Genomic DNA, 67691 nt, shown 5'->3' on the forward strand with positions numbered 1-67691 from the left:
AAAGGTAATAATAATAATAATAAAAATAATAATAATAATAATAATAATAATACTCTCGAGATTCCTACTATCTTAATAGATAGTGAGAGTGCAAAGAAGCTCGCCGAAAACCCTGAATTTCATAAACGGGTAAAGCATATCGACAGGCAGTATCACTACTACAGGCAACAGCTATAAAATAATAAAATAAAAATCGTATATATAAATACGAAATTTAATATAGCTGATATAATGACTAAAGGTTTAGCAAAAGAGACTCATAATACTCTTTGCGGTTATATAAACCTAGGTCATAAGGACGATACGTAGCCTGAGTATGATTTGCCGCCTTATAATAATATCAAATAATTAAAATACTAGGTTTTAATACTTAGTATTCTTAGTTCTTTACAAGGGGAATACAACTAGGTTTTTTATCTCCGGGTTTTCCTAGATATCAAAGGTTTTTCTGAACTTTCCTTTGAATAATATACTATAATCATAACAAGGGTTTTTGAATTTTCCCTTGAATTAAAAAGAAGAGGTTTTTTCACAATTTTTCCTCTATGTATTCTAGTCTTAGATAGACTAGGATTACTGCACTATAACATAATATAACTATAACTATAACCTGACTAAGCTGCACTTATTATATAAGAGTCAGCTTACGGGGGGGTGTTGATATTATACTTATACTAAGTAATAATCATAATAATAATAATAATATAAATATACTAGGTATCGTAAATACGATATCTTGGTTATTACTTAAGCAAATAACGTGGCGTGATAACCGTCGCGTAGGCTGTTGACGTAACAGTCGCCACCCAATCTTTCAGGGTCTTTTGCCAGCCCCGGATCCAGGAAGAAATCCCAGAACTCAGTTCTATACACACACGTTTTTACACATAAGTGAAACAAGCAGTAATCCTATGGATCTACGAATTCAACAGCTATTTGCTTGATTTTCATCTCTTCCGCGCGTACAGCCTACTACTCGTAGCCCAATCTATCAAAACTATCTATACCCTTACCGAGGAAGAGTTAAAGACTCTATAATAGTATATTAAAGACGCCTTAGCTAAAGGTTAGATTCGAAACTCTATTAGCCCTGCCGGTGCCCCTATACTTTTTATCCTCAAGAAAGGAGGTAAGCTTTATTTTTATATCGATTATAAAGGACTTAATAAGATTACTTATAAGGATTATACCCCCTCCCTTTAATTTATAAGATTTTAGATCGCTTATCTAAAGCGAAGGTATATACTAAGTTAGATTTAAAAGATAGCTATTATAGGCTATATATAAAAGAAGGGGATAAGTGGAAAACTATATTTCGTACTAAGTATAGTCACTTTAAGTATTTAGTTATACCCTTTAGACTTTATAATACCCCTACTAGCTTTTAGCGATATATTATTAAGGTATTATATAGTCTTATAGATACTATTTATATTATTTACTTGGATAATACTTTAATTTATAGTTTAGATAAAGATACCCACCGCGTATATATACGCGAGGTCCTTTAAAGGTTAAGAGATTAGTCTTTATACGCGAACCCGGAAAAGTATATCTTTAAGTATTAGGAAGTCGAGTTTCTTAATTTTATTTATAAGCCTAATAATATCTATATAGACCCTATACGGGTAGAAGCTATTCGCGAGTAGAAGGAGCCTAATTCTGTTAATAAGGTATAGGTTTTTATTAGTTTTACTGGGTTTTACCGCCGCTTTATTAACTGGTACTCTAAGATAGCTAGACCACTTACTAACCTGTTAAAAGGGGGTGGTTAGCCAGGGGTATTCACCCTTTGCGATAAATAAAGAGTATATTTTAAGAAGCTCTAAGATACGTTCTAAGACACCCCCGTCCTCCGCTATTTTAAGCCCCGTCTTCCTATTCGAATTAAGCTAAACGCCTCTAACTTTATAATTAGTATAGTTATTAGCTAGCTAAAGGACCGTACTTAGCGACCCGTCGCGTTCTTTTCTTATAAGCTTTAAGGAGCTAAGTTAAACTACCTAACCTCTAATACTAATCTTATAGCTATTTATAAAGCGTTCCGTTATTAGTGATACTATATAGCCTATACCTAAACCCTAGTCGAAGTCCTTATTAACTATTTAAATTATCGCTACCTCTTAAATAAGCCTTGTATTAAGGTATAGTATACCCGCTGGTTAGAAGAGTTAGCTGTTTACGATTTCGAAACTCGTTACTATCCGAGTATCTAGAACCCTGCTAATAGACTATCCTATAAGCCCTAGTATACCGCTAACCCTGCCGAAATCGATTAAGAAAGGCGCCGTTCCGTCGAAGATTTTATAAAGAAGGTTATTATTAGCCTCCTAAAGCTCCCTAATAAGGAGAAGCCTACTCTACTAAGTCTAAGAGAGGAAATTATTAAAGCCTAGAAAGATAACCCCTTTTACTCCGCCGGTAATAAACTACCTACCTAGTAGTCTCGGGACGCTAACAGTATAGTCTATTTTCGTGATCGTCTTTTTATCCCCGATAAGTCCGGTCTTCGAGAAGTAGTTATATAAGCCCTTCACGACGCCCCTACTACTAGCCACTATAGCACTAGCAGAACTAATAAGCGTATTTCCGATACCTTCTTCTAGGAGCTTATATCCTAGGATATTAAGAAGTTTATCCTAAGTTATCCTATTTATTAACGGACTAAGCCTAGGTACTATAAGCCCTATAGCCGTCTTACTAGTTTACTTATTCTAAGCCGCCCTTTTTAAGAGATATCGATTAATTTTATTACTAGCCTCCCCCCGGTTACCTATTAGGGTAAAAAAAGAGATATAGTCTTAGTTATTATTTACTATCTAACTAAGTACGCCCTATATATCCCTTATAGTAATAGATTATTAGCAGTTAGGCTCGCTAACCTCCTATAATTACACGTCTTTAATATCTTCGGCCTCCCTAATAGGATTATCTCTAATCGAGCCTCCCTTTTTATTAGTAAATTTTAGACTACCCTTTATTATTATCTCGGTGTTTACCGCCGGTTATTTACCTCCTTTTATCCCTAGACCGATAGTTAGACAGAATATTAGAATCAGAACTTAGAATACTACTTTTAATCCTATTATTACCTTTAATAGGATAACTAGGTGGAAACGTTATCCCTCGCTTAGTTTATATATAATATAGCCTGGCACTCCGCTATTCGTTAGACTCCCGCCTTCGCCCTAATAGGATTTAACCCTAGAGGTCCCGATAAAATTAAATTACCTAAGTCCGGAGAAGTCCACGCTGCCTAAGCCGAATAGCGTGCTAGGTACCTAGTATAAAACCGTTAAGCTATATGAGTCCTTATCCAGCGCGCGTAAAGGACCTATAAATGTTATTATAATACCGGTCGTATATATTAGCACTTCTAAGTAGGTGATTATATGTTACTTTCTTCAAAGAATATTAAGTAAGGCCGGCTAAGTCATAAGATCTCCGATAAGTACCTTAGTCCCTTTAAAGTTATCGGTATAGTAGGAGACCACGGGTTAGCTTACCGGTTAGGACTTCCTTAGTCTATAAAGGTTTATAACTTTTTTTTTATTTCGCTTTTAGAGCCTCAGGTCTCTCGCGACGGTTAGCCTTTACCCGTCCTTATAGAAGTTAATATCGAGCCTTAAGAGTCGGATAAGTAGAAAGTTAAAAAAATCTTTAGTTACCGCTATAATAGTAAACGCCGCGAGTATCTTATTAAGTGGGCGGACTATAGATTTAAGGATTATACTTAGGAACCTAAAAGCCACCTGCCGGACTCCCTCTTAGAATAGTACTATAGTTAAACGCCGCCTTAAGTTAGTTAGTTATTATTAGTATAGGGTTGCTATATAGTGGTAATACCGTTAATTATTAGTATCTTAGCACTCTAAAAAATAAAAAAAATAAAAAATAAAAAAACCCCTTTTTATGGTTTATTATATAGCACTTATAGTGCCTAATCCTTCCCCCTTACCCTCTTACTCCTACTGCTTATCTTTATGTTTAGTATATTATAGGTTCGAGTTATTCCGACTATACTACTTGGTTATTCCGACTGTAGTTTAGACCTAGGCCCTAATTTTCCTGCCAATCTTCCTGTTAATCTTCCTTATCATCAATCTACGTCGTTAATCTACGTCGTTAATCTACGTCGTTAATCTACATCGTCAGTCTACATCGTTAATCTACGTTATTAATCTATATCGTCAATCTACGTCGTTAATCTACGTCGTTAATCTACATCGTTAATCTACGTCGTTCATCTACGTCGTCAATCTACGTCGTTAATCTACGTCGTTAATCTACGTTATCAATCTACGTCGTTAATCTACATCGTTAATCTAGAGATAGAGGCAGCGCATTCCGTTCCCAGTTATATAAAGTAAGAATAAGATAGCCGTGGTCGCGTGAGCGTGGGTGTGGAAGAGGAAGACGAAGAGGAAGACGAAGAGGAAGACGAAGAAGAGGAGTTACTGCTACTACTGCTATTAGCTTGATCGAACGAATAAGTTATCCGTTAATTAAGTCCGAGCGATTAAAATAATAAAAAGACGTCGAAGTGGTTTGCGACCGTAGTTGCGAAGGGTGTATATCAAAGGGTTAAGACTATCTATGTCGGAACTATAGTCGGAATAACTAAGTGGTATAGTCGGAATAACTCGAACTATATTATACTAGGTATTCTAGACTATAGGTAATACGCTAGGTAAAATCGGCTATCTTATCCCGCTATTGTTACTTAATTTAGGCCTTTTTCTCCGCCTCCTTAGCGACCTTCTGCTTAGCCCGGCGTTGCTTATTAGCCTTATCCTTAGCCCTGTCTCAGTTCTCCTCTTTAAACTCCGATAATGCCTTACGTAGCTTTATCTAATTAGTTAGAGCTTTAACCTGTTATATAGTTAGTAGTAGTAAGGCACCACGTTCTAAGTTAATATACCCGTTGATGGTTAGTTAGACCGCCGTCGGCGACGGCTTTTAGTAAAACGTTCTATAACCCCGAAGCTGCCCGCGTAGCGGCGACTAAAAGCTAGTTTTATACTTATTAGCACCCGCCTAGTGGTCTATTAGAGTAGTAGACTTATAACTTGGCAACGTTTTGATCGGCGAATTTAATAATGTTAGTATTTAGAAGATACTATAACGCTATCGCGGTAAGCCGTGAAACGAATCTCCCCTTAGCTTTTATTATCTAACTTAAGCTTTAGCTATTAACGGGTATAGCGGCTATATAGTGTTAGGTCCTCTAGTCTATCCACCTTTTCCTATATAATATAAGGCTTAGGAGCCTTATTCGCCGTATTATTATCGTTATTATAGGTGGTATTCTGGTAGCTACCCGTACTATTATCCTTATCGCTAGTAGTAGTATTATCGTTAGTATCCGTTATAGCGGTATCGCCGCCTATAGTATTATCCTTATAATGCTTATTATCGTGCCCTTTATTAGCGCCGCTTATTATAATATTAGCGTTATTAGGTATACTGGATTAATTAACGCTACTACTAGCGTTATTATTACCCACCCCGTAGGACTTTTTAGTCGCCTTTACGACCTTTCTAGCCTTCTTCTTAGCTAACTTACGTGCCGCCTTAGCGGCCTTACGCTTAATATTATTAACGTTAGGTATAATGACTTTCACGATATTAGTAAAGGTTATATATAGGATACTATTATCGCACTTATATTAAGAGACGTTGGTTAAATTAAGGGAGATATTGTTATGTAAAAAATTGTCTCTCTATTAGTTCTATCTGTTACTTCCTACCACCCGGCCGCTAAGAATGAATTCGAATCCGATAACCGAGTCCGCGAAGTCGATAAGAGACTTTAAGGGGTATATATAGCTTTATACTACTAGCAGGGAATTAACTTATATATATAGTTATCTAAGGATCTAAAATTATAAAGATAGATACTAACTAAAAAGAAAAAGAAGAAGAGAAAAATAATAAGAGTTAGAACTTAGGAAAAAGTCTTATAGATAAGTTAGGAGCTGCCTATAGGTGCCGAGTAGCCTAATCTCTTATAGAAGTTGGCCTTATTTGTAGATTATGACTTCCCTTTTTAGAAGCACCTTTTATTTTTATGTGTTATAAGTTATAGTTATAGGCCTTTAGTAGGTAAAGGAGTATTATATAGGTTATTTAAAGATTAGACGATAAGTTAGGAGTTTATAATAGGATTCCTTGGAATAGTTCTTAGTGGTGGTCTCTTTACTATTATAGGGTCTTTATATTTATAATATTAGCCGCTAGTTAGGGTCTCTTAGAATAATACTTTTTATTAAGTAACTTTATTCTTTATAATCACGTTTATCTATATAGTGTTAAGAGGAATCTTTATATTTATAAGCTTTACCCGCTTTTCTTTTTATCTTATGCTTTTATCTTTTATTCTTTAATACTTACTTTAGGAGTGGTGTTATTCTATAAGTAGTATAAAAGGATGTTCCTAGATTAGGCGGAGTTCTTTATATAAAAGAGTGGCCGGGCTAAGGGAGTCGTTCTTTTTTATTACCTCTATACCTTTATTACTCCTAAGGGTAGGAGTTAAAGGAAGGGGGGGTAATCTATAAGAGGCATAAAGAGGTCTTATTAATTCGTGTTATAAGGCTCTAGGCGCTTCCTACTAGTGTTTAGTACGAGCTTATCGCGTAAGCTATAGAGGCCTCTTATAAAGGGGTTCTAGAGGCTTATATATTGACTACTAGGTGGCTTTGTGTTTAGAGAAGGCTTATCGTGTATTTAGAATACGAAAGCTAGCTTAGAGTATATAGAGGGGGTGGTAGCCTTTATAGTAAGGCTACCTTATTTATGAAGGTCCCTTAGTTGCTCCGAAAGAAGATTATATAACTAATACCTTCCTGTTAGGTGGCACCCAGAGCTCTATAAGTAAGGACCTCTATGCCTATATCTTCTTAAAAGAACTGAACGAATAATCTAAGTATAATACCCCCTCCCTTCGTCCACTAGTAGGCCTCCTTATTCGTCTTATGATAGCTTCCTTTACTCCTTACTTGAATCCTATAATACGGGGCCCCTGCGGTACCCGTATAAGGCAGTAATCCTAAAGGAGGAGAGTATAGGGGTTTTTATCTAAGTCTTATGCTAGTTCCCTAAGTCTTATACTACGGTTCTCCCCCCTATAGGTAGAAGAGAAGGACCGTATAGTCTGAATTCTGACTCCTAGCTACTTAGGTAGGATAAGGATAGCGGAGTAAGAAATAATAAATAAATAAAGTATTCTAACTACCCGCTTATTATATATTCCTGGTTTCTTACGATAAGTTACCTTATTTATATTCCTAATAATAACAAGAGAAAGGATCGCGTACCGTATTTCCTAGGTTCTAGCTAACCTCCGTATTCTAGTATTATAGCTCCTTAGAAACATTACTTATATACTACTAATAAGCTAGCCTGCCGACTTAAGTCGGCTAATAATTCTCTTAGTAAGGGCGCCGCTACCTATAAAACGAGCAGTAAACAGGCCGACGGCGGCCTTAACACTATTAACTATAAGTCTATTATTATTAACGACGGTATTATTTAAAAGACTACTAAAAAGGGTAGCACTAATAACGGGTTACCTATACCCGGTACGGCGTTTAGGACGCCTACTAAAATGAAGGGGCCCGCCGTGCCTAGTATAGTATCGTTTATCGTATATATTAAAACGCGCTTGAATAATAAAAGGTCCACTATACTCTATATAGGATTTAAAGTGATACCAGTTAAAATACAAGGATTAGCTGTACCTAGTAGAAAGTCGCTTAAGACTCCTACTAAAGCTAGGGGCTTTACCCTCCCTAACGATACGTCTATTAAGGTGCTTAGCCGTAAGGCCAAGGAAGCTCTTAATAAGTTATTCTCCGCATTTATATCGGATAATAATTCGACTAGCAGCTAGTCCGCTAGTAACTAGAGGACTCTATTCGCTCCGCTAATGGACTATAATAGCGATAAGGACGACGCAGATACTATCATTTACTACGATAAGAATATAACTATATCAGCTAGCGCCGATAATATTATCTATATTAGTATTAACGAGGATAAGGATAATAACTTTATCCCTAGTCAAGGTAAGAGTATCCTCGGTAAAGATATCCTCGGTAATAAAAACGTTACTGATAAAGGTCCGGGGGCTAATGGGGATGCTAGTATAGCTACGCCTTTAGATAACAGCGATCCCTCTAGCTTTTACCCGGTATAGGAGGTAATTAAGGGGTCAGACCTCTAAGATCCCCCTTATTACCGGTATTATTCCGGGTTCCTTAATATTATTCTAGATAGTCAAGGCCCTATTATCTTTTATTTATAAGACCCGGTATTCTAACTGTACGACTTGGTTATTCCGACTGTAGTTTGGTCATGGACCCATATGTATAGCAAATTAAGTACAACTTTCTACTTTCCTCCTACCGCCTTACTATTCGATCGTTGATTTTAATCGCAGTCTAATCCATTAATCCCTTAATTCCTTAATCCATTAATTAATCGATTGATTCATTAACTCATTAATCCGTTAATCTGTTAATCGATTAATCGGTTAATTAACGCCGCGATAGCGCTCCTGCCGCCTATCTTCTTTGACTTAAGCTACGAAGAATTCCACGGCTATTAACCTGTAAATAACTATGCGAAGGAATACGGATAGATATACAATTATAATCCATCGATTATAAGCTCCCGGAATAGGAACTAGAGGAATAACGAGTGGCGGCTCGGCAGGAAGAAGTGGCGGCAAGGTTTATTACAAATAGCGTATAACTTAATTACGTAAAAATAAGCGATTGATCTCTTAACTTAATTTACTCTAGGGAAATCTCTGATTGTAGTGCTAAAATCCTGCCCTTATTCCTGCGGCAGGTCTAATCTCACTTTCGGGCCTGGAATAACCCGTTCTGAACCTGCTTTAGGCCAGTCTATGCGATAATAATCGCCGGCACTATAACGGTGCCGATTCAAGGATATAGAGACGTTATTATTATAATAGAAGGAATGGCCGGCCCGATTAAGTTGTGGCTAAAACATATAGCCTACTATAAAGACTTTATCCATAACCTAGTCTTAAATCAGAAGATATATTAGAATGGTTACTAATAGGATTAGGAGCCGCTAAAAGATTAATTAATCCTCTATAAGCTAAGTGTTCACTACGATTAAACCGTTATAAAGCTTTTTCTAGTCACTAACGCCCCTATAACTACTACGCTTCCAGGTTAATAGTATTCTATCTGACTAGTCTACTTACGAACTAGTAAGCAGCCTCTACGAAAATCGATTAATAGAATAGCCAGCTAAGCCGATAATAACCTTTAGTATCTTCAGTTAGAGTATGCTAGCCCTAATATAATAATATAACTAGAAGAGTAGTTATAGGGCGTTAAACTAAAGGGGCCAGGAATAGTAGAGTATCACGCCTACGCTTAATCTAAGATCCAGCACTAGATTAGCCGGTAGACCCGAGTAGCTCTAAGCTCCGCCGGCGAGAGGTAGGCGATCGATTTTATAGATTTCTAACTAACCGCCGAGGGCTATATACGGATTATATGTTTTATAGATCGGTATAGCGGCTTTATTACCTGCTACGTTATAACGTCGAAGAGGGCCTCAGAAATCTATATAGTTATAAATTAATATATCCGATAGGTTTAACGCTAATTTAACCGCCAGGTACGGGTCTTTAAGTATAATAATAAACTAATATAATCGCTCGAAGTACAGGGCTTAACTAAGGGACTTAGTATCTAACTAGAGTCCTCTTTAGCAGAGACCCCCGTATAGAATAGTGGTGCCGAAGGATCTAGAGCCGTTATTATACTAAAAGCATAAGCTATACGAATCCACTCCCGATTACCTGATTTCTTATAGGTTAAAGTCGTCCTATCTGCTGCTTACGCATAAAACAGAACACCTAAGCAGCGCCTCGGTTAGAAGACCCCGTTCGAAGTCCTGTATAAACGTTAGCCGTAGCTAGGCCACCTTCGGGCCTACGGTTATAAGGCTTTTCCTATAACCAGAGCGGCCCTAATAAAATCTGGAAAGCTTTAAAATCAACTAGCGTCGCGGGCCTATATCGGCTACCTCGTGGGATACGATTTAACTAATATTTACCGTATCTAGATTCCGGGCCTTAGGAGTAATCGTATTGTTCGTATATATAACGTTCTTTTTAATAAATAAGAGTATTTTAATAGCAGTCTCGAAGCCCTAAAAGACGATTTACGCTAATGAACGGAAAAAGAGCTAATGGATATTATTAATTAGATCCGCCTATTAGATATACACGTAATTAAGTAAGGCGGGCCATTATCGGCTAAGATATATATAATAGCATACTTCGAGCTTATTCTTTAGTCAGGTACCGAGGTTAATAAACCTCTCTTAAGTGCTACGCCTACCGGTCTTAAGGCTTAGGGGGTGGAATCGTTTATAGAGCCTAACAGGCCGAAATAATAGGAGGAGCTTATAAAGCTTACGAGGCCGGAGCTAGAAAAAGACTTTTCCACGGCCGCGATTAATCACTAACGCCTAGATAGTCACCTTCTAACTCCACTAGAAACCCCTCCTTAGGCAGGGCTTATAGCGGCTGCTTTTATAAGCTATATACCTATAAAGCAGGGGGGAGCTAAATTTCGAAGCTATAGTAGTAACCGCGTCTGGATCTCCGTGTTTAACGCAGAAAGATATGCTCTATTAGTCCATAATTTAAATATTAAGCTGTTAATAAAGTTAAAAATCAAAAAGGCACTTAAGAGACCCCGTAAGATACACCGTAAATAACTGCCGGCCCCTCCGAGAAATTAATAAGACCTTAAAGGCCACCTATATAAGATTCTATTCCCATAAGCCAAAAAGGATCACCTAAAGAGTTATAAAGAGATAGGCTCCTGGATTATAGTGCCGAAGGATAGGGCGAAGGGGTATTATATGCTTAGTTATATATAGGCAATAACCTATAAGTTTAATAAGCACGGCTTTCTATAGAAGTGTAAGGCTAGACTAGTGGTCCGTAGGGATTAATAGTATTAAGACTCGTTAAAAGATATATATACGGCCACCCTCGCCAGTTATTTCTTTAGATCGTTAATAGCGATCGCTGCCTGCTTCGATCTATCCTTGATATAATACGATGTTATTAACGCGATTATACACGCCCCTCTGCTACACGCTATATATATACGGTTCCTACCCGGGACCGCGGTCCCGGGTTAATTATTATTACTAAGAAAGGCGTTATAGGGGCTATAGGAGTCTCTAGTACTATAGTAAAAGTATATTATAGAAGTGCTAAAAAAAGATGGATTTAAGATAGTGCCGTAAAGGCCCTACTGCTTTATACGCTATAGGCTGATCCTATTCTTTTATATAGACGATATCGTGATCGGCTTTAAGGAAGACTTTAGGGAAAAGATAGAATAAGCTATCGTAAGCCTCTGAGAGTATTACGCCCTATAAGGCGGGCAGCTACTATAATAGTTCCTTAGTATTAAGGTTATTCGGGACTATCCCTAAAGGAAGGTATAGTTACTATAACGCGATTATATTGTAAAGGTAGGATATCTATTATTAACGGTATCTAACTATAAACCTATAAGCCCTATAAAGCCGGTAGAGCTACTACCGTATGCAGGAAGGTTCACTACCGTTAAAAGCTATTAATATAAGATAGGATCCGTTCTATACGCTATAGTAATATCACGTCCCGATATCGCGTTTATAGTATCTCGACTCTATAGATTTAATATAAACCTAAGCCGTTAGTATTATAAAGCAGCCGACTATTTAATCCGATATCTGCTAGCCACGTAAACCTATGCCTTAGAATTAAGTAAAGGCGACTCTATTAAGGTATTCACCGACGTATCCTTTACAGATAACTTAATTACTCGAAAAAGCAGTTAGGTATTTATAATACGCCTATTTAGAGGCACAGTAGCCTAGTAAGCTAATAAATAAGGAACACTTATAACGTTAATAACAGAGGCGGAGCTACTATTGCTTATATAAGGCGCGAAGGAAGGGATATTCACGAAAAGGTTATTAGAGGAGATAGGCGTAGTATTCACCGATCCACGACTAAAGATATGATACGATAATCGCTAAACGATACGCCTATTAACGGCGGAGATCGCTTAATTAAATACGCGTTTATGGTATATAGATATATATAATAGTTAGTTATAAGAGGCGTAGTAGTATAGAAGGATTTTAGTCAGCTACGTCATAAGCGCTACTATAATCGCTAATAGGTTAATAAAGGTACTGTCTAGAGAAAATTTTATAGGCTTTAGGAAACAGGTAAGAGTAATGGATATACAGGGACGTCTCTATATAAATAAGCTGGAGGAGATCTTACTAGAGTATTTAGAAGGGCTGGAAGAGAAGTTCGATAGAAGCTACGTGGATATTATAGAAGGGGGTATATTAATAGAAGAAGCCTATAAATAACTTTAACTAAATAACTGCCGAATAGTTATTTAGTTAGGGGGGTGTGTCGTATAGGCTAGCCTAAACCAGGTTCGGAACGGGTTACTCCGGGCCTAAAAGTGGGATTGGACCTGCTGCAGGAATAAGGACAGGATTTTAGCACGACGATCAGAGATTTCCACAGAGTCAACTAAATCAAGAAATGAATCGCTTATTTTACGCAATTAAGTTATACGCTGTTTACAACAATTATAACATTACTACGACAGGCCGGTCTATAAACCGTAAATCTGCTTCTATTATTAAAAACGTGGGAGGTGGCACCGAAGTCTAATATAGCGGACTACTATAAAGGATATACCGCGGCTAAGAGGGCGGCCGCCGGGGCTTCTAGCCGGCGTGATTCTATATATAATCAGGCCTCCTCTAAGACTTTATTATTATTATCGGTGACTTTATTATTATTATCGGTGGCGGTCGTCTTTTTTTTTATTTCGGGACCTAATCTTCTCCCCGGCGCCTTATAGGTCCCGGTCTATCCTATGGGACTTCTTTATAAGCCTCCTAATAGAGTCGTTAGCTTAAATGCCCTCCGGCGCTACCTCTAGGAATAGTATCTAGTAGCCCTATAGACTATGGCCCCGCAGGTAATACACGGGGCACTTATGCTTATTAAAAAGGGATTATCTGCGCTTAGAGTTTATACGGTTAGTTAACTTTCCTTTAGGGTGGGCGATACGGCCCCGCTAAGTTTTTCTCCGGTTAGCTCTCCTAGCCTGTTATAGTGTGTTCTTATTATTACCTTTACTTAGGTTTAGGGCCAGGAAGGCTATAGTTCTATAGCTTTAAGTAGGCAGCGCGTTAAGTTATTCCGCCGCCTTTATCCTTTCCGCGATAAGGGTTATCGCCGTTACTATTTTAAGGTCTAGCATTACTTTCTTTATATCTACTTAGTTACCTAGGGTAGGTCGTATAGCGTTAAAGAAATTATTAATCTAAATCTCCCGGGAGTTATTATATATCCCGATATTATAATAGTCCTAAAGCCGGTCCTACTAATCGTCTAGCTAGGCGGCCACCTTTTTTAGGTTAGTAGGCGGCTTATTCTTACAAAGGTCGTAATTCTTTTAGGAGTCCTTTATACGGGTCGCGATATAGGGCGCGGCGTCGGTTTACACTGCTATAAAGATCTTTATAGGAGTCGTGCCCTTTATTAGGGCCTTGCGTCTCTTCGCTATGATCGACTTTTCTACCTATTTAAGTATACCGTTAATGCCTTTCTAATAGGTCTTATAGTCCTTACGATCCTTTTTATATCGACGGTAGTCTTCGGTATAGGCGGCCTTACCTATAGCCGTTATCTCGGAGATATTAATAGGGTGCCTGTTTATATTAGCGATAAAGGCGTAGGAGGCAAATTCGGGATAGGTGGCTTATTATAGGCTAGGAATTAGATCGTTAGGGCGTAGGAAGTCCTAGACTCCGTTACTACGGGCCCTGACTTTATAGAGGCGTCGCCATAGCTCCTAATCTTCGTGGCTTATATAGATAGTCGTATTAGAGGTTATGGTTATAGCTATAGGCAGCTCGGCGTAAAATAGCTTTAATAGGTTATTAAGCAAAAAGACTCTTAATTATTATAAATAGCGTATAACTTAATTATATAAAAAAAAAATCTATCTATTAATTTAATTTACTCTATAAAGATCTCTGATTATAGTGCTATAATCCTGCCCTTATTCCTATGGCAGGTCCAATCCCACTTTCAGGCCCGGAATAACCCGTTCCGAACCTGCCTTAGGCCAGCGTGTGCAATAAGGTTTGGCTTATAGTAGCAGCAGTAGCAATAATAATAACCATCATAACAAGACGTTCGTGATAAGTATTGGCATGGCCGTGGAGGCAGAGGAGATATCGATACTATAATCGGCTTTAATCAAACTGGTAAGCTTATCCGTTAATTATGATAGTAACGGCAGCAGTAGTTGGATATGGGAGTAATGGATAGATAAGGAGCTAGATTCCGTACTATGACCTTAATTAGTGGTATTTGACTATAATATAGAACGACAGTCTTTAATCCAAGTTATTAAGATTATATCTGCTACTGCCTTTAATTAACCTATTTCGTAAGGGGTCGAATTGGTTCCTACGTAAAAAGCTTTAAAACAGCATTATGGTGGTCTATGATTATAATGATTATATTCGTATGTACTTATGTGTGGAAGATGGTATTCCGAAACGGGAAATTTGTGGGTCCATGACCTAACTATAGTCGGACTAACCAAGTGGTATAGTCGGAATAACGGGTCTCTTATTTATGCCGGAATACTGTTTAGAAGTTAGTTAAATACTTCTATTATCTGGATACTTAGAATAGTAAGAATTATAGAAAGGTATAGTTATACTCCCTATTCACTATAGACCTTCGCGGGTCACTAACTAAAATATAGATAAACCTCTATAGGACTCGTTTAGCTTTTAATATACGGGAAACACTAATTATAGCCGCGTAACGCGGTAGTTTCACTACTAAGGAACTTATAAGTTATTAATGTTATATTTCTATAGAGTTTATTCAGGAAATTCGTTCTAGTAGTATACCGCCTATAAGCTCCAGGGAGAGCTAAGTCGCGCCCTAGCCGATAATTCATACTAGAACTCTAATAATCTTAATACGGCTTAGTATAAGCGTCGTCGGGCTAATATAATTCTTGATAAATTGAGCTACGAGTAGTAGACTGTATACGCAGAAGTAAAGACAATCAAGGAAAAGCTATTGAATTCGTAGAACCGCAGGATTACTGCTTGTTGCGCGTATAAAGCCGTATGTGTAATGATAATTATGTGTACAGAACTGACTTCTGGGATTTCTTCCTGAACCCGGGGCTGGTAAAAGACCCTGGAAAATTGGCTGGCGACTGTTACGGCAGCAGCCTACGCGACGGTTATCACGCCACGTTATTAGCTTAAGTAATAACCAAGATATCGTATTTATAATACCTAGTGTATTTGTTATATATATATTATAAGCTAAGTATACATACACGTATAATACGTATAGTATTATAGTACAGGTTAAGATAGTTATAAAGTAGACGTCTAGGTATATAGCTGTAACTATATACTGTTTACTTTGACTTAGATGTTATACTTATGATTATTATGCTTATTACTTATTATGTGTATAATATTAACAAGGACTACCACGTACTATGGGGTCGTTGAGTCTTTATGATTGAATGTAATAGGTCTGGCGAAGCTATTTAATATAAAGGTTAGTAGGTTATTTAGGGGTTTAATCAGGTTCTAGGTCTTGATTATCTCGAAACGTTTTCTACTATCTGCCGACCAGACAGCTATAAACTAGCTTGAATACTAGGGGTGTCTCACGGTTAGAAATTCAGGCAGTTCGACGTTAAAAACGCGTTCGTTTATACCCATATAGATATACTAATGCATACTATACAACTTATAGGCTTCCAGAAAGAAGACGGGTTAGAAAATAATAATATAACTCTTTATAACCTTAATTAAGCCTTATACGGATTATAACAAAGCCTTAGACTATGGTATATTTACCTGGTTAAGATAGTATATAAGCTAGGTTACCGGGTCTCTGAATATAACAACGGACTTTCTACCTTTTATAAATATAATAAATTAAAAGAATAGAGGAGCGAGCTATTCTTTTATGCCACGTTAACGATATTATACCTCTAAGCCCTTCTAAGAACACTTTAGACTATTTCTTTAACGAGATATCTAAAGATACTATACTTAAAGGCTTAGGTGAAATAAATACCTTTCTAGGTTATATAATAAATATAAATAAAAACAATAAGACTCTTTCGATAAGCCAGTCACCTTATACTAAGAGGACACCTAAAAGATATAATAAACGAAGTCTGAAAAGGGTTAATACCCCCTATATATATGAGAAGGTCCTAGTACTCAATCTTAAATAAGCGATAACGAATAATATAATAAATACTAACTGGAGATCGGGGCTTTATTATATTTAGCCCTATATTCAAGACCATATATAACCTACGCGGTTAACTAGTATTCTCGCTGTATAAGTAATCCCTCATGAAAGCACTTTACTATGTTAAATCCAATCTAGGCTTATATAAATATATATCCTAATATTGGTCTTTTATATAACTATAATTAAGAAGCCCTTAGTATTTACAGTTATTCTAATACCAGCTTTTCAGATATAATCGACGATAGAACAACGACTTTAGGATATACGTACTTCGTGGGAGTAAATAACCTAGGTAGGTAGAAACAAAAATTCGTTGCTTGATTAATAATAAATGCCGAACATCAAGCTCTTGTAGAAGCTTCTAAAGAAGGAATCTATCTTTATTATAGGCGGCTGGTCACAGGTTGATTGCACTAAGTAAGGCCGAACAATTATATTAGCTGGAATTAAGGAAAGGAAAGGAAAAGATCTATGGAGGAGTGTAGGTTTACCAGATTTATATAAATCCGCGGTAAGGGTAGCGCGTGGTCCGAGTATCGGATCTATATGCCAATTAGCGGTTCCGGCCTTATACCGAAACTATATATTTAAGGGGTTAACCTGTAATCCCCCCCCCCCCCCCCCCCTTCTCCCCCTGTGGGGGCGTAATAACTAAGGCCCGGTTCCTCTTGTTATCCTAGCGGGGCGCGAGGGAGGCGTGCGTCCTCCCTTATATTAGGTCGACTCGCGTCGCGCGGCGTTCGCGGCGACTCCGCCTATAGGTCGTTAGCGCTCCTCGCTCCGTTAAGCGCTTACTAGTTATATTAAATAACGCCTAGCTACTCCTTTCTCTTTATTCCTAAACTACGATAATAAATAACTCTGTAGGCTTTTATCGTGTTTTGTAGCTTAATATCATAGTATAAGCGTAGTTTCGCGTAGTCTTTTATTCGTAGTTAGTTTTTCCTTTTATAAGCTTATAACGTCGTTTTAGCAATAAGCTTTATTACTAGTCCTATACTAAAAGCCACTTTATTTCTTAATAACTCGTACGATTGTTTCTTTATCCTTATAGCTTTTTTTTATTAATCTAATAACTTATATCTGTCTGTTTATTTAATTAACTATTATAATTTTCCGATAAGCCCCTGTATAAATCTAACTAGGTCGCGGCTCATAGCGTCCGTCTAGATATCCACTCCCCGGTATAGCGCCCCCTATACCTGCGAGGGCACCGTTAAAGAGTTATCGGTTACTAGTAATATCGCCCCCCCCCCTCCGCCTAGGAAGTAGCTAAGGAGGCTATCTTTATAATAGCGAATACCGTCCCGGTAAAGAAAAGGTATACGATAGGACTCTATACTTTATTATAAGGGTCCTATTAATACTCTGGTAGTTGACTATTCGTAATAAATAATAACGCGGCCCTATAATATCCCCCGGCCGCCTCTATAAGGCTTTTTACTATCCTTATACTTGTTATATAGCTAGTATTAAATAAAGGTTTAACTAAACGTACTATAACTAATCCGGGCCTAAATAGCCTATAATAAGACTAAATAGTCGTGAATAAGCCTCTTAGCTCCCCGCCGCCAGTATTAAATTCATTAAGCCTATGGCTAACGCTGGCTAACGCTGGTTACATTACATATAATAACTCTGATAATAACGATATAAGTATTCCTAAGTTTTTTGTAGGTCGCTATTAACTTAGGTTTAGCTCCGCGAAGCCTATAAGCTAGGTCGTAATAACTACTAAGCCTCTTTATTTAAGGTAACCCCAGCTATAGCCTTCGCCCCTACTATTACTCCCCCTACTATTTTTACCCTCGTTACCGATAATCCCGCCCCCGCCTCCATTAATAACGGTAAGGGTTTCCGCCGCGAGGTAATAGCCCTCCGCTACAAGGTTTATTTATAGCGTAACGATAATATACCTCCTAAAGGGTATTCTCGCCGCCCTTTATAGAGGTAGCGATTCTGCTATTAATAGTAGTAATAATAATAGTAAGGAGGGCTTAGGCGGTAATACCGCTAACTAAAGTCCTTTACGGAGCTATTATTTATCTCCTTAGAAACCGGTAATAGGGCCGGTAAATTGCCCCCCTTAAATTAACTTACGAGTATAGGTTATACCGCCCTCTTATTAGGTTCTTGTTATCCTCGCGTATTCCTTATAGTGTATTCGTGTACAGGCCCGTTATTCTTATTTACTAGGCCGTATTACGCTTTAAAATCGTCTAACGCCTTAGTATTCTATATAGTATCTAGCAGTTCCTATGTAGGCTTCGCGTAGCCTGTTTGGTATGCTAATACTTCGCGTCATATACTGTAACCTCGCTGTTTATTCTATATATACAGGATTCTTTCTACCTCCTACTTCTTGTCGCTATAAAGTGTAACTCCAATCGGTTCGGCATAGGAATTAGCTATGACTTATCTAGGGAGAGGGTTATAGCTAGCTTATTTTGGGATGTTAATATAAAAGCGGGCATATATCCGAAAATGAATATCTAATTTATTAACGTAGGAGTTAATTACTTTTATTCCCCTATACTTTTAGTATAGCTAGCTTAGTTTCTTTAAAGGCCTAGGCGTGGAGTAGTTAGCTATAAATAGCTAGGTAAGGTCTCTTATTTTAAAGCGATCTACTAAGAGTCGCTGTTTATTCGCGGTTTTCTTATCTTATAGTTATTTTAACGCTATAGCGGCCTATACGAATTCTATAGCTGTTTATAAATAACTTAGTACGTTATAAGCGGCGGCATTTTCGGGTATATAGGCGATAGGTTATAGACTTAGATCGGGTGGATATAGCACCCGTGTTCTAGGAAGAAAGGGCTTATATAGGTCGTTACGCTCTTCCTATTATTAAGCGATAACTACGCGGCGGGTAATAGGCGACCCTAGAGTATATAAAGGTATAAAGATAGGCTTAGATATCTTAGTTTAGTCTCTCGGGTCCTTTGTCACTTTAGGGGTAATAGGCTATACTAAGGCGCTACTTAGTCATTACGACTTTATAGAAAAATAGCTAGAATCTATTAGTCTAGTTTAAACCTTTACCGCTACTGATAAAGTGGGGTATACTATAAAATCGGAAATAGTAGTTTAGGAAGTATTCCGTATAAGCTTCTTCTTTTATTATATTTATCGCTTTTAATTTTATAGACTTTATTAGCCGGTCCGTGATTACCTATAAATAACAAGTCCGTTATAAAATATATAGCGTAGTAGCTACGGATCCGTTTTAATATAGGTATCGGTTTTAATAGTCCGCGCTTTATATTCCGCACTTAGTTGTTATATAACTAAATGGGTTATGTAAATATAGTTATACCGATACGGCTACGCAGCACGGTGTTTAGACTCTGAGCTCCTGGGCTATTAGCCACTGCAGCTAGTGTGGCTTATGGATAAAACAGGCTACTAGACGGGGATTCCTATTAGTTATATTTAGCCGAGGCACAGCCTATATATAGCTTAGTCTCCTATAAGCCTACGGTCTAGAATTAAGGTAATCTATTATATTTATATAGCTTAGTTCGGTTAATTATAGCTTCACGTTATAGTTATAAACCCGGGAAGTAGTAGTATACTAGTAACTTCCACTACTCGTAAAGACCGTTCCGAGTTAGGATTCCTTTATCTCTTTTCTATATTTATTTTATCCCCTATACACTTCTATTATATACTACCTATTTCCTTATACCTACACCTCGCTTACTTTTCCGTTTTCGAGCACTATAGCCCACACCCTAGAGATTGACTACGCGGTTAACGCTTCGGATATGCCTAAGCTTATATACTCAAGCTATTAAATCGACTAGTACTCTGCGGTTAAAGGCGCGGCTCGTATACTAGAAATATAGTATATAATCGATCCGGATATGCCTAATTAGTCTACTAATATCCTACTAGAGCTTAATCCTATTTCCGAGTACTAGATCCGCGAGCGCCTTACGGTCTATAGCGGCAAGACTATCACGCTACTATCCGATAATAAAGTCAAAGCAGCTCTACTTAGGGCGCTATAGTCCTAGGATTTAAAAAGAAAGGAATACTAACCCCTTATTAGGACGCTCGAAACGACCCTATCTCTAATCCGGAAGACTATTAACGTCGCCGGCTTCAAGATAGCTATCTTTAAAGCTATCTTAGTAACGCGGGTAGAGCCGCTTATATCCACGGTCCGCGAAGGTCGTTATATTATTCGCTAGCTGCTTAAAGCTCTTAAGGACGCAGACGCTCCTAGCGAGCTCGCTATCTTATCGATTATCCAGAATAACTACCGATCTATTCTACGCGACGCCTAACACGGAAATACTAAGCCGGAGGCTTAGTATAAAGCTTAGATCCGTTAAGTATCGCGCGCTAGAAACTATAGATAGAAGGATGTGGACGAGATTGTAGTAATCCGCGAGTTTATACTAGCTATATATCGCTTTACGCCCTAGTGGTCCTTTACTAAGCTACTTAAATTAGGCGATTATAGTAAAAAGAATATCTAGCCCGAGATCCTCGATTATAGCCAGTCCTTTATTAATTTTATTTACGACTCGAAGATAAACGCCTATAGCGGCTTAGTAGTATATACTACACTTAGCGGCCGTTCCGATTAACTAAAGGATAGCGGTTAAGGGGGTCGGCGGTACTACGAATACCCCTATTAGCGCTCCTATCGCTAGAAACCCTTATATTATAATTATTTAAAATACGCGCTTATTAGTAGTAGCCCGGATCCGAAGCTTAAGCTAGATAAGGCCCGGTATAATAAGATCTAAGCAGAATACCAGAAGTTATATTAGAAGCCGCTCCGTGAAAACCTAGTAAAGTTAGGCTAGACTATTAAAGCGGATTTGTTATAAAGCAGTAGCTCTCCTGCCTATCTAGGTTATATTATCGTAGTTACTCTAGATCCCGATATAATCTAAGGAGAGTACTAAGCTATATAGATTTTTATTACTATAACGCCGAGCTTATATCCGCTTTTAAAAAGCACCTTATATAATAACTACGGAGCTACCTATCTAGTAAACTCGCTTAACCTCCTTAAACCCGGTATATTTATCCTATTTAACGGCGAATATATTAAGGCCGGCACGACTTTCTTTCCGATCTTAGGCCACGGTACCCGAGTATTTTAAGGGATTTTTAACGGCGCTAAAGGAGCTTCGAAGGTGGATTTAACGCTAAAAAAGGTGGCTATTATTAAGGGGTTTTATACGAATATAGTCTTAGAGGCTCTGCTACGAAAAGTTAGGATTTAGGTCTAAGGCTACGATTACTCCTTACGCTACGGGACGCCTAAAAAGAGCGAGATTGTATTAAAGATAAGCCATCGATATAACCTTACCTTCCTTAAATATAAGCCCCTTTCTTCGTACTTCTCTTCTTCCCGTTTAGGCCCTAAAAGCTAGGGGGTAATTCCGATCCGTATAAACCCTATCTAGCTACTCGTGGTAATAGCTTACCGATAAAGGCGACGCTTTTATCCTTTTTACGACCCTTTATATCCCCGTATCGATATTAAGAATCTATAGTATCTTAGGGCAGGTTATCTTAGGCTAGAGGCGCTCCGCCCGCTAGTTAGGAACGCCTAAAATGTATAGATTTCTGGAACCGAGCGGCGTAACTATAAGACCTATAGGATAACCTACTAAACTCGGGTTATCTTACGCCGGAAGTTAGAGAATCGCTTACCACGCCCCTTTTAGCGCGTCCTATAGGATATTAGAGACTTTCCGAGCGGCTATAATAGTAATAGGTAGGCCGTCTTCCTTAGGGATAAATATAGCGGGTAGACCTTTATTATAACGTTACCGTATAAGATAGTAGATAAGGTGTTCCGCGTTCTTTTTAGCTTTAAGAGGTGGGTTAAAAGATAGTTCTAGGTCACGATTTATAAACTACGGTCCGATAACGAACCTAGCCTGCTACTTTTAGGTAAAAAGACGCGGTTTAGGTATTAGAGCGGAGTAGAGGGTATAGACCTAGAAACGACCCCCCCTTATACTAATAAACCGAATAGCGGTATCGAACGCCTTATTACGGAGATTACGGATAAAATAAACGCTATACTTAACGGCGCTAGGCTCCTAGTAAAGGTATAGCCGGAAGTATTAAAAGTAGTAGTGTACCTATATAATATAAGCCTATCGTAGCGGCTTAAGTAAAAATCCCTAGTCGAATTCCTTTATAACTAGTTTAGGTATAAGGCTCTGATTCCGATTAAAGAGTATACTATTAACCTATACCCGCACTAAAGCGGCGTCCACGCTTACGGGTACCGCGTATATCCTTTAATCCGCGATAAGGAGGCAGGAAGCGATAAAAGGAGATTTAAGGTTAGCCCTAGGGCTTATATCGGGTATCTTATAGGCTACGTAGCTTATAATATCTACCGGATTTAGGTTCCGCTACTGGATAAGGTAATTTCTATATATAACGTGAGTTTTAACGAGTAGATCTTATACAAGTAAGCTATAGAAAGCTTAGAGGCGCTGCCTAAAAGGGAGACTTCCGAGTAGATCGTATAAATCAAGGAGGAAGACTCGTTTAATAATTATTAGATCTTATAAGTAGACCCTTTTAGTATTTCCGAGTCCTATTCTATAAGCTCGGGGGTAGTAGATATATATATATAGGTAGCTCTATCCGGAAAACAGAGCGACTTAGCTACTATTAAGAGTAGTATATTATTATCTACCGCCTAGTATACACTAACATAGTTTAGTCTCTAGACCCCTTAACCTTCCCCGGAACCAGTATAATTCTAGGAAATCGGAAGCAGCTTATATATAGCTACGGCGATCGGTTCTAACCCTTCTAAGGTCCCGATCCTATAGGCTCCTACGGTTATAACGCCGTACACGTCGGACCTAGCCTCTTTTCCCGAACTTCTTCCGGACTATCCTAACCCGGAACTAGCTCCCGAACCGATTTTAGGGCTAGACTTATAGATTCACGGGCCTTATTTTCCTAATAAGGCAGTATCTAAGCCGAGTCAGGAATAGGAGGAGCGCCCGACTCCTTTAACTAAGTTAACTACCTCTACGGCTCCGACGTCCTTAACCGCGAAACGGCGGGCGGCACCTCGGCCGCTACTAAGCGGTCCCCCGCGTAGAAGTTCCAGAATCGCGTAGATAAGGGCTAAGGGCAAAGCTAAGAGGATAAATCCATAGACTTATACGGCAGAACCAGACGAGGATCTAGTCCTGTATTTTTTTACCTTTCCTATACCTAATTAGCTTAGAGAGGAAATCGTAGCTAATCCTATTAGCGTTCTAACGCTTTATTTAGTGTTTTTAGCGGCTACTAAGGGTAAATAGGCAAAGACTTCTTTATCTTTATTAAAGCCTAAAAGCGATAACCCTATATATTACGATAACCTTAAGCCTCCGCTAAGGCACTAAAAAGACCTTTACTTATATTCTATAGGCCTATAATTTAAGGAAGCAGCTTATCGAGAGGTGAATAAGCTATTTAAAAAGAAGACGTGGCGAGAGATCCCCCGGAACCAGGCCACTATAAGGCCGATTCCCCTAAGATAGGTTTTTATATACGTTTTTAATAAGGACGGTATTTTAAAGCGATATAAATCGCGCCTTATTATTTAAGAAGACCTATAGGTAAGCTTTATAATTAAGGGCACCTATATTACCACGCTTATTTCTTAGTCTTTCTATATAGGAATGGCCCTTATAGTATAGTTCGATCTAGAAATTAAGTAGCTTGATATTATTAATGCTTTTATTAACGCCGAAAAAAGTAAAGACGGCGAGCCTATTATCTATTAGTTACCGGATAGCTTTAAGAAGCCCGAGACTAGCTTAGAGCTTAATAAAGCCTTATACGGCCTACGCGATTCCCCTCTTTTATAGTATAACGAGCTTATTGCTATGCTCGAATCTATTAGTTTAGTTTATAGTAAGGAGGCACTATACCTATTCTTTTTAGGAGCTCGTAATGCCTTCGTGGTATTCTTTATAGACGATATTCTATTCCTTTATTATCGGGACCGCCCATATATAGCTCTTAAAGCTATTAAGGGATTAAAAAATAAATACAAGCTCTCTAAAAAAGGGGACGTAGAGTGGTTTCTAGGTATACGTATTATCCGAGACCGACCTAACCGAAAGGTCTCCTTATCGTATAAGTCCTATATCGAAAAGATCGTAGCTCGCTTTAACTAGGCATATAGGAATATATATTCTAGTATACTAATCCCTGCCACCGAGCTTATAAAGCGCGAGGACGAGGCGATACTATGGGAGATTAAGGCTTTTCAGGAAAAGGTCGGCTCCCTGCTTTATATAGTAGTGATACTACGGCTAGACGTCGCGTTTACTGCTTCCTCGCTCTCTAGGTTCCTAACTAACCCGTTAAAATAGTATTAAGACGCCGTGGAATAAGTAATTCGTTATTTATACGTGACGCGGGACTTAATAATCTAGTAAGGCATAGATTCAAGCTACGTAACGTAGGATATAGTGATTATAAGCGACGTATCCTTTATTAATAACCTCGAAACCCGGCGTTCCTTATAAGGCTATCTTATTAGCCTGTTTAGCGGCTTAGTGGTTTAGAAAGTCTTAAGATAATCGACTATCACGATATCTTTAATAGCAGCTAAGCTGCTTGTTTTATAGGAAACTACGAAGGAGACTATAAGCTTAAAACGGCTATTTACGGAAATACGGTTTAACCCCGGGACCCCCTAGGAGATAGCCTACGATAACTACTACACGATTCGACTTATAGTAGAAGAGCGCGCCCGAATTAAGACTAGGCTTTATTATATTAATATTTAGAGCTTATAGATACGTTAAGAGTATAAGAAGAGAGCTTTTCAAATCGTCTATTTACTAACCGCCGAGATACCGGTAGACAGTCTCACGAAGGCCCTAAGTAGTTAAAAGTTTATATAATTCAAAGTATATCTTAACCTAGTTAGCGGGCGATAATTAGGAATTCAGCGCAACGTAGTAATAGATAGGAGTTTATCGGCTAAGGCCGGAAAGAACGATAGCTAAACTACTCTAACAATACTTAAATAATAATATTACTAGTTCCTTTAATAGTACCTTTAACGCCCTTAGGGGCATTCTTAACACTAATAGCCTCCGCGGCCCGCACCTCCTCATCCCCAGCTTAGTTCTGCTTATTTCAAGCAGAGGGGGTGATACTACTAACCCGGCCCTCGCGGGCCTTATCCACTATCCTAAAAATATCCTTGATAGCAGTTATTAAATAGTGTTTAATCCTTTCCTTAGGATTAGCGCTAGCCACCGTAGCGGCACCGGCTCCTAGAGCGACGGGAGCCCGGTAGGCTGGCTTAAAAATCTTAGGATACTCCGGGTATTTAAGTAAGTCCTAAAATAGCCGTAGGGTAGGGCGTAGCCGGTTAAGAAGCTATAAAAGTTAGAAGATAGCTACTTAACTATAGAATAGGAGCAAACTTATAATATTATTAACGCCGACGTTAACCTCGTCTACCACCTATTTCTTAGCGATAGCGGCTCGGCGAGCTATAGGGATAATGACTAAGGGGCTATAGTCGTTAGCTTCTACGCAGCTTAACTGAATAAAACAACGCTTATTATAGGTGGCACTTATACCCGCCTACGAAGCACTTCTTATAGCGCTTAGTAATACTATAAACCGAGATATAATAGATAAAGTTATCCCGGCCCGCGATCTAGGCCCTAACGTAGCCTTTACACGGCGTATTAAACGTCTCTCCTATAAACCCGGGAGATGAGCTTTTAGCCGAATCACGCTCCCTAGCCGCGGGACCCGTGCTACCTAAGCCCTCGGCGCCCTCGGGGGTAGCGGCGGTATTAGTGGCGGTATCGGTGGCGGCGGTGGTGGCGGTATCGGCGGCGGTATCCGTAGCGGCGGCGGCGTTAGCGGCATCTTTAGCAGCCTTATAAGTGTTTTTCTACAGCTCAATTAGTAAAAAGCACTCGTATCTCCTACTAATAATTAACTTACTTTAACGGGCTTAGCGACCCGACCTGCCTTAACGGCAGTCTTCTTAGTGGCCTTCTTAGCCGGGACGTTATTCTGCTTAGGAGCCTATTTCCTATCAGCACTTACACAGCTCTTCGAACCGTTTTCGAGCTCAGCTTACCATAGCGAGGGGACGGAGAGATTAAATAAGAGCTGGGGAAATAAAAAAATAAAGAAAAATCGTTAAAATCGTTAAAAGAATCGTTAACGAAGAGGTTATTTAACTAAAAGAACTCGATTTCGGCCGCCAGGCTACGAAAATTATATACAGCGAGCCGCCTACTAAGCTCCAGCTTATATTACTCTTAGGTTACTATTCTAGGCTGCCTGTTTACTTTGGTCTGACTATCCCTTTCTATTTCTTTTATATTATTTTAATATCTCTTTTAAACCTGTTTTCCTTTATGGTTTTCTATTAAACGGCTCTTTAAAGCTATTTTGACTATAGTTTAATTCCGGCCTAGGCGCATTCCGAGTGTTTTAAACAAACTGCTCGAAATAGGGGGTGTGTTATATAACTAAATGGGTTATATAAATACAGTTATACCAATACGGCTACGCAGCGCGGTCTTTAGACTCCGATCTCCTAGGCTATTAGCCACTAGAGCTAGTATGGCTTATGGATGAAACAGGCTACTAGACGGGGATTCCTATTAGTTGTATTTAGCCGAGGCATAGCCTATATATAGCTTAGTCTCCTACGAGCCTAAGGTGTGGAATCAAGGGAATCTATTATATCTGTATAGCTCGGTTCGGTTAATTATAGCTTCACGTCACATTAGTTACTGCTATTACACGGGTTATAGTTATAGACTTACTTCTAGATATCCTTATTTATACTCGGCTAAAAGAACTACTAGGCTATTATAGCGATTATATTCTCCTTACCTAGGTAACCGCCGATAATAAAGTTATAGATCGTCTATACTAAGCGTCCTCTTAGCGGCGAGTCTTCTCCGGATCCTGGGACCTAAAGGCGGTCTTAGAAGATTATATATTCTATTAAATTAAAAGAATACTCCGCGATCTATAACGTTAGTCCGAGGGATAGATTAAAGCTATAAGCTCTCGCGGTAATTATAGCGAGGACTCCTTAATACTAGGGGTTGGTTGATATAGTCTTATCCTAGAGTCGCTAAAGGTCTTTATTGACTTCGAATATACGCTTAATAGATATCCTCTATATAGCCAGCTCGGGGATGATTATAAGGATCGCGGAGTTAGGGATTAGTTAAATCACTTATCCTTATTCCTGATTATCCGAATTATCCTTTAGGGTATCCTATTTATAATAGGATATATATATATATTTACCGCGAAGTTATTAGTACCTCGCCGGTACTTTAACGTAAAGCTAAACTAAGCTAATTCGCTAGCCTAATAACTTTACTTTTGGTAAAGGATTTCTTAGTTATAAAGTACTTAAGTACCTTATAGTCTGATAGTATCGTGAATTACTTATACATAGTTAGTTTTGCGTTTTAAGCGAGTATATAACTTATAATAGCTAATATCCTTAGCTATGCACGTGGGATAGTATACCGCCTAGCACCTAGGCTAAGTAGTCGGTCTTTACTATAGTCTTATAGTCCGAGTTCTATAATTATAGGATAGGTTTAATCTAAAGGATATATTTTAGCTCTTTAAAGGCGGTATCTTCTTCGGTCCCTACCTAAAGAGCCGGTCCTTTTTTATTAATGCTAAGAGGGGGGCCGTAATACCTATAAAGTCGTAGATAAATATCTGGTAATAGTTCCCAAACCCTAAGAAACTTCGTGCTCCTTGTACAGAGATACGAGCCTCCTAATCGCGGATAGCCTTTAACTTCTTAGGGTTATAAGATACTTCTTTATTTATACTAATACTAAATCCTAGATACTTCACTATTACTATACTAAACTTATATTTAGCTAGATCTAAGTTTAGGCTAGTATCTACGAGTCTATATAATCCTAACCGGACTTTCGCTTCTTAGTCCTTCTAAGATCCGCTTAAGTAAATTAGGGTATCGCCGATATACGCTATAATAAAGTTATAAAGAAACTCTTATAGTATTTAGTTAAGGGCTTGTCTGGAACGACCGTAAGTCCTACCACCGCGACCGTAACTAGTGGGCCAATGACGTGATGTCCGATCTCCCCAAGTATCACACCCAATTTGTATGTAGAAGTTGAGTAGGTACATACAATCACCATAGGTACATAGGTACCGCCTATCGTGCCACTTCCCTTATCTTATTAACTATTATAATTTTCATAGGTATATAGGTATATAGGCATATAGGTACATTGGTACATAGGTACATAGGTATATGGGTATATAGGTATATAGGTATATAGATATATAGGTATAACGTACTGGATAGGTAGGTAGGTAGGAACCAGGCACAGAGGTAGATAAATTCCTTGCTATATTATAATTTAGAGCTTATTTTAGCTGAGTTTAGGGGCGAAATGGATATATTAATAGGTACCTAGGTAGGTAGGGAGGTAAGGTGGAAGACGCGAATTGAATAGACGTTGTACCTAGGTAGGTAGGGAGGTGAGGTGGAAGACGCGAATTGAATAGACGTTGTACCTAGGTAGGCAGGTGTACGTTATAGTAGTGGTACGAAGTAGGTAGTTGTACGAAGTAGTTATACGAAGTATATACGGTACTTTGCGTTGCTGCGTAGACCCACTAAGACCCACTAATTACGGTCGGAATAGTAGGACTTACGGTCGTTCCAGTTAAGCCCTTAGTTAATATAATGTTAGAAGGTAGCAGGTGCGCCGCTTAGTCCGAAGGGGTATATTAGCTACTCGAAAAGACTAAAATATATCTTAATAGCTACCTTACTCTTATATCCGGGAGCTATACAAATCTTATAAAAGGCTACGACTATATCGAGCTTTGTAAACCACTTAGTGCTAGTGAAGTTATATAGGGTCTTAATAAATAGAGGGAGGGGATAGCGATTTTATTAAGTAATCGCGTTTAGGGCTCTATAGTCATAGTAGAATTAGAGTCCTCCCCCTAGCTTCTTTATAAATAAGACTAGTATAGTAGCCGCTAAACTATCAGTCTGTATAAATCCCTTATCTATTAGGTTATTAAGCGTCTTCCGGAGTACTAGTAACGTTTCCCTTGATATACTATAAAGAGGCCCTTATAATAAAGTCGGCTTAAGCCTATCGGGGCCTTATTTTAGTGTAATTTTATAATCGATACCTAGTCGGTAAGGGAGTAAGCTATTAGCCTTATTATACGTAAAAAGGTCGCCTAACTCTTATATTATATTCGCGTGGATACAATGTCGGGGGTCTACTAGCTTCTTCGTATAGAGAGCCTTATCGATATCTTATATACTAATAGCGTGGATAAAGGTATCGAATTTATCCCTCTTTTCTCCTTTTAAGCCCCTTCTTATCCGTTATATCGTATCTATAAATATAAATCCTAAGACTAACCTGGCCTCATGGATAGCTTATATATCGGCCGGCTTATCTTTACCTACTAATTATAGGTTAATATTAGGAACGCTATAATATAACCTATAATTGTTCCCGTAATATATAAGATTATTATATTCTAGCCACGGCTTCCCTAGGAACACGTCCTAGTCTAAGCCTTTTATTATATAGGGGAATACTCCCTATATATAGCCGCTAATCTTAAGCTTAAATATAGCGATCCCGGCGTTAATAGCTAGTTCCGAAATATCTAAGAATACTTTTAATAGTTGTTTCCTTTTATTAACTAATAATTATTAATATTATACTTATAATAGGTAATAATGACAATAATAATATGTGTTATATATTTACTAGGCGGAGGCGAGTCGGTGCCGCCTCTAGGCCTCCATGCGGCCGAAAGTAATAATATTCGTGTTATCGGTAAAGGCGATTATAATAGTTTCTGCGACGCGTTCGAGTTCTTTATATAGGGTAGAGATATATATAATAGAGAGCATTAGCGAAACCGGAGATCCCTACGGAACGCCGGCGCGGAGGGGCCGTGGGGCCGCTGCCTAGCTATTAAAAAGGAGGTGGACTATCAGGTCTTAGAGGAAGCTACTAGTTAGCTAGACGGCCTAGTCTAGGAATCCTTTGCGTTTAAGGGACTTAAGAAGTCTAGTATAGGGTATAGCATCGAAGGCCCCGTGTATATCTAGCTAGAGTATTGTGGGGGTGCCGCCTAGGGCCTAGACGGCCCTAACGGCTTTTATCGCCAGCTATATGGCCGTCTTTATACTACGTCCTAGTCTATTACCTATTTAGCCTTCCGGGAGGAGGCGGTATTCTTCCGCCGCGGCCGTGAAGCGGTCCGTTATAATTTATTTAAGTAGTTTCCTTATCGTGTTAAAGAGGGATATCGGCCTTTAGCCTTTAGCTATCTCGTAGTCGCTCTATAGGCGGCCCTCCTTTTAGATAATTATAACGGTAGCGGTACGATAGTATCGCGGGAAGTAACTTAGGGATAGGCAGGCTAAGAGACTCGTGGCTAGGATCTAGTATAGGACCGGACTGGAGGCCTTAAGAAGGCGTGCTAGGAAGCCGTCCGGGCCGGGAAGTTTAGTTTATCTAAAAGGAGCTTATCGCGTATGTGCTATAACTAGGTAGTATACTCCGCTCGTTTTTTACTAAACTTCGCGGGGTACGGCAGGGGCTTAGTATACGGCGGATATAGTTCCTATAGAACTTTGATTTAAGGGGAGTAGGAGTCGCCGGGGTCGGAGGGCCCGCTATTAACTCCGCGGGTATATTCGTAGGGGCTCCCTCCGAGGGTAGCGCGAGTTTAAGGGAAGGTCGCTATAAGGCCTAGGCGTTCGCGAGACTATTCGCTAGTTATTAAAGCAGCTCTTATTATTAAGCTATCTATTCCTATAAGGGACTAAGCGTCGTATTAATAGCTTTCGTAATCCTTCTATCTATCTACTTAACTAGTTCGGCGTGGTTTATAAAACCGCCGCCACCTAATAACGCGTTCGTATCTAAGGCTATACTAATATAACGCCTGAGTTTCGCCAAATTCTAGCTATATAAGCGGCTAGTTATAGGTTAATCGCACTAAGTAAGGCTGAATAATTATATTAGCTAGAATTAAGGAAGGAAAGGAAAAGGTCCACGGAGAAGTGCAGGATTTACTAGGTTTATACGAATCCGCGGTAAGGGCAGCGCGAGGTCTAAGCATCGGATCTATATACTACTTAGCGGTTCCGGCCTAGTGCCGGAACTATACCTTCGAGGGGTTACCTCGTAATAGCGCCTTTCTATTACTATAATTTATCTAGCTGTCTCCTATTATACTTTTATTTTCTATAGAATTATTAATAGGCCTTACCGCTGCCTCGCCGTGGCCTTTAGCTTAGTATAGAATAAGTGTCTTAGTATAATTACTAGAGCCTATAAAGCTATACCGATCCGAGCCGTTAAAGGAGAGACGTATATCCCCCCCCTTAATATATATCTTACCCGTCTCGCGTCTAAAAGAACCTTAGATTACTAGGATATAGGAGCTAAGGGACTTATCCTAGCTAGCACCTAAGCCATTAAAAGGGCGCTAGTAGCACCGGGGCGCCGTTATTTTATTTAGTAAGCACTCGCCTAGCCTACCTAATCCTTTACCGCCTAAACCTAGATAAATAACCGGAACCCGGATATCGCCCTCTATAAAGGATAGAAGGAGAGGTAAAGAGAGATTAGAGCCAGAAGAAACCCGACTTATACCGTAGCGGTACCGGCTCGGGACTTATATAGGAGAGACCTATAAAGATATAGGGATCTCCTAAAGCTATAAGGCTCTATCCTTGCCTAACTTCGCTCTAAGAAATTAAGCCTTAAGGCCTTCCTCTTTAAGATAAGAGTCCCGGGTTTCGTTACCTACCGGCGCCCTTATAGAGATAGGGGTATAAAGATAGCCGAATATATTATCCTATAATACTAACACACTATCCCGGAGTTATAAAGGGACTTCTATAACGCCGTAGGGTGGCCGCCCTTAATACTGGGCGACCTCTTGACGCCCTAAACCACCCTACAGAAGCTAAGGTAATCACGAAATAGTTCCTACGTCTTAGCCGCCTAAACGATTTCCGCCTTACCTTAGAAATTACAAAGAATAACGAACCAGAGGCCCCGTAATAGGACTGCCCCGGTATAGAAACCGCGAAATAAAGCTAAAACCTAACCTAGACTTTTATGTTTTATTATAGAGTCCTATAGGCCGCGGGCCTAATAGTATAGATAGGGTATAGCTATAACGGTATTAACCCGTCTCCTTAGCCTTAGACTCGCCGCCTTTCTCCCCCTTATCGTTATTAAAAGTACTATTATTATTAGCGTTATACTCGTGACTCTACCCTAATATATCAGCTTTACTATACTCCCAGGAGATATAATAATATATAAAAACTCCTTTAATATAATAGTAATTATTCCCTTTAGCCGGCTTATCTATCGATCTAGACTAACCAGGGTAGCGTTATTATAATAGCGGCTAATAAGGCGAGCACGTCTAATAGCACGCTTACAGAATAGCACCGCGACTATAAGCCGACCACGGGCCTATTCTAAGTTAGCTCGGTATAGCTTTAGCACAGCTAATATCACGACTTATAACCACTCTGCTATTACCACTACTAATAGTCTCCATAAACTCTTAATAATAATTAAAAACACGGTATTATTATTTTAAGGCTATAGTCGGAACCTATTCTAGCTATTGGAACCCTACTATTACCGCCTTAGTATTGCTAAGATACTATCATAAGACCGGTATGTATCCTTATAGGTCTAATAACTATTAGCATACTAATAGTATACCGCACTTTTTCTAGTAGTATTAGCATAAGCTGCTATATCTTCGGGCTTTTTGCCCCTAAGGCGTTCAATACACCTAAGATAACGACTTAAAGTCAGAAACGGCGATACAGCGTTATTATCCCGGCATTCTAGGAACACCCTAGGAACACCTATAATAAAACGCACAGGGTGCTAGACTGATATTAGCGCAACGTCTTCTTCATAGGTTAATTCTTCTCAAGAGGTATCTTAAAGGTAGTTAGCACATAACCCGGACTTAATACACCCCCCCGCGGCATCCCTTTACTTATATTAACGGAATAAGATTATCATTTTTAATTATCATTTAATTAACTATAGCCTATCCTATTAGCTCGCCTTAAAACCACCGTTTCCCTGTTTATACTACTACGTATAAATAAACCGAGATAAAAGACCCGATCTTGAAACACACTCACTAAACGCCTATTATCAGTAACTACGCCATATAGTCAGGGACAGAGTCGGGGATAAAGAGGCGGCTCGAAGAAGTAAAACCTATAAAAATACGAAAAAGGGCTATAAAAGCCAAAACAGGAAGAAGGGCGGAGGCCCCTAAGGTTTCTAATTAACCTAGCTATAGCTATAGAAGGCTACCGAATATGGTAGGTATATATAATAAAGGCAGGAGGCCCTACTAAAATCTTCACCTAAAGGAAGGTATAAATAAAGTCGGCCACCCCGATATAAGGAGGATTCCGGGAACACGGAACCGCCGTAGACCTTTTCGGTCCCCTATATAAGGAACCGTCGTCCCCCCACTAGCCTAACCTAGAACCTCCCTAGTCTACTACTCTCGTTAGCTACTAGACTAAAGGTATAGTCCAGATACGTATTAAGTTATGACCGGAGCCGCCACGGCCCCGAAACGGCACTAACCCTAATAAGGAGAGTATAGGGGTTTTTCTACCCGAATAGGTTTTTCCCCTCTATAACTAGCTAAGAAGGACTGTATAGCCTAAGCAGGGCTCCTAGAGTAGTTGGGATAGCGGAGTAAGAGAATAATGATAATAATAATAAAGATTAATATTATTACCCTACGCGGTACCTTTATTCCGCCTAGAGCCAATAGGTTTTCAGAGGACGTCGGTATATATAATATATTTTCATTTCTAAACATTTCCTCTGACTGTAACCAAGCCACCGTCTATAGAGAATTAAAGGACTTAACGACCTTCACTATAGATTTAGGGCTATTTAAGATATATACTCTTCTATACGGGGCAACTAAATTAGTAGCCTAGTTTATATATACTATAATCCATATCTTTTGCGACTCTATACGCTAATACTATTAACACTTTATTAACGATATAGCGGTTAAAAGGCCGACTACCACGTATAACGATACCCTAATCAAACCTAGAATTCACCGCTACGTAGTTAAGTATATCGGAATATTAATAAAGCCCTTCTTAATATAAAGCTTATTAAAGGTATTATCGCTAACGCTAACAGCAAATAGTATTAGAAAGTAGCTATTATTATAGGCTATATATATATAACCGATAGTTATTCCACTAAATAGGTTAAAGTGGCTAAGTTAACTAAGTAGTAAAAGTGCTAGACTATTTCCGAAGTCCGTTCTTTTCTTAGTCTTCTTATCTTTTACCGTATCTAGATTTACTATTTCGCTATTATTACGGGGCCGTTAATAAATTTATAAAAGAAGAAGACCACCTTCTTATAGAGTAAGCTCTAATAATACGCTATAGATACTCTTAAGGCTACTCTAACCTTAGTACCGGACCTGATTATTATCGAGTATAGTCAAGGGGCTAGTATTATCTATATAACTATCGATATATATATTAGGAGATAAGGCAGAATTCTAGGTTAGTATATTAATAGGAAAAAAGCTATTACACGGTATAAAAGTAGTAAATAAAACCCGGAGGAGAAAGTCTAGAAGACTAATAAGCTAAAGCCAAGGAGAGTATTAAGGGTACTTCGTCGACTCCGTAACTATCTATACTGAGTCTGCTTTATACTAGACACAGATACTTAAGCCCTAGTATCTTAGCTTAGCAGTTCTGCTATAGACCTGCCCGGTATATTTATTCCTTAGTGGATTACCTGGATCCGACTCTTTAACTTTAAGATTACTTATATTAAGGGAAATAAGAATACTATAATTAATAGACTTTCGGGGATATGCATTACTCCATCTAATTAGGCTAATAAAGCTATAAAGGGAGATAGTAATAGCTTTATTAATAGCCGAATCTTCCTTATAGACGCGGATAACCGGTTTAATAACCCGACCCTAGCTAAGCACGTCTTAAACCTAGATATCACCTAGACCTAGTTCTCCTAATAAATAGCCTTATTACTACGCACCACTATCCGGCACTATACTAGGACTTAAACTATATAGCTCTGTCACGGGTTGACCCCGTGGATATGATCTAGTAGGGCACCGGATCTTCTAACTAATTATATCACGTACCCAGTGGGTCGCCGCGACATCACATTTAGGTCGCAGACACCTACAGAGATTTCTCCTTTCCTCCTTTTCTCCTTAGCTTTGGATAATTCAATTATTCGGCCTCACTTTGTGAATAACTCGTGACCAGCCGCTTATAAGCTCTAGATTAATACCAGCACTATATCGGCACTAAACCCGTATAGCGTTAGATTAATACTAGGTTTATACTAGCACTAAACCAGCACCGTCCTAGCACTATACCTAGTATAGTGCCTAGCCTTAGATAGCCCGACGTTCACCCGGAGATATACAGAGCAGGATCCTCGCTCTCTCCTTTAAAGAATCCATCCTATTTATATATTATTTACTATACTCTAAGATTACCTTACTTAAATCCTCTTATAGATCCTATAATACTAGCTACCTAGAAATATATCCAGTTAGTATATATTAAATAGTAGTAACTAAAATAAGATTATTCAATCTTAGTAAGGTTCGCGTACTAATCCTATTAAACGAAAATATAGACTATTCTAGTTACACGTTCCTAGTGTAAGTAACTATCTATTATTAATAAAGTGCCTCCCCTTAAATAGGATTAGGCGATAAGCAGCGACTATTAAGCTATAGCCTAATAGCGCCGATAAGGAACTACTTGCCTATACACCCCTTACTATAATCACTAGTCCTCTAGTATAATATATAAAGGTCTATATACTAAAGCCCCTAGTTAGTTAAACAGTTATATATAGCGATTTAAGCGGATATATAGCTAAAGCGGTACTACTTACCCGTAGTCTACTAAATAAAGCGCCTCCCCTTTATTAGGACTAGGCGAGTAAGCGATAAATATAAAAGTCTATAAATACTAGTTATCCGATAAGCCTGTATTCAAAACGACCTATTAAATACTAAATAGTATTATTATAGAACTCGTTTAATATTAACAGACGCTCCTTACCCTACTCTCCTAGACTCTCCCCTAATACTAAGGGATCTAAAAGGTATACGTCCCCTTACCGCGATAGCGAACGCCTATCTAGATATAGCTAAAAAGGTTCTCTTACCCGAGTATCGGCTACTTCTCTTCATAGCTAAGCGAGTAAGAAACCTCCTTAGCACTAATAGCGCTAGCTAAGCCACGACCTCTAAAGGAAGAGTCTCTAAAGCTATCCTACCTCCCTAGCTAACCTACCCAGTAAAATAGGTTATTTATCACGACTCTTTTATAAAGGTATTCTATAATTAACTAAACAAGGAGCCTAAGTGTATCGACCTTTATAAGTCTATAGTTATACCCTATAGCGTAGTAAAATAAAAGGAGCCAGCCTCCTTTACTGCTAGCTATAATTCTCCGCTAGTAAAACTAAAGATTAAAGTTAAGGGATCGGAATCGCTTCTACTCCGCCCGCTATAAATATAGTTAAATAGCTAGTTAATAGTTTCCCCGAAAATATAGCGGAAAGCCTTTCTCTAAAACACACTAAACCTTTCTAAGGAATACCCGACTATACTCTAACGCCTAATAACCGTATACTATTCTCTAAATAAGAAAGTTAGTTAAGCCGATACTATAAGCCACCACGATAATCCTATAAGCCCTACGCCCTCTAATATTCTATACTACCCTCGCGAGTAAATAAAGGAAACCGGAACTAGGAATAATAGGAATCCGAAACTTTAATAGCAGTAAGTAGCCCCTATAGACAATAATACCCCCGGACACGGCCCTCCTCGCGCGGGTCCCCGTAAAAGGAACGCACCGGATATTAGCTACCCGGAACTATACCTATATATATAATGAGAGGCCCGTTATTCCGACTATACCACTTGGTTATTCCGACTATAGTTTATAGATACAATGCACGTAGATAGACTCTTCGGAATACTAATATAGTAACTACGGTCGTAAACCATACTAACGTCTTTTAATAAGTTAATTAATTTAATCGCGCGGATTAATTGCGTTGTATTGATAGATAAGCTTATTAGTTCGAAGCTAATAGCAGTAGTAGTAGTAGCGCCTCTTCCCTTCCTCGTCCACGCCGCCCACGCCCACGCCCACGCCCACGCCTAAGGCTATCTTATTCCTATAACGAGATAACGAACGCGCCGCCTCCTATTCCGTAGATTGACGACGTAGATTGACGATGTAGATTGACGACGTAGATTGACGACGTAGATTGACGATGTAGATTAACGACGTAGATTGACGATAAAGATTAAAGATATACGAAGTAGATCGATAAGGTAGTAGGAAGATTGAGTCTAATTAGAACTATAGTCGGAATAACCAAGTGGTATAGTCGGAATAACGGGCGTCGATAATAATCGGATTTACTCGCTATCCTTAGCTAGTATAACACTTAGGCGTATCGATTTAAGGCCGATAATCTAGGCTACTTTAAGTCTCCCTTATACTTTACCGCCGACTAGGATCCTAAGACTAAAAGAACTAAACTAATCTATATAAATATCTTCCGCTTTATAGATATAATAGACCAGTATATTAGCCTAAATACTTAGCATCGCGAGTCCCTTCCCCGCGGAATAGTATACTATTTATTAGTTAAGGCCTGAATACAGTTTATAGGCCTCGATAAAGGGCGATGTTCGTACCTTACCACCATAATAACCCTTATAGAACAAAAGACCGCCTTATAAAAAAAGTTCCGACTACCTTAAGAGGAAGGCGAGTATAAGCTAAGATATAAACGGTATACCCTAGATAATATAGTTACCCGCTATAATATCCGTATCTTTATAGATAAGATAATTTAATTAATAACAATAGCCAATATGCCTAAAGGTAAGTATTTAGCTTTTATATAGGACCGCTTAGACGCTAACCTAGTAAATACTATTCCCCGCCCCGGACTAAAAACTATAGCGACCGACTTTATAAATAGCGTAGCTAGTATAATACTAGGATAATATCGGAACTATACTAATAAAGCCTAGAAAGTACTCGTTACCCAATTAACCCTACCGCGGATTAAATAGGTATAAATATTAAACTAATCCTCCTAGGTATATTCGCCTTTTCCCCGGTATCCGGATAATTATAGTAGCCCGGCTCTACGCCGCTTACCGTAGTCTAAACGATATTCCTTAGCGCCGGAGTATCGTTTACTATTACCAGAATATAGGTTATTAGGACCAGGGTAATTCGATCGGAATAACCGCGCCCTATTAGCGCTAGGAACGCTAAACCGCTATATAAATAAACACGGCTAATAGCTCTTAGCTAATAACGCGTCCGACTAACTAGTGCCCGGAAATAGGAACTTTCGCTAAAAGCGATCCCGGGACCCTCCCTATAAATACTACCGCCGATAATAAGGTCTCCGATAAAGGATATAAGAATAATAAAGAACTAGAGGACCTTTACTATTTTATAAGGGAGTCTAATAGTTCTAAGGACCTCGTAGATAATAAAGCTAAAACCGATAAAGATAAAGATAGTAATTAACTAAACGAAGTCGTCGATAAACCTGGATTCGAACCTAAATACGGCGATCTCTATTAGGTATAACGATAATGTACTAGGTATAAATAGCTAATAAAATGTAATAATAAGGCCCTCCGCTATAAGAAATCCCATTCCTATCTATTCCTAATAAAGAAATAAGGGAGTTATAACTCTCCGCTAATCGAAGAGGCTTTATAGAAGTAATAGACCCTATAATAGGCCTATACGGTTATATATATATAAGGGTTTAAGTCCAAGTAACCCTAGATAGCGCTCCCTTCGAAGTCTATATAGATTTAGGTGCCTTACGATATATTATAAACTAGCACTTTCTCCTTTACCTTCCTAATATAAAGGTTAACACGTCTAAGAGATCTACACTTTATAGCATAGGTACCTCGGATACTATCGGATACGCTTTATTTACCCTACTAATATAAGGTATAATAAATAGCTAGCCCCGACTCGGACGGCTATATATAAAAGCTTAGGTGGTTCCTAAGTTAAAAGCCGGTTTACTCCTTAGGCAGGAATTTAACTATCCGTATAAAGTTAATATCCTTAAATTATAAGACGCTATATAGATTAGGTTCTATAAAGGTCTTATCGTCCCGGTATATATCTTCGCTAAATATTCACTAATTAGGCGCTAACTAAAAGCCGATAAGAAGGTTACTATTCTATTATATTAGTATAGATTTATCCTTTTTAAGGAATAAAATATAACCTTAGACTCTATAGAATTCTAACCGGCCATTAAGGGTTTACTAAACTATATCCTTAGTAAAGGAATATCCGTCCTAATCTATAACGCTAATAACCGGCCGCTATTTATTTCCCGGGGCAATAAGCTAGGGTATATAGATCCCTTCTATATAGACGGATATTTTAATATAAAGCAGGATAACATATATGATGTTCTAATAAAACGACTAAAGTCGGCTAAAACGTCCCTGAGTTTAGAAGGGTAAGGCGATATCTTTAAAGGGTATTTACTAATTAGCGGGAAGCTCGGTATTGCTAAAAGCCTAGATACCCCGACTAAAACGACTTTAGAAGGCGTGACTATCTATAACCACGAAGCCGCTTTATATAATACTTTACTAAGTTTATCAGTAACTATCCTAACGCTAGGACTAACTAAGGCGTTATCGATATAGATAAGAAGGACTATATACGTGTTCCCTTAATTAATAGGTAGTATACCTAGAGGATTAACTAAAAGCTATATCCACTTAGCTATAAAGACTAAGCCTTTCTAGACTAGACCCTAGATAGAGTTTATAACCAGGACCGTATAGGATAAACGTTAGCGTTAGCGCCCTTCGGCGCTCCGGTTTTCGTTATATAAGGAGAGATAAAAGGTAAATATAAAGACCGTATAATAGTTAACCTCTACGCTCTAAATAAAGTTATTATCCCCGATACGTACCTAATACCGCTCTAGGATAAAGTTATTAAATAACTCTATAGGAAAAGGTTTATCTTAGTTATTAACGCCTAGGCTTTCTTCTACTAGTTCCCTATATATAAACCGTACCACGAGCGGTTTACTATTATTTCCTAATAAGGATAGGACTAACTAAAGGTCGCCCTAATAGCCTTCCGTAACTTACCCGCGTTTATCTAACGCTATATAGACTAGCTCCATCGTCTATACTAAGACTTTATTTCCGTCTTTATCGATAATATCGTTATTATACCAGATATTAAGGATAATCATACTAAGTATTTAAATATAATACTCTTATTATTTAGTAAAAAGAGGATTAGTATCTCTCCTAATAAATCCTTTATTAGATATCCGTTAATCTAACTATAAGGATTCGAGGTTAACGCCCTCGGGTTATTAAATACTAAAGAATATACTAAGGCTTTATAAAAGATTTATCCTCCGACCTCTCTTTAGTTCTTAAAATATTAAATCGGGATAATAGGGTAGCTTCGCTATCTTATTCCCCGATTCTCTTACCGAATCGCTCTCCTTTAATAATAAAAAACGACCCTTTTAGCTAAGGCTTATTAAATCAGAAAAGATAAGGCATAGACCTATAAGGCGTATATTGAACGTAAAATATTTAAGGCTATTACTAAAAAGTTAGCTATATCCCACGGTATTACTAGCGCTCTTACCTTAAATACTTACGTATTTTACTATATCCCTATTAAGATCCTTTTTATCTAGCTAAACGCCTCTAAAGAGTATAGGTTCTCCGCTATACTCTTCTAACTAGCTAACAAAACTAAATAGCTTGCTAAAGGAACCTTTAAGGAAACCGATATTCGACTAGTACTTTATATTAGTAAAAGGCTTAGTACCGCCGAAAAGAAGTACTAGCCTATGGAACTCGAGGTCGCCTATCTTATATAGGCTATTTGTCAGACCCGTACTATTATTTAATCTGCTTCTTGTAACCCCACTATAGTCTTTATAGACTACACAGCTATTATCGGTATTATAAAATCAACTACCCTATCTAGCACCGATAAGACTAGGCTAAATATAAAGCTTACCCTCTCCTCCGAGTTTGTTAGCTAATTCTAGCTAGAATATTAATATATTCCTAGTAAGACTAATATAGTAGCCGACGCTTTAGCTCGGCTACCTACTACTAATAGCCCCCCGGCTAAAGGTCTTGGCGAATTAGACCGAATTTAGGAAAACTAAGCTATATACTATATTAACGAAATCTAAATATGGGATAATATACGATAAAGCATTATTAAAGGCTATACTAACGATTTAAACTAAACACCTATCCTTACCTAGACTACTAACTATAACTTATTAGTTAAGATCTCTTTTAAGGTAGATAATAGTCTCCTATACTAGGTAGATTTAAATAGGTGAAAACGCTTTGATATCCCTTTCTCCTTATATAAGGAATTCCTTTAGGCCGCTTATAATAACTAGTGCTATTTCGGAGCTAAATAGATATAATACGATTTAGTTAGCCGCTCTATAGTCCTATAAATCCCTAAAAAGGTCGACTTATATATCGCTTAATGTAAGATATATTATACCCACTAAACGGATCGGCAAGCTCCCCTTAGCGAGATATAGCCTATCCTAACGCCTATAATCCCTTTCTATACTATCGCTATAGACTTTATTATCGGACTACTTAAGGTGCCCTTTACAGGGATACCTTAGTAACGCGAAGGCTTCCCTTTATTCGACGTCCTCCTAACCGTCACGGATAAGTTCTTAAAGGCCTCGCTGCTTATCCCTGGCTATAGCACCTATACCACCGAAGACTAAGCGTGTATACTCTTTTAAGCCCTTTAGATAGGTACTTAGGGTATTCCCCGCACTATTATCTCAGATTATAACCCTTAGTTCTTATTGGCTTTTAGATAACTCTATAAACGGTAGCTAGAACTAAGCTAAAATTCTTGATAGCCTAGTATCCCTAAACCGATAGTATTTCCGAGAGGAAGAACTAAACTATGAAGATCGGGATATATATATACCTAGCGGATAACCTAAACGCCCCGTGGCTAAAGGTAATTATACTCCTATAGTTTAACCTAAATAACGCCTTTAATAAGACGCTTAGCTATGTACTAAATAAGATACTATGTAGTACTAAAACGAATAGTCTGCTTAAGCTAATCGGCGATATTAACCCTAAATGTATACGGGAGATATTCTGGGAGGATACGAAACTTATTAGTATAATAGTATACATATATATAAAGCGCCTATACAATAAGAAACGGCGTAATATTCGGTTTGAGCCCGGCGATTATATATATATCCGCCTTAGCCACGGATACTCGCTCCTAAGTAAGGCCAGCTATAAGCTTAGTGCCTAACGGATAGGCCCCTTTAAGGTCCTCGAGTAAGTATGACCGCTAGCGTACCGATTAAATCTGCCTAATACCCTTAATATATATCCTATTATTAGTATCGCTTAACTTTAAACGGTTAGGTTCGCGGAGACACTAGATACTAAAGGACCCGTTAATATATAAGATAAGGATTAAAAATAATAGCGGGACCTATATAAGCACTATAAGATTAAAGCTATCCTAGATAAACGGATTACTTATAAAGGAAAAGGTAAGCCACGTACCGAATACCTTATTCGATAAAAAGATTAGCCGGACTAGTAGAATACCTAGATACCGGCAGACGTAATAGAAGCTCCGGATCTAGGAAAGCAATTTAAGAAACATTAAAGAACTTTAGAAGTCCTTTGTTTAATATTAAAGGGAATAAGGGAGGTTAAAAGGCCTAAGTCTGGTAAGCTCTAAAGAACTGAAAGGGCCTATTTAGCCTCGCGGCAAAGCGAGGCTAGAGCTAAAAAACTATCGCCCTTTATAATAATAACTCCTTTAGTAGGTATAACCGGTATAAAAAGAATAATATTATCTAATCTCGAACTAGTACGAATAGAAGCCCTACCGGCTATATATCCTTGGCATATACATAAATTAGTATAGCTAGCTTAAAGATAAAGGATTTTCTTAGCCGCCTATAGCTTTACCCTTTGGCTTTATCCTTTACCTATAGCTAAATGATTATAATAATAATCTCGGGTATATTTCTAGCCAAGCTTATACTTAATTATGATCCTACTAGGCATTATTACTAACCCGATCTATTTACCTAATATAATCCGTTCCCCTTTATCTATACCTATTATAATTATTATATTCTCTATAATTAATCGCTATACGGTATACCTATTATAACCTATCTACCTATCATAGCTCTCCCTATTACCCCTAGCTATCCCTATTATAACGCGACCTTAAAAGTTAACTAACCCAGACCGCTTAATACCCCCTACTATAATATTTTATATTGTCGTATACCCCACGGATATATATAAATTAAAGGGCTGGGAACTCCGAGAGGAGTTTACCTGTTAGTTTAGAATAGCTAAGACGGGTCTAGACTAACCTTCGAAGGTTACTTTAGAGCTATAACGCTATTCGGCGATAAGAACTACCTTACCTATTATCTTACTACCGCCGGCCTAGTATTTAAAGACTGGTATACTAACTATAACAGTATCGTTAAGAACTACTATCGTTAAGTAATAGAAAGAGGATATAACGACCCCTAAAATAGACGATTAGAGCGTACTATCTTCGTACCAGAACCGATTACTAATCAATACGTAATCATAGCCAAGGCTAAGTAAATTATACTAGGATACCTATAGCTATAATTCCTATTATATAATAATCAAGCTATCGCTTAGTAACCGTATTATAAATAGTTGTTTAAGTAATACCTTACGATAACGAGGTATAATACACCCCGCGGCCTAGATAGGTAATTCCTACACGCATCGGCCCGCCGGGCTAGCAGAGTAATAATAACAAAAACAGGCTCTCCTATATATATAACCAACACGCCGCTCTACTATTAAAGCCCCGCGCTTCGTAGCGCTAACCTATCAGCTAAGATAATTAATAAGATTAATAAAACTAATAGTATTACCTTATATTAGTAATTGTAATCGATAACCTTAGTAACGGGATTATTAATTTAGATTTATTTATAGTAATAACTAAGGAATATCGTAAGTATATCTAATAGTATACCACAGGTATGAAGGACTATATATAAGCACTTAAGGAACGCCTCACGCTAGCTATCTGTTAAGTAATAGATATTCTAAGCTAAATAAGTCTAAACCCCTCCCTAAATGCCGGCGAACTATCCATACCCGCTATCACTAGCATTAATAAACACGCCTATAAAGATAAGGGTTTAGCGCCTATGGCTAAACGCCTACTATTTACTATCTAGAGAGAAAATAAGATCTAGATCTAAGTAACTAAGGCCTTCGCAGGCCGCCTTAAAGACACTAATACTTAAGTCACGAGAAAGGACTTCGAGTATAAGGGTTATAAATTAGTTATTATAACCTGGCGCTAATATGCTACTATCGCACTATTACCTATAGCAAAATTCGTAATAGACTTTATTAAGGAGCATATTATTAATAATAACGTATAGTAAGCAGTAGATATACCCTTCCTAATCATAATATAGTGTATAAAGACTCTTATCTAAGTAGCTAGATTAAAGAACGATAACGGCCTATATAAGGCAAACGCGCCACTATAGCGAATAGCCTAACTAGTAATATAAGCTTAATTATAGACGCTATACACTATATAGCGGTTTTTGTATAACTACTATAAGAATAACTAGCGTAAAGGAGTACTAGTATTACACAATCTACTTAGCGGTAAGCTTAAACATCGTAAGGATAACACCTAACCTAAGGACGCGGAAGTTATCCTCGAGATACTATAAGAGGTATAAAGAGGTCTTGTTAATTCGTGTCATGAGGCTCTAGGCTTCCTACCAGTGCTTAGTACGAGCTTATCGCGTAAGCTATAGAGGCCTCTCGAGAAGAGGTTCTAGAGGCTTACGTGTTAACTACAAGGTAGCTTTGTGTTTAGAGAAGGCTTATCGTGTATTTAGAATATAAGGGCTAGCTTAGAGTATATAGAGGGGGTGGTAGCCTTTATAGTAAGGCTACCTTATTTATAAAGGTCCCTTAGTTACTCTAAGGGGAGATTATATAACTAATACCTTCCTGTTAAGTAGCACCCAGAGGTCTATACGTATAGACCTCTATGCCTATATCTTCTTAAAGCAACTTAACAAATAATCTCAGCTTAATACCCCCTCCCTTAGTCCACTAGTAGGCCTCTTTATTCGTCTTATAATAGCTTCCTTCACTCCTTACTTAAATTCTATAATAGATAGCTATAAAGGAATAGGGTTTACCTAATCTAAAGCCAGGAGCCCCGGATATTAAGGTCCTATAAGCCCTTACCTTATCCTTATCTAATTATTTTTTCTTTTATTTTTCTTTTTTTAGGTCCTAGGTTAATAATTCTACGACGGGGGGATAGGCGGCCGGGTATACTTGCTAGTACTATGAACGGAGCCTAATAGAGTTAGGGGACCGCGCTATTAAGCCCTAGTATATACTCGAGTTTTTTTTTATGTATATATTTAGCCTCGGCTAAAATCAAAAATTCTAACTACGTCTATAACCTATTACTAGTATAATAATCGGCTATACCGAGTCTAAGTTAGATACTATAGACTATACGCTAAGGGGAAGCCCGCTGAATATAGGGCTTTATCTCTCCCCGGGTATATACAGAGCATTAAAAAAATTACATTATAAAGTATATCATATATATTATAAGGGGAAAACTAACACTTTTTTTTTAGGATAGTTTTTCTATATATTAAACGATATATTTTGGTTAAATTTTGTATATACTCTGTATTCTAGAGCGGCTATAATATAATACATATATTTACGATTAGATATATATACGTATATACTTTATAATATTATATATTTCATATAATATGAATTTAGATACTCTTATAACTAGCTGCTTTTATTCTAGATTCTATAAACAGCTAATATAAAGCTATAAACTTAGCCGGGCTACTAATATAACTATTAATATAAGCTATACTAATACAAATAGCTTAATAATAGCGGGCTATAGTATATACTCTAGGGTAATATACTTTATTAAGTATTTACTAATTTAAATAAACTATCTAAATTAATAAATACATAATAGTAATCTTATAATAAAGATAATATAGTTATAAAACATATAGATCTAGTTAATAAGCTAGAGCCTAAGTCTACTTTACATAACTACTCACTTTATTAAATAAAGCCTTATAGATTCTTAAACTTATTATAATAAAACGAAAGTCCGTAGACTTTAGTTAAGGAAAAGATACTATAGAATAGGCTTAATTAGTTATAATCCTTGATCTATCGCTATATTATCGTTAAATAAGCGCTGATTTTAAACTAAGATTTTAATTTAAGAGCTTAAACTGAGTCTCTTAATATATATAATAAGATAGGTTAGGATTACTAGCCTATACGTGGCTATTAGTCTGATTATATAGCCCTAGCTCTACGCTCGTTTCGTTACGATTATCTATATAGAAAGACGCATCTCTAGTATTATAGTAGTTACCTTCAGCCTAGAACTACTATAGAGTACCTTTCTTTTATAACTTACTATTACTATAGATATAGTAAATTTATTTATAGAATCAGATTATATATTCCTGAATTACAACAATTAGAGTCTTAAAGTCTATAGCGTAACTTAATTATTCTAAAATAATAATTTATCTAATCTAGCTTAGAATTAGTCTTATTACTGTTTTCTATCTAATACCATATTCTTTTCCTGACTTACATAGTATCCACTAAGTTATAATTCTGATAGTTCTATAATACTTATATTCACGTAGTATAATATCTTCTAATAATATTATATACGCTAAGGCTATTAGGGCTCAAAAGAAATAAGAATAAATAGTATAGTTATAGATATAGAATAACCTGGTATATTAAGATAAATTAAAACGTAGTTTTAATATATATATATATATATTAATTTTATAATATCTTAACCTATTAAGATAAAAATATATAAAACAATATCCTATTCTTTTATTATATACTAAGTTATATTATCAGATAGTACTTCTCTACCTGGTATACTTACCTCTTCTAAATATAGTAATACTCCTAGGGCTTAGATTAATTTCTTATATATACTCATATATAGATACATTTAACCTATTAAGTCCATATCGCCACTATTATACTATATATATAGATCTTATAAATATTCAATATACTAAACCTCCTAATATAAGTATATACTTATATCGCTGTCAGTATTAATTTAGTATTCTACTTCTATTATTAGTTAAAATTCGGTTTATATATAATATAGTAAGTAAGATATCTATAAGTGTATATATATAGATATAGGTATAACTAGTAGTTTCTAGTATCTAGTTATATTAGTGCTGCCCTGAGTAGAGTAACAAAGTCCCTTAGTATAGTTAACTATAGCTTATAACTAATAATAGGTTACTATTTCTAGCTAGCTATATAGATCTTTAAGATATAGTCTACTAAGCCCTCGAGTATAGCATCTTAAGTACTTAAACTATTAGGTTAGAGGTAGTAATAATATTTCATATACCGAGTATATAATATTCAAAACTCTAATAGCTTACTAAATACTTTATATTTAAGTTAATAACTATTAAACTTTGTAACTAGGCTTAGAATATATAGTATTTTATATATTGATACCTACACTTCCTTATACTTATTCTGCATATATACTATATATTTTATTAATACCTGATATTAATAACTATTATAGAGATAGAGGTAGAAGCATTAGGAATATAAATCTATATATAGCTTAATACTAATTTATTTATGTTAATAACTTAATAATATAGCTATACTATCAATTCAAATATATACAGTGAATAAAATACACATATAAGATATAAGAGGGGATAAAGTATGTTGTATAATATAATAATCTATAACGTAATAAATAAGGTATAATATAATAAAGAGTCTACCGTATAATACAAAGAAGGTTTTACTAAGTCTACTATCTAATAGGAAGAAGCTTACTACTACTTCTTTAATATAGGTTTCTCCTTAACTAGTTTATCTATATATAACTACTAAATCTCCGCCTCTATCTTTCTTCTTCTCTTAGTTAGCTCTTATCTTCTACGATTATTATTAGGACTATAGAATAGAAGCCTATACAATTTACCCGACATTTAATTATAATAGCATATATTATAGTTGCTTTTTCTAATCTACGGGTTTATGTTAAACCTATAGATTTTATCTTAAGTCTAATATACTATATTATGGTTACAGAATGTTTTCTTTTCTTAGGTCTAGGCTTATATAGGTCTATTATAGTAGTCTCGAAGTATAGTTAATTTAATAATAGCTTCTTATAATATTAGAGATAGTATTTTACTAGAGTAAGTTAGTTTTAATATAAATAGTATATAATAGCTAATTGTCACGGGTTGACCCCTCGAAAGTGTAGTTCCGGCATAAGGCCGGAACCGCTAATCAGCACGCAGGACCGACGCTCGGACCTCGCGCTGCCCTTACCACGGATTCGCATAAACCTAGCAAATCCTGCACTTCTCTATAGACCTTTTTCTTTCCTTTCCTTAATTCTAGCTAATACAATTCTTCGGCCTTACTTAGTATAATTAACCTATAACCAGCCGCTTATATAGCTAGAATTCAGCGAACCCCACGCGCTATGTTAGTATAGAGTCAGATACGAATACGCTATTAGGCGGCGGCGGTCCTATAAACCCCGCTAAGCTAGCTAAATAGACGGATAAAAGAATTACCGAAGCTATTAACGCGACGCTCGGTCCCTTATAAGAATAGATAGCTTAATAATAAGAGCTACTTTAACGACTCGCGAACGCCTAAGCCCTGTAATAACCTACCCCTAACCTCGCGCCCCCCTTAAAGGGAGCCCCTATAAACACCCTAGCAGAATTAGTAGCAGGCCCTCCCACCCCGGCGACCTCTGCTCCCCCCTAAATTAAAGTCCCCTAGGAGCTATATCCGCTATATACTAAGCCTCTGCTATACCCCGCGAAGTTTAGTAAAAAGCGAATAGAGTATGCTACCTAGTTATAACAGATACGTAATAAGCTCTAGCTAAATAAACACTTATTTAATAACCGAGCTAAAATATAGTACTATATTAACTTATACCTAGAGGGGAGTGCTTAGTAAGTGGTGTCGGACTTTAACGTAGCCGGGGGGCCGGGAAGTACCCGCGACCCAGAATTATTCCTCTCCTATCTAGACCGTATATATAAGGACCAGAATAAATAGCCTTACGCGGCCCTTACGCTACGCTCCCTCCAATAACGCGAGGAATAAACCTTCGTGTAGTTCCTACCGAAATTCAAGAAACAGATCGCCTAAGCAGGTAGTAGCGAGTAAGCAGACTCGGCGAAGATTACTTTCCTTAAAGGAGCCCTAAGCTAAAAGCTACGTAACGCCTTAATCACCACGAAATTACCCTATAATTACCTAAGCTAGGTTACTAAAGTCTAGGGTATCGCCTAGAAACTAAAAGGCCTACGCTTAACTAACCGGAATACTTATATACCGAATTAAACCCGGAACTAAGAGATTAACGCTAATAAAGACGTTATAATAGGCGGGATTAATTAAGTCCGACCCGACACGACTATAGACCGACCTCGCGATAACCGGGAGTACTAAGGGTATAGGAAAAAAGGATATATCCGTATAAACTATAAGTCCCGGGATAAGGGCTCGAAGGCTAAGGGCGCCCGCGTGGCGAAGGTCTAGGCTAAGGATAGCGATATTACTATAAGTTCGGATAGTTTAGATTATAAAGAGTCGGGAAAAGAATAGCTTTAATATAAAAACGGGCGTTAAAGCCGATAGCCGCTTTACGGTAAGAGTAGGAGGCGTTTAAGCACCTAGCTAATAGCGACTTAGCCCTAATATTAACGCGAGTAAATAAAAGATATATATATACTCTTATGGATACGGGTTATAACTGCTACGCTATTATAAATAAACGCTTTATCTAAAGACTTTAGTTACTATTAGTCGATAAGAGGAAACGACTACTAAAAGAATTCTCGGATATATCTAAGCCGGCTACTAGCGCTAGGATCGCCGCGTTTAAGCTTAAGATTAGCGGCTATATATAACGGGTCTTCGCCTATATAGTAAAAGGGCTAGATTAGGATATATTCCTAGGAAAACCATAGCTAGAATATAATAACGTTACGTATTACGCGAAGAATCGTAGGTTATACTATAGAGTCGCTAATATTAACCTACGACTAGTAGGCGAAGAAGAACCTGCCGATATACAAGGAATCCGCAAAGTAAGGCTAGTCTCGGGATCGGTGTTTACGGCCATGATATAACGGATAAAAAGGGGGTTAAAGGGGAAAGAAAAAGATAAGTTTAACGCCTTAATCCGTGCCGTTAATATACAGGATATTAATAAGGCCCTCTATAAAAAGCAACTAGTAAACCCTCGGGACTATATCCCTACGAATATACTATAAGGGTTTAGCGACCTCTTTACGCCTAATAAGGCTAACGACTTACCCCCTTACCGACCCGGTATTATCTATAAAACCACCCTAAAGCGAGGTCCTAATAGACTTAAGCCGACCTTACCATGGGGGCCCCTCTACGGTATATTAAGAGAAGAGTTACTAATACTCCGGAAGACGCTTAACGACTTAATAAATAAAGGATTTATATAAGCTAGTAGCTTAATAGCTACCGCGCCGGTCTTATTCGTAAAGAAGCTAGGAGGTGAGTTACGCTTTTACTATAACTATAAAGCTCTAAACGCGATTATTTAGCGGGATCGCTACCCCCTCCCCCTGATCACTAAGACCCTATATAACCTAGCTAGCGCTAAGTAGTTTACGAAGCTTAATACAGTCGCCGCCTTTTATAAGATCCGTATAGCCCCCGGGTATAAAAGCAAAACGGCCTTTAGGATGCGCTTTGGTTTATTTAAGTGGCTAGTATATCCTTTTAGACTAAGCGGCGTACCCGCTACCTTTTAACGCTATATTAATTAGACCTTATAGGAGTTTCTTAATAACTTTATTATAGCCTATATTAATAACGTCCTGATTTATTTAAGCGGATCTTATAAGGACTATAAGGCGAAGGTCCGGTTAGTACTCCGTAGGCTCGTAGATACCGGCTTAAACCTAGACCCGGCTAAGTACGAGTTTAGTATAATAATAGTAAAGTATCTAGGCTTTATCGTTATAGTGAATAAGGGAGTGTCTTATAATCCCGAGAAGCTAAAGGCTATCTGCGACTAGGAGGCCCCTACCTCCGTAAAGGGAGTATAAAGCTTCTTAGGATTCGCGAACTATTACCGGATATTTATCTACGACTTTGTAGGTATCACGGCCCCCCTCTTAGCACTAATAAAAAACGACCGACTCTTTAGGTAGGGGGCTAAAGAAGACGCCGCCTTTAAGGAGCTAAAATAATTTTTCTAGATAGAACCCGTCCTATAGTTATAGAACCCTGACTATAAAACTATATTAGAAACCGACTACTTAGGCTATATACTAAGTGGTATCTTATCCTAGGTAAATAAGCTAGGACGTTATTACGTGGTTATATATTACTCGCGTAAGCTTACCCCGGCGGAGTATAACTACCCTATTTATAATAAGGAGATATTAGTAATTATAAGCTATATACTCGCTTAGAAGGCAGAACTAACTAGCTACGAATAATTTATAATACTATCGGACTATAAGGCTCTTAAGTACTTTATAACTAAACGGTCCCTTACTAAAAGGTAAAGCCGTTAGGCTGGCGAACTAGCCTAGTTTAACTTTATACTAGAGTACCGGCGAGGCACTAAGAACTTCGCGGCGGATATACTGTCCTATCGCGAGTAGGACGCCCCGAAGGATAGTTTAGACGACCAGGAATAAGGGCGAGTAATTTAATTAATACCCGACTCCGCGATCCTGAAAATAATCCTAGGGCCGATAATACGGAGGATATCCGTTAAGCGCGTGTTTAAAGTAAATAAGGACCTTTAACGACTTTAGGACGAAACTAGAGCGACCGACCCCTAATATTAAAGGGTCCTCGCTACGATCACTATAAAAGCTTATAGCTTTAACCCTTCCCTTAGACTACGATTATAGATTATAGAATATTCTTTTAACCCCACGGGATATATAACCTTCCGGGATCGCCTTTAGGTTCCGAGCTCTGGAAAGGACTCGCCGCTAAGAGGACGCTTAGTATAAGCGATCCACGACTCTACTATCGGTGGCTGCCTAGGTAAGGAGAATATAATCGTTATAATAGCCCGATAATTCTTGAGCCTAATATAAATCAGGATATACGGAAGTTTATCTATAACTATAATCCGTGTAATAGGAGTAATTAATAACGGAATATAAAGCGCGGGCTACTAAAACCACTATAAGTACTAAAGCGAATTTATAGCTACCTCGCGATAGACTTTATAACGGACCTGCCACCTACTAGTAAGAGTAAGGCGAGGTTCCTATAGGTAATCACGGACCGGCTAATAAAGTTAGTAATATTAAAAGCGATAAAAATAATAAAAGCAGAGGCCTATATAGAACGCTTCCTAAACTACTATTTTAGGTTCCACGGTATACCCCTCTTAATTATTAGCGATTAGGGCTTAAACTAGACCGGGAGGTTCTAGCGACACTTCTATAAACTTATAAGGATTAAATAGCGACTTAGTATAGCTTATTACCCTTAAACCGACGGAGGGCCTAAGAGACTAAACTAAGATATCCAGGCCTACCTTTATACCTTTATATACGATTCCTAGGACGACTAGGGTCGCCTATTACCCGCCGCGTAGTTATCGCTTAATAGCAGGAAAAGCTTTATAACCTAGCTAAGCCCTTTTTTCTTAGAACACGGGTTCCACGTCGACCCTATCTAAATCCACGACCCGATACCCGTATACCTAAAGGAAGCCGCCGCTTATAACCTACTGAGTGGCTTATAGGGCGCTATAGAGTTTATAGGGGCAGCTATAGCCTCGAAGTAACTATAGGATAAGGAATCCACGAATAAACGGCGACTCCTAGCCGAACGCTTTAAGGTAGGAGACCGCGCCTAGCTCTTTATAGCTAACTATTCTATGCCTAGACCTTCGAAGAAGCTAAGCTAGTTATATTAAAAGTATAGAGTAATAAAAGTAATTAACTCCTATATCGTTAAGTTAAATATACCCTCGGAATATATCCCTGTTTCTACCTTAATATCCTAAAGCGAGCTAGCCGCGACCCCCTCCCTGGATAAGTCGTAACCGACTTATAGCCCGAACCGATCCAGGACGCTCTCCACGGTAATAAAGAGTAAGAGGTAAAAAGTATCTTATACGTATAGAATAAGCGGTAAGGTCGCGGTATATAACGCGAAGTATTAGTATACTAAGCAGGATACGTAGAACCTACTTAGGAACCGTTAGACGCTATAAAGGATACTACGGCGTTAGACGTTTTCGAAGCAAAATACGGCCTAGCCGACACGAATAACGGGCCTTTATAAGACTATACTATAAAGTATACGCGAAGATAAGGGGACCTATATATAAGAGGAGGACGACCATTAGTTATAAGTTAATTAAAGGGGGGGAATTTACCGGCCCCCTTACTGGTTCCTAAAAAGGCAGATAGTGCCTCCGTAAAGGACTTTAGTCGGCGGTATTATTACCCGAACCGCCCTTATTACTATTATTACTATTACCGGTAGTAGGATTACCTCCTCCTTAAAGGGCGGCGAGAATACCCCCTAGGAGGCGCGTTATCGCGTATAGCGCGACCCGCGGTAGCTATAGGATAGATAAACTTAGCGGCGCCGGGAGGGAGCTAGGGGTGTTAGTCTTAACTACTTAGCCTATAGATTATAAGGAACTTACTAAGCGGTAGGCCTAAGATCCTATAGCGTACTCGTAGCACTTAGGCTTCTTATAGGCGGCGCCGGGCCCGGACTAGTTATAATACGTTTAGTTAAACTTTATTTTAATACCCGTAATACGATTAGCGTAGGGGCGGTAGAAATCATCACGATAACGACTAGGGGGATAGGTCGGGCCGCGCGGTCGCTTACTAGGCGGGCTAGCCTACCAGAGAGTTAGTAAGATCCTCGTAGCGAAGTACTAGGCCTTATCACGAACCTCTTCTTTAACCGGACGCTTACCGGTATTCGTTATAGCGGCGAGGGCCTTTTTAGCCACGCTTTTAACCGATTAATAACGTTCCTCGCTATTAGGGGCGGGGGGGGGAGGGGGACGCGATATTACCGGCGACTAGCTACTCTTTAACAGTGCCCTTATAGGCATAGCGGGCGCTACGGCGGGGAGCGGATATTTAAACGCACCCTATTAGCTATAACCTAACCGGATCGATATAAGGACTTATTAGGAGACTCACGATAATTAATTAAATAGTTAAAGGGACGTTAATTATTAAATTAATAAAAAAACTACGAGTACGGAATAATTACGCTATAAGTTAGCAGAGAATAACACGGCCCTAAGTATAGAATAAGCGACGGAGCTTACTACTAAAACGATATTATAGGCTTATAGAGGAAGAATCAACTATAAATAAAAAACCAGGCAAAGCTACGCTTATACTATAATATCGAACCATAGAATATAATAAAAGCCTATAAAGCTATTTATTATAATAGTTTACGAATAAAGAAGAAGGAGTAACTAGGCGTTTTTAATATAAAGGGTAAGCGCTAGGCGTGACGCGGAACGCTAGCGACTCGGGAGCGAAGTCGCTACGAACGCCGCGCGACTCGAATATATCTAATATAAGGGAGGATACACGCCTCCCTCACGACGCGTTTAGAAAATAATAGGCTCGGCGCTTAGTTATTATAGCCCCGGAGGGGGGGGGGAGGGGGGTAATATCACGGGTTAACCCTAAAAGTATAGTTCCCGTATAAGGCCGGAACCGCTAATCAGCACGCAGGACCGACGCTTGGACCTCGCGCTGCCCTTACCGCGGATTCGTATATACCTAGCAAATCCTGCACTTCTCTATAGACCTTTTCCTTTCCTTTCCTTAATTCTAGCTAATATAATTATTCGGCCTTACTTAGTGCGATTAACCTATAACCAGCCGCTTATACTAATTAAACTTTACTAAATTAGTTATTCTCTAGAAATAGTAAGAAATTACTATACTAAAGCCGCACTATAGTAAACTACTTATATATACAAGTCGAAATTATAATACTAGGATTTTAACACTTAAACGTAGTATAACTTTAGTTTTTAAAGGTATTAAAAATATAACTCTATAGAAAGCAAGAGTATAGTAAATATATTAGTCTCATATCCTTACTAAGCTTATAATATTCTCTTAAAGTATATTAAATACGATATATTTAAATATATTAACTCTTATAATCCTATATTTCTACTATATATATAGAAATATAAATATTTATATACTTATATATAGCTTATATTACTTAGTATCGTTCTAAAGTAGTATATATAGTACTATATATAGTATATACTCTCGAATACTCTCTTAAGCTATATATAGAAACACAGTAATTTTTCCCCTAACATTACAAAATTACATTACAAATTATATTACATGTAATGTAATTTTTTCTAGATAAATTACATTATATTGTATGTAATTTGTAATGTAATTTGTAATTTGTAATTTTGAAATGGAATTTTTCTTTAATGCTCTGGGTATATACTACGCACCACTATCCGGCACTATACCAGGACCTAAACCGTATAGCTCCGGATTAATACTATTATTATATAGGTACTAAACCCCTATAGCGCTGGATTTATGCTAGCTCTATACTAGCAATAAACCAGTATAGCGTTAGATCGGTGCTAGCATTATCCTAGTATTATACCTAGTATAGTGCCTGGCCTTAGATAGCCCGAGGTTCCCCCGTAGATATAATAAAGCAGGAACCCCGCCCTCTCCTTTAAAGAATCTATCCTATTTATATATTATTTACTATACCCTAAGGTTACCTTACTTAAATCCTCTTATAGGTCCTATAGTACTGGCTAGTCAGGGATATATACGGTTAGTGTATATCACTTATACCTAATAAACCTATAGATACTCTCCGGAATAGATACTTATAATACTATAAGAGGTATAAAGAGGTCTTATTAGTTCGTGTTATAAGGCTCTAGGCTTTCTACTAGTGCTTAGTATAAGCTTGTCGCGTAAGCCATAGAGGCCTCTTATAAAAAGGTTCTAGAGGCTTACGTGTTAACTACTAGGTGGCTTTATGTTTAGAGAAGGCTTATCGTGTATTTAGAATATAAAAGCTAGCTTAGAGTATATAGAGGGGGTAGTAGCCTTTATAGTAAGGCTACCTTATTTACGAAGGTCCCTTAGTTACTCTAAGAGGAGATTATATAACTAATACCTTCCTATTAAGTGGCACCTAGAGGTCTATAAGTAAAGACCTCTATGTCTAAGCCTTCTGAAAAGAGCTTAACGAATAATCTTAGCATAATACCCCCTCCCTTAGCCCACTAATAGGCCTCCTTATTCGTCTTATAATAGCTTCCTTTACTTCTTACTTAAATCCTATAATATTTTGTTTATTCTCCCTTTTTATACGGGTATAACGACTATTAGAAGCTATTAGCAGACTTTAATTAAGCACTTTACTAGTTATCCTTCTAGTAGGAACCCGCCTTTTATCGTAATATGGGCCCTAGACGCCGTCCTCCTCCTAGTCCTGAACTAGAACCCGAGAGCTCTAGACTTAGCGACCCGCCTTGCGACCCCGAAGAATCTAACGGTAACGCCGTTATAGTAGCCTCCTATCCTTTACCTCCTAATAGATAATCCCCAGGAACCCTTAGTCCTGCTACTATTACCATTATGCTATCCTTATATCGTTGTAACGAGATAATCGCAGACCCATCGGCATGCAGTCGGACCGATGGCCGCGCACGGACCACCGATCCGAACCTATCTCTGTGCGTACGTTGAGGGATCAGTTTAATCCCTCAAGTTGAAGTCTGGATTTAAAGTCAGCGCTTGGTTGACGAATATACTGCGATCACTCTGCGATACTAAGCTATCGAGCCTTTTCTGTGATATCTTTTCCTTAACTGAAGTCTACGGACTTTCCTTTCGTTACAATCGTCTAGCGGAACGGTTCTGTCCTCTACCTGCTTATTATACTCAGGGAGAATCCTTAAGAGCGGCTTACCCTCCTTAAGTTAAGTATTCTAACCTATTATTAAGAAGTCTAAAAGGGAAAAGAAAAGAGACTTCCTTACCCCCGGCTAACCCTAGGCCCCGAGCTTAGGTCCCGCTTAACTATTTAGTCGAATATTATAATCCTTAATAGGAGGATACTCCCCCTAAAGAGCTTACCTATAAATAACTAGAAGCTATCCTATTACGGATCGCTAACCGAAAAGAGCGAGAAAGATAAGAAGAAAAGCTACGTTATCTATGACGTAGGGAAGACCTAGATAACGACTATCTACTAGCCGACCGCCGGAAGCGTTATCGCCGTTAAGACTCCTTTTCGCCCCCTAATCGAGGTTATTTATTATTACCGCGGCGCGAGCGTAATAATTAGGCTAAAGTTAATTACCCCTAGCTAAAGTAGGATAGTAAGTCCTATAATTAGTTCTAGACCTTTATAAAGAAGCTATAAAAAAGGTTTAATCTAGATTATTATTACTTTACTACTAAGAGGTAGAAAGTATACTTTATTAGTAGGTATCTCCTGCCTTTAATAAAGTCTAGGTAGTGTACCTATTAGCGGAGAGTCTATAACCCTATAAAAGGGGGGAAGCCCGCTTAATAGGTCGATATTTATAAATTCCTTACTAACTAGCTAATAAACGATAATACTTATAAAATATCTATTACGGAATAGCTCTTTTTAGATTAGTCTATATAACGCCCTAACTAGTCCTATACATAGTTCCTTAATCGACTAGACTCTCTATTTAATAAAGTCTCCTTAGAGTTCCCCGATAAATAGCGTATATAGCTTATTCTTATAAAGCTATAAAAGCCCCTTCGCGATTAGATTACTATTAATAGCCTCCCTCGGGACTATAAGCACCTTAACGTTTTAGCTTATTAAGCCGAAGTTAATTTATCCCGGTTAATAAAGGTCGAGTCGCCTACCTCTAGCTGCCCCTTAGCCTATCGTCTAGCCTTCCGGTAAGGCGTAGCTACTAATAATAGCTTATAATCCTCTTAGCCCTCTTTTTCTGCCCCCGCCGCCTTATCCTCCTCTACCCTATCTGCCTCTACTTCTACTTAGCCTTATTCTAATAGTTCTTATACTACCTCGTTAACGGAGAGTCCCTCCTAAGACTCTACTAAACGCTAGCCCCTCTTAGAAATCGAATATTACTATTATTATTAGTTCGGTTATTATAAGTCTATATACCCTAAATTAGCTAATTCGTCTTCTACTAATACCTCCGCTTTTAATATGCCCGGTAATAATAATTATTAGCTATATAATACTTATACTCCGCTTACCCGCTATATACCCTCGCCTTAATCTAATCCTAACGATTAGCCTGTTAATTTAAAGAAATAAGTTATTAGTTAGGTTTAAGCTAATGATCCACTAATAGCCCCCTAGGATTAGTCCTTACCTAGCTTACCGTCCCTAGAAACTAGGACCCTTAAGACTAAGCTCCTAGTACGGCTAGGTGGTAGTTAGAAATAATATCTTATATCTATAGATTATAAAGCCAGTATTAACCTTATTAACCGCCACGCCTTACCTCTAGGTATGAACCTAACTAGCCCCCTAGAATATCTAAATTAGGGACTTTCCGAACTTAAAAAAGACACCTACGGTTCTATTACTTTATTTATTAAGGCCACCGATAATTAGGGCTATACTCGTATATATCGCACTTTATTTTATATTATCGACCTTACTAAAGGTTCTTAAGTCCTTCTAGGTATCCCCTAGTTAACTACCTATAACCCTTATATCGATTAGGCCAACCGCCCCTAGAAGTTGCGTATCGATAAAGAAGACTTTGGATTAGCTACTAATAAAAGAGGGATAGTCTAAAGCCCTAAATAAATTAAAAAAGAAAGAAAACGCGCCCGCGTAATTATCCGATTAGTTAATTTAGTAATAACCCCCTAAGAGAATACCCTTTATATAGGCCGTGTTACTATTCCCGATTCTAACCTAGCCGCCCGTTCCGATTCCGTTCCGCCCCCTACCTATTCCGATTCTGTTTTACCCGAACCTAATATCCCCCTAGAGAACGTTACCTTTAACGCCCTCCCGTAGTTACCCGAGTCGTTTGTACCCGAATAGTATCGAGATTTTATAGACGTTTTTAATATTATTCAGGCTAGTCGCCTCCCGCTATATTATAAGTAGGACCATGCTATTAAGTTAGAAGATAGTTAGACTCTACCGTTTAGTCCTATCTATACTCTTACCGAGGAAGAGTTGGAGACTCTACGATAATATATTAAAGACGCTTTAGCTAAAGGTTGGATTCGAAATTCTATTAGCCTTACCGGTGCCCCTATACTATTAATCCTAAAGAAAGGGGGTAACCTTCGTCTTTATATTAATTATTGAGGACTTAATAAGATTACTTATAAGGATCGTACCCCCCTCCCCTTAATTTATAAGATTTTAGATCGCTTATCTAAAGCGAAGGTATACACTAAGTTAGATTTAAAAGATACCTACTATAGGCTATATATAAAAGAAGGGGATAAGTGGAAAACTGCGTTTCGTACTAAGTATAGTCACTTTAAGTATTTAGTTATACCTTTTAGACTTTATAATACCCCTACTAGTTTTTAGCGATATATTAATAAGGCATTATATAGTCTCGTAGATACTAATTATATTATTTACTTAGATAATATTTTAATTTATAGTTTAGATAAGGAGACCCACCGCGTATATACATATAAGGTCCTTTAGAGGTTAAGAGATTAGTCTTTATATATAAACCCGGAAAAGTATATCTTTAAGTATTAGGATATAGAGTTTCTTAGTTTTATTTATAAGCCTAATAGTATCTATATAGACCCTATACGGGTAGAAGCTATTCGTGAGTAGGGGAGCCTAACTCTATTAATAAGGTATAGGTTTTTATTAGTTTTATTAGGTTTTACCGCCGCTTTATTAAGGGGTACTCTAAGATAGCTAGGTTATTTAACGACCTATTAAAAGGGGGTGGTTAGCTAGGGGTATTCACCCTTTCCAATAAATAAAGAGCGTTTTTCGAGAAGCTCTAAGATATATTCTAAGACGCCCCTATCCTCCGCTATTTCGACCCCCGTCTTCCTATTCGAATTAAGCTAAACGCCTCTAGCTTCGTAATTAGCGTAATTATTAGCTAATTAAAGGACCGTACCTAGTAACCCGTCGCGTTCTTCTCTTATAAGCTTTAAGGAGCTAAGTTAAACTACCTAACCCCTAATACTAAGCTTATAGCTATTTATAAAGCGTTCCGTTATTAGCGGTATTATATAGCCTATACCTAAACCCTAGTTAAAATCCTTACTAACTATTTAAATTATCGCTACCTCTTAAATAAGCCCCGTATTAAGGTATAGTATACCCGCTAGTTAAAGGAGTTAGCCGTTTATAATTTCGAGATTCGCTACCGTCTAGGCGTTTAAAACCCTGCTAATAAACTATCCCGAAAGCCCTAATACGCCGCTAACCCCGCCGAAATCGATTAAGGAAGGCGCCGTCTAGTCGAAGATTTCACGAAGAAGTTTGTTATTAGCCTCCTAAAGCTTACTAATAAGGAAAAGCCTACTCTACTAAGTCTAAGGGAGGAAGTTATTAAAGTATAGAAAGACGACCCCTTTTATTCTACTAATAGTAAACTACCTACCTAATAGACTTAGGACGCTAATAGTATAGTCTATTTTTATGATCGTCTTTTTATCCCCGACGAGTCCGGTCTTCGAGAAGCAGTTATATAAGCCCTTCACGACGCCCCTACTACTAGCCATTATAGTATAGGCAGAACTAATAAGCGCATTTCCGACACCTTCTTCTAGGAGTTTATATCTTAGGATATTAAGAAGTTTATCCCGAGTTATCCTATCTATTAGCGCACTAAGCCCAGGGCAAAAGGAGAGATATAGTGTTAGTTATTATTTACCGTCTAACTAAGTACGCACTATATATTCCTTATAGTAGCGGGTTATTAATAGACGGGATCGCCGACCTCCTATAGTCATACGTCTTTAGTATTTTCGGTCTCCCTAATAGGATTATCTCCGATTAAGGCTCCCTCTTTACTAATAAGTTTTAGACCACCCTTTATTACCGTCTTAGTGTTTACCGCCGGTTATCTACCGCTTTCTCTCTATAAACCGACGGTTAGATAGAACGTTAGAATTAGAACTTAGAATACTACCTTCGATCCCATTATTACCTCTAGCAGGACGACTAGGTAGAAAAGGTATCCCTCGCTTAGTTTATATATAATATAGCCTAGTATTCCGCTATTCGTTAAACTCCCGCCTTCGCCCTAATAGGATTTAACCCCCGAGGTCCCGATAAGATTAAGTTACCTAAGTCCGGAGAAATCCGCGCCGCCTAAGCCGAATAGCGTGCCAGTCACCTAGTATAAAACCGTCAAGCTATATAAGTCCTTATCCAGCGCGCGTAAAGGACCTATAAACGTTATTATAATACCGGTCGTATATATCAGCACTTCTAAGTAAGTGATTATATGTTACTTTCTTCGAAGAATATTAAGTAAGGCTAACTAAGTCGTAAAATTTCCGATAAATACCTTAGTCCCTTTAAAGTTATTAATATAATAGGTAACCACGGGTTAGCTTACCAGTTAGAACTCCCTTTATCTATAAAGATTTATAATATCTTCCTTATTTGGCTTTTAGAACCTTAGGTCTCTCGCGATAGTTAGCCTCTACTCGTTCCTATAAAAGTTAACGTCGAGCCTTAAGAGTTAGATAAGTATAAAGTTAAAAAAAAGCCTTAGTCACCGTTATAATAGGAAACGCCACGAGTATCTTATTAAGTAGGCGGACTACGGATTCCAAGATTATACTTAGGAACCTAAAAGTCACCTACCGGACTCCCTCTTAGAATAGTACTATAGTTAAACGCCGCGTTAAGTCAGTTAATCGTTATTAGTATAGGGTTACTACTTAGTAGCAATACTATTAATTATTAGTATCTTTATACTCTAAAAAACAAAAATAAAAAATCCTTATATCGTTTATAGTGTGGCACTTATAGTGCCTATTACCGCCCCTCCCCTTACTACTTATCCTCCTACTCCGCCCTCTATACTAGGTACTCTAGGCTATAGGCAATCCTCTGGGCGTAATCGGATATCTTATCCCGCTATTCTTACTTAATTTAAGCCTTTTTCTCCGCCTCCTTAGCGGCCTTCTATTCCGCACGGCGCCGCTTATTAGCCTTATCTTTAGCCCCGTCCCGATTCTCCTCCTTAAACTCCGATAAAGCCTTATAGAGCTTGGTTTAATTAGTTAATGCTTTGACCTGTTATATAGTTAGCAGCAGTAGGGCACCACGTTTAAGTTCGATATACCCGTTCGCGGTTAGTTAGACCGCTATCCTCGATAGCTTCTAGGAGGATATTCTATAGCCCGGAAGCTACCCGCGTAACGGTAACCGAGAGCTAGTTTTATACTTATCAGTACCCGCCTAGTAGTCTATTAGAGTAGCAGACTTATAACTTAGTAATATTTCGATCGTCTTACTTAATAGCGTTGGTATTTAAACGATACCGTAATACTATCGCCGTAAGCCGCGAATTTAATCTCGCCCCGCGCCTCATTACCTAGCTTTAGCTTTAGGCACTAATAAGCATACCGGCCGCATAGTGCTAGTGCCTCTAGCCTATTAACCTCTTTATACACGACATAACGTTCCGGAGCCTTATCGACGACGTTATCGTCGCTATTATAGGTGGTATCCTAGTGGCCATCCGCACCGTTATCCTTATCGCTAATAGCAGCATTCTCGTTAGCATTAGTTATAGTGGTATCGGCCACGGTATTATCCTTGTAATGCTCATTATTATAACCGCTATTAGCCCCGCTTATCGTGATATTAATATTATCCTATATACTCGATTCATTAACACTATTACTAGTATTATTATTACCCACCCCGTAAGACTTTTTAATCCCTTTAGCGATCTTGTAAGCTTTCTTTTTAGCTAACTTACGGGCCGCCTTAGCGGCCTTACTCTTAGCGTTAGAAACGTTAGGTATAGTGACTTCCACGATATTAGTAACGGTCACGTATAGGGCACTATCACGGAATTTATATTAAGGAAACTTAGTTAAGTTATAAGAGATATTGTTATGGTGCGAGAAGCTGTTTCTCTATTAGTTCTATCTATTATATTCTATTACCCGGCCGCTAGGAACGAGTTCGAATCCGATAACCGACTCCGCGAAGTCGATAGGAGACTTTAAGCTATATATATAGCTTTATACTACTAGCAGGGAATCAACTTATATATATAGTTGTCTGTCGATAAAAAAATTATAAAGACGGACGATAACTAAAAAGAAGAAGAAAAATAATAAAGTTAGGAGTTAACGAAAAGCTCTTATAGATAAGTTAGAATTACCTATAGGTGCCTAGCAGCCTAATCTCTTATAGGAAGTTAGCCTTATTTATATATTATAACTTTCCTCTTAGGGAGCACCTTTTATCTTTATATATTATAAGTTATGGTTATAGGCCTTTAGTAGGCAAAGGAGTATTATATAGGTTATTTAAAGATTAGACGATAAGTTAGGCGTTTATAATAGAATCCTTTAGAATAGTCTTTAGTGCGAGTCTCTTTACTATTATAGGGTCTTTATATTTATAATATTAACCGCTAATTAGGGTCTCTTAGAATAATCCTCTTTATTAAGCCACTTTATTCTTTATAATCACGTTTATCTATATAGGGTTAAGAGGAATCTTTATATTTATAAGCTTTATCCCGTTTTCTTTTTATCTCTTACTTTTATCTCTTATTCTTTAATACTTACTTTAGGGGTGGTGTTATTCTATAGGTGGTATAAAAGAAGGTTCCTAGATTAGGCGGAGTTTTTTATATAGAAGAGTAGCCGGGCTAAGGGAGTCGTTCTTTTTTATCACCTCTAGACCTCTATTACTCCTAAGGGAAGGAGTTAAAGAAAGGGGGGTGATCTATAAGAGTCATAAAAAGGTCTTGTTAATTCGTGTTATAAGGCTCTAGGCTTTCTACTGGTGCTTAGTACGAGCTTATCGCGTAAGCTATAAAGGCCTCCCGTGAAGAGGTTCTAGAGGCTTATATATTAACTACTAGGTAACTTCGTGTTTAGAGAAGGCTTATCGTGTATTTAGAATACGAAAGCTAGCTTAGAGTATACAGAGGGGGTAGTAGCCTTTATAGCAAGGCTACCTTATTTACGAAGGTCCCTTAGTTACTCTAAGAGGAGATATATAACCAATACCTTCCTATTAAGTGGCACCCAGAGGTCTATAAGTAGAGACCTCTATGCTTAAGTCTTCTTAAAGGAACTTAACGAATAATCTTAGTATAATACCCCCTCCCTTGGTCTACTAGTAGGCCTCCTTGTTCGTCTTATGATAGCTTCCTTTACTCCTTACTTGAATCCTATGATATTTACCCGCCGTATTAAAGATTAGTCGATTAGTGTTTTTATAAAGGATATCCTATTATAAATAAGAGTTACTAAGAGAAATTCGACTCCTAAAAGCTTGATTAATAAAAAGAAGACCTAGGTTACTGTAATTAAGAAGGCCTATAACGAGTCTAGTTATCGTGGAAGGGATAAGATATACTAAAAGCTTACTATTGTGTATACCTAGGACGGAATCTATAAATACACTTACAACGTTATCGAAGTATACGCCGAGTATTAGAGCCGATAAGGTAAAGTACGCCATGGCCCCTTAATCGCTACTTAACTACCTTAATATACCCTCTCCTTTATATAAGTAAATCTTAACGTCTAATACCTTAAGGGCTAGTATTTAGTAAAGGCCCGGTATATATTTCTAGGATAGGTTAAAGCCTATTTATTACGGAAAAACAGGTTACGAGCTATCGCGATATTCTTATAAGAAAATATTATCTGCTAGTAGAGACTATACTAGTATATTCTTATAGATAACAGCCCCGAGAATAAGGGTGGTATAATTAAGCTAAATCGGGTATACCTAATAAGGAGGAAGGTAATCTCTGCCTATTACCCCCAAAACTCTAATAGCCGAAACAAGGTAGGATATAAGCATATAAGCCTATTACCTATATGCTTATTATCTAGTAGAAGATTTACCCTGGCACTTTGTATAAGATCCTGCCTATAGTTCTCTTCGTAGATCGCACGACTATCCGAGTATTTACAGGGGCGCCTCCCTTTTCCCTCCTTTATAGCTATAAGGCTATTACGTTTATTTAGATAACCTGCCTTACTTAGCAAGTACTCGACTAGGGCTATATTAAAACTCCTAAGGACGAGATATTATTATGCCCAAGGGCCTTCTCCTAGTTAAGAGTCAACCTAAGCACTATTATGGATATAGTTAATCAATGACGATAATAAAAGACCGAATCTATTTAGTATTTAAGGATTAGGACCCTATATAAGTAAAAGCTCCGAGTAAGAGATCTTATCCTGATATATAATACTAAATTCGTTATTAATATAAGCCGAGATCAGAAGCTAGACTACCGCTAGAGTAGCATATTTAATGTTATATCGTTTAATTAGGATAATAAGATCTTCAGGCTAGCGATTTTATTAGAGGAAGAGCTTTAGGGCGGTATTTTTATTACTAACCGCCTTAAGAGGTTTATGTAGAATAAAGACACATATTAGTAGCCGGAAGACTAGACGATGTTAGAAAGAAACTATACTAAAGGGCTAAAGATAGCGTACTCTGCCCGCCGTATTCTTATTAAGGTACTAGTTCAAGTACCTCTCCGCTTAGGTAAGTCCCCTAATAAAGATACTAGGGCCGAGGATAATAAGCGTAGAAGTCAGATAGGGTCCCCTGATTAAACCCTTAACATACTGTTATAACGGTTAGCGAGGCTTTAAGATATATTAGGTAAGCACTATAAGATCTTAGAAGCAGAGCTCCGAAAAACGATATAGTCGGGAAGAGTCGAAGTCTATATCCCTAGATATTCCGATATTACCCTAAGCGAGTATAAAGACTATATAGGGTCCTTATACTTTATTTCCTACTATTATTTCCTACCCGGTTAACCTAATAATAATAATACTATACTTAATAAGAGTCTTATATATAGTATTAAGGCCGAGGATATATAGGGCACTCCTATTTATTTATCCTTAAGAATTATCTACTACCCCCTAATATATAAACACTATTTTCGTGGACTCTTTAAATCGCTCTTTTTTTATATCTTATCCGTTAACCCTTTACTACCCTAATTAACCTGTTTTATGCCCTTTAACCGATTATTTTATTTATTAGTTCCTTTTATATATATTTTATTAGTACCATTTTCCGTTACACGTCTTAACTAAGGAGATACTATATAGATATATCTACTATATACATTTATTATTTATCTACTCTTCCTTTAATTTATTTACGCCGCGCCCCGAAATAGAATATCCTAAATACACTAAGGTTACTCTAATTATAGTAATTACTACCCGAACTATCTATTTATACTTTATTCCGCCTAACTCTTATTATTATTATTATTATTATTATTATTATTTTCTTACTCCGCTATCTAAACTAGTCTAGGAGCCGGGCTTAGGCTATACGGTCCTTCTTAGCTGGTTATAGGGGGGAAAAACCCGTTTAGGTAGAAAAACCCCTATACTCTCCTTAATAGGATCGGTGCCGCGACGGGACCTTAACGGTCCCGATAATGACTCGATACGTATCTGGATCACACCTCTAGTCCAGTGGCTGATGCGAAGGTAGCAGGCTAGGGATTTCGGGTTAGCCTGGGGTGCGGTATACTATACAGGGGGCCGAAAGAAGTCCGCGGCGGCTCCGCGCACTGGGAATCCCCACTGTATCGGGGTGGCCGGTTTTATTTGCGCCTTCCTTTTAGGCCGGGGGGGGGGGG

At 38.0% G+C, this 67691-nt stretch overlaps 1 protein-coding gene across 1 annotated transcript; it reads left to right on the forward strand.

The window, feature by feature from the left end:
• Positions 1–28530: 28530 nt before the first annotated feature.
• ACRALDRAFT_204787 (uncharacterized protein) lies at positions 28531–45557 on the forward strand (the record flags this gene model as incomplete). Its single annotated transcript, XM_071021539.1, has 5 exons — positions 28531–28563; positions 28602–28621; positions 35704–35782; positions 45445–45462; positions 45546–45557. The coding sequence occupies 5 exons, from the start codon at positions 28531–28533 to the stop codon at positions 45555–45557; spliced, it is 162 nt and encodes a 53-aa protein (XP_070880212.1).
• Positions 45558–67691: the final 22134 nt, after the last annotated feature.

The sequence above is a fragment of the Sodiomyces alcalophilus genome, assembly GCF_042370955.1.
Source record: "Sodiomyces alcalophilus JCM 7366 unplaced genomic scaffold ACRALscaffold_1, whole genome shotgun sequence".
Lineage (NCBI taxonomy): Eukaryota > Fungi > Ascomycota > Sordariomycetes > Glomerellales > Plectosphaerellaceae > Sodiomyces > Sodiomyces alcalophilus.